This window comes from Melospiza melodia, chromosome 1 (genome assembly GCF_035770615.1).
Source record: "Melospiza melodia melodia isolate bMelMel2 chromosome 1, bMelMel2.pri, whole genome shotgun sequence".
NCBI classification, from domain to species: Eukaryota; Metazoa; Chordata; class Aves; order Passeriformes; family Passerellidae; genus Melospiza; species Melospiza melodia.
The window spans coordinates 105,892,786-105,963,982 of NC_086194.1; the positions used below are offsets into that span (position 1 = coordinate 105,892,786).

Consider the following 71,197-nt stretch of genomic DNA (forward strand, 5'->3'; position numbering starts at 1 on the left):
AAACAAGTACTGAACATCTCTAACCCACGCTGTATACAGGAAATTTCAGTGTGACATATACTTGCAGACCAATGAAGGCAAAGGTGTAAAGCATGTTACCAATTAGCCCCATGTAGACCCTATAGAGAGGAAAAGGACACCATTGTCATTGATTTAACTTTTTTTTTTCTGAGGAAAAAAATAATGAACATCATCACTGTCTTCCTGTTAAACAGTGTGGGACACTGTCAGATCCTTTTAAATAAATTGCCCTTCCACCTCCAGTCAGACTGAAGTTGCTTACTTAAGGATTCAGAAGGTTTTGGATGGATGAGTGTAAGAGCAGAGAAATTTAATAGGTACATGAAATGAAAAAGTGCATATAAGTTTATGAATTGTATTGTACCTATTGTATTTATTTATTTTTGTTAAATGTTTTTCTGTAATAGTTTATTTTCTCTTTTGTTTTTCATAAACTAATTAGATCTGTACTAACATTTATTTCAGTAGTCTTTTAAGATTTCATTGACACTAGTGATAAATTTGTAGCTTTGCATATAAGGTACGTTTCTGTTTTGCCAATACAATATCTTCAGTGTAATGGGCTATCTGATTAATGTAGAAATATTCAACCAGAAATCTCTATCTCAACTACCCACCTAAGCTTCCTTTGGAAGCAATAAAAATCAGTCCATGATCAATGGAGTCAAAGAGATAATTCATCTTAGAGCAAATATTTAAATTATATTCTGTTTCTAGTGATTATAAAGGGATTTCCAATTTGTAGCTTTGACAGAACATTTACACTGAGGTCTTCTGAAGTTAGAGATGAATTTCACTGTGTTAAGTACATGAAAGTTAGCATGGCTTTTGTTTTTATATTGCGTCAGAAGCTTTTACTTCAGCGCACATTCAGCATAACAAAAAGAGTATAGCTTTGAAGTAGCTAATACCACGTTGCAGGGATTGAAGTAATCACACTGGTTCAGCATTTTGATCACTAGCACCAAAAAATAACCACAGTGGGCCTTTATCTGCCCACTGTCTTATACACCACAACAGTCTTTGGAGATCATGTACCTGTATAAGCAAATCTGGGAAGATTGCTCTTTTCTGTGCTCCTGACACCCTTTTCTCTCAAACTTTCCTGCAATTGTTTAATTCTTAAAGGAGAATGTCTCAAAAAGTTAAATCATCAGATTTTGTAATCAGAGTATGATTGTTTGCTGTAATGCTATGGAAATATTTACTAGCAACAGGTCTGCTCTAACATACAACATAATGCAACAGAAAAGGAAAACAGTCACCCAATCTGACATTTTATTTCCCCTTTTCCAGCCTCCCTAGCAGCAGAACTAAGAAGCAGTCTTATAGTTTCCCCATTCACAAAACACAAAAAAAATTATCATTCAATTGAGTGTGACACTGCTCATCTCTCGTATTTTTACTTCTGTAAGGGAGGCTTCCAAACCTCAAAGATAAATAACAAGCAGCAATTTTGAAGTTAAAAGTAAAGGTGTACTATACCAAACATTTACAAAAAGATAATTGATAATTCTACTCAGCTCTCCCTTCAAGAAATAAATTAATCTGGATCCTGTATGTGCTAAAGCAATCAGCATCCTTTCCAAACAGGACCAACAAGAGAACACTGCAATTAGTAAGTGTGGGCACAGCCTTGATTTATAATGAACCATGAAATAAAATACTTTATATAGAAGAACAGAAAAAACTTTGCATTCTTGCAGTGATTTGATCTTTAAATTTCAATTTTGTGCTACTGAATGAGTGGCTCAGATCTTTGACTGAAAAACTTTTCACAGGCAAAAGAATTTTTGATTAATTTCACTAGCTTGTTTTAAGTAACCAGTAAGTGTTCCTTGCTTTTCATTAACAAATGAAAGATGAATATAAAAATATTGCTGAGAAGTGTATTTTGAAACCACTTACAAGTTGGAAATACCTAGTGTTATATGTATTTTATTATCAATTTATTGCACCAAGTTACAGAGGGTTTTATTTTTATTGGTTAATTAGACTCAAAATCTTCTACGGGCAAAAGGAACATACTCAAGAATTATATTGTTAGTCTGATTAAATCTTAACACAATAACCACAGAATTATTATTACTGTCCTACTCACCTACCCTTCTCTGCCGCTCTTATCAAGTCATGCCCATACTTCCCTCCACAGCATTTTACCCAGGATCATAGGTAGCTCCTTTGCGCACAATAAGTGCTTATTATTACAACCTCTATGTTATACATCCATAAATATGCATTACAGATATGTATATTTTTGTACCTTAGTAACATATATACACCACAGAGTTGTACAAGAGTTTAAAATGTATGAGTCCTCCGGTCATTAGAGAATTGTGTTTAGATGCACAAACTAAAACATGGCTCCAGAAAGGCCCAGAGAAGTCCAAATATTGTCCAACAATCAGTGAAGCGTGTTCTGTGCGCTTAATGTGGTGTGTTATTTTCAATGGCAACAACATATTTACTGCACTTCAAGGTTATAACGTCTTCTAAACTAAAGATTACTCATGGGGATATAATTTCAAAGAATTTTTTTCCAAAAAATTGAAAAATTTTCAATTTTTCTTGGCCTCATATTGATGCCATATTAGAAAGAAAGACCATTTATAGAATTATAAAACACAGGTTTCCAGTAACAAAAGAAGACTCATTCATTAAAAAGATCAATATTCTAAGCAAAGTCTCATTGATAAAAATTTCAGGCTTGTGAGACGGGTGGAAAAGCATGAAGTTGTAGACACAGAACACTGGTACTTTCTGCTGATGAAGAGGATGGGGCAAACTTCTTCTTCATGCCACCAGGCACAGAACAAAACAGAGCAGACTTCATTCAAAGGAAGCAAGTTAAATGTATTATATCTATATTTATATCTATATTTATATCTGTGTTTATATTTGTATTTGTATTTATTTATATAAAATATATATGTAATCACATAAAATTTCACAGTAAAGAATGGGAAACAGAATAAATTGCTGGAGAATATTGTACAACGCCATTTCTGAATAAAGAAGCAGTCCAGAATATGCTGGAAAAATAATTAGATACAACACATTACTATATTCCTTGGACATAATTGTTGGAGCTAGCAGTCTTTAGGAATCCTTCTAGTTTTTCTCTCGGATTCAGTAAAGAAAATAATTATATTTTGGTGCCTACCAACATTCAATGTTTCACTGTAAGAAACTACTAAGACTTGGGTTAGTATTGTTTATTTCCTATGATATATTAACCTAAAGGGGTGATGGCTCTTGCTGTTTTTAGAGTTGTGACGAGTTTAAGTAGTAACAGCACAAAAATGTTTTACTCATTGTGGTTTTTCACTACAGCTCTGCATAATCACCATATGCCCAGTTCTTATTTCACCAGCAGTGCTTAAGTTCTAGTAATAGGACTGATTCCAAAGTATATATTCTTGGCACCCTGTAAGCAGATCCTGTGATTTTAAGCCTACATGGAGACATAGTGAAATAAAATTCACTATTCACTACTATTTTGCCAGGAATGTTTAAATTTTGTTATTATGAAAACACATTTTTGCAAAGCTTATTAAGGTGAATCCCAGAGTCTCATATATATACAAGTATGAAACAGACATTTACTGGACAGAAATTTAAATGACTTGTTTCTTTAGATGAATTCTTGGAAATATGTTGAGTGGAACGACATTTTCCAGAGAACTATTACATTCAAAACATAATTAAGTCACAAATGCATGCAAGGCTCATTTTTTTCGAAGAAAATTGCAATGCATGTACCATAAATATGTACACACATGAACATCTGCTTATGCTAGGCAGGAGAAAATGTCGACTCTTCACCCTGAAGAAACAATCTAGAAAATCTAAGGCTAAAAATACTAAGCTAAAGCATGTCATGTTACATATTAGAGTTATGAGAAAATATGCTGAATGATCCTATGCATCTGAACTGTAAGAATAATTGGGGGGGTTATGTAGGTGACATCATGAAAAAAGCAAATTTGTACTCTAAATATAGTTTCAAGTGCACCATTAATACATAAAACTCCCCTTCTTTCACAATCAATTGCTTTCTTAAGAAGAAGGTAAGTGAAATTCCCTGGCAAGAAATGCTTATCCCAGGCAGAGGGTGGGTCGGTGGTTAGCTGCTGATGATGCTTGTTGAAGCACTTACTATATTACTTCAGGGTTTGAGTGTGATCCTCTCTTTTATGGCAAAGCTAGGTGTGTTAATATACCCTGCAGTGGTGTTATAAGGTTTAAAGTGGTGATGCTGTCAAACCTGCCATGTCACCACTTTTGAAGCTTTAAAGCACAGTTACAGCTTGAAAAAGGTTTATAAAACCCCCATATTCATACCCAGTAGATCTATTCCGTATATGTAAATAATGTATATCTGCTTATTTTACTGAATAAAACAAAGGTTTTGTAATATAAGCACTGTGAAACCGGGACAGTTTTCAAAGACTGCATGGGATTTCACTCTGGTCCATATATCATCACCAAACTTGACAGATGAATTCCAGATGAAGAATATTTATTACTGATGATGATGTAGAAGAGAAGAACAGAATCCTAGTTTAATTAGAATTCTAAAGGCAGTTATAAAAATCTATCTTTTGACTCACTCTCTCTCTCACACACAAACCTTAAACAAATCAAAGTAAACAAAACCCCCCAAAACAAAAAAAAAAAAAGCAATCAGGGAATCATTATGAGACAATGGAGAATATTTATCCCACTAATTTTGTTCTTGAATGTCAGAAGAATAAAAGTGGAGAGCTCAAGCCCTCTGTCAGTCAACAACAGATTCACAGAATCATACAGAATCACTAGGCTGGAAGAGACCTTCAGGATCATTGAGTCCAACCCATGCCCACACACCTCAACTAAACCATGGCAGTGAGTGCCACATCCAGTCCTCTTTTAAAGACGTGTAGGGATGGTGACTCCACCACGTCCCTGGGCAGACCATTCCAGAACTTTATCACTCTTTCCGTACAAAACTTTTTCCTAATATCCAACCTATATTTCCTTTGGCTCAGTTTAAGACTGTGCCCTCTGGTTCTGTCAGTCGCTGCCTGGAGAATGAGACCGACCCCACCTGACTACAGCCACCTTTCAGGAAGTAGAGATGGAAAAGGTCACCTCTGAGTCTCCTTTTCTCCAGGGTAAACACCCCCAGCTCCCTCAGTCGTTCCTCACAGGGTTTGTGTTCCAAGCCCTTCACCAGCCTTGTTGCCCTCCTCTGGATGCACTCAAGCGCCTCAATGTCCTACCCAAACTGAGGGGCCCAGAACTGGACAAAAGGTAGTTGTCTGTCTCTGAGAAACAGGCAATGTATGTGTATTGTAAATGTGAATTTCCAGTTAGATATTTATAAGAACCTAAAATGTGGGATGTGAATTCATACTAACATTACTCTCCATCACTTCAACAGTCTTTTGTGAAGTACCAACACTGTTATGAATATTCACAGGGGAAATTTCTTAAGCATAACCTTCCTTACCAAGAAAACTGACAATTTTTCTGTGTACTTAATGACATTAGTTTCTGAAGCTTTTTTTTTCAGGCAGTGGCACATATTGTTTCAATAACTAACCATCTACTTACCTAGATACCTAGCTACCTAGCTACCTGCCTACCTAACTGTAATTTGCAATTCCTTCTTAGAACATGTATCAGGCAAAAGCCCTCTGCCGTAATTGTTTTACCAGACTGTTTATTACTCTTGCCTGTTTGTTCCTGCATAATTAACGCCATGGCCAGCTAAAGAGAGATAAAGGGTATGGATGCTGTGCATGTCCATATGCAGCTATTTCTGAAACTCTGGACAACACTGTACAAGTCTCAATTCGTGTTTGTGTGTGTTCCTCAAATTTGGGACCTTGATGCACTGTACAATGGCTTTTTTTCATTTTGAATTATACCTCTGTACCATAAAGAACCTTAATATATTTCATTGTCAAGAACCGGGGTAAATCAGTAGCTCACTGTAGCCAAAAAACCTTAAGTTATATTTATATAGTCTGCTTTTCAACCCTCATAAAGTGCTGCAAGTTTTTTCTTGGACTGATGCAATCCACAATCCACAGCTGAGACCCAAGGACTTTGTTCTTCCAGCTACTTCATTTCCTACCAGTACCACTAATTGTGATATGAATGGATTAGATAAGAAAGCTACATAAGGCAATGATTCTTCCTTTTCTCTTTATAGTTAAAAAAGAGATGCCATTTCTCAGTACAACCTTCTCTCTTAAGAAGTTACTTGTCAAATTTCAAGCTCAGAAGAACTAAAGCACACACACACACAAAAAGGCTGTAGACAACAAACGTTAGAAAGAAACTAATGTGTATCTTTAATCAGCATCAGTTGCTTTATCTCATACTGCTTCTATGAAGATGTAATTCCAGCATCTGGAATTCAGTCTGTTCCCAGTTTAAGGCAAATCTGCTGGTCTTTGGAGGGCTTTGTGAGATCAGATCTATTTCCCAGACATCAGTTCTCACAGTGACTGCAAGATCCCAACAATAATGTTTTCTCACTAGAACAAATAAATTTGCTGTGCTGCAGGAAGAGGTTTGTGAATATGGATCACAGAATTTGCACAGGTGCTTGGCTGAGAAATGACCTTTTATTGCTTTCAGCACTAAATACAAAATTCATTTCTTTCAGCTGACACTAAATACAAAATTCATTTCTTTCAGCTGAGCTTTCTTCCATCAATTCTTCACACATGTAAATCTAATAACCCCTACCCCTTAGCTCCAAAAAGAATCAATCTTTCTCTCCCAAAGGATATAAAATAAAAAGGATTGTTCATTTCTGTTTTAAAATATTAGGAAGGTTTTACAGGGATCAGGACTCAAAAAGTATGAAGATTAAAAGAAAAAAAGACACTGAAAGACACTGAAGCAAAGGCTTCCACAAGAAAACCAGAAAAAATACATGGTTGATGACTATTCAATGATTTTTATTCCTTCCTTTTCATTTTTTTTGGTAGACATCTGATTTTTCTACTCCCATTTTATAGATAAACAATACAATGTGATACGTGAGGGAAATTCAGTGGTTTATCTCTTGAAACCTGTTAGCTCACACTTGACCAAAAGTCCAGTAAAATTAAAAGAAAAAAAACAAATTCCAAAATGCAATGCCTATTTATCACTCTCCTAATTGGCTGTTTCAGGACAATACAGAATCTTGTGGGTATGAATATGTGCTAGACACAGGAAAAAAATCAGAAATAGAGTTCCCACAATTTAATTTGGAAATTTGGAAAAAAGATTAAAAACATTTCCATCAAGATGACATAACTGAGAAATTTATCCTAAATGCCATGTACAAGCTACATCACACCTTTCCCTCTGAGGTATTTTTCCATTTTTGATTCACTTGCCCAAAGCATCCATTTTTGTATGGAACCATCCATTGGATGAGAAGGCATGATTGTTTTGCTATGGGTGTCCTAATTTCTTTTTCGAAGCACATTCTGAGGCTACAGAAGGGCTTCTCTAGAAAACGTAAGGTAATCTGTGGAAAATATAAGGAGAAGATTCTCCTTTGTTTGTGGCTCTGGAACTAATGGAGTACACCCATAAAAAACTTTGGCAAATCGCTGGTGATACAAGGTGACTGGGATTTTACCAACTCCTTCAGCCACCATATAATTTTTCTTTGCTAAAATCAACTGTTAGGAGCTTGACCCTTAATTTTAAAAAATTGTCTTGTTTTTGGATAAAATTAACAAAGAAAAAAAGTAAGGTCACAATTTTTCTTAAGTTTTTGAGGATTACAGTAATTGAAAGCACAGTTAACTTCATATTAGCTTGTTTGCATATTCCCCACCTAATGCCATGTTAAAAACACCCCCAGAGCCAAAAAATAAAAGCAAATGACAGACATGCAGAAAAAGTCACCTCTGCAGTGTTAATTCAGTGTTGTGTTTTTATTACTTGGCCAATCCTTACACATGACCCCAGTTTTCCACCATAAAAAGATGGATTACATTCAGGAAAGTAATGAGGTTCTCAAACTTTTTTCTCTTCTCATTCTGTAAAGCATGGCCTTAGGTCTTGTTTGCACTGCATTATTCAAACTCTCCTTTGAAGACATTTGTTTAGACTTCTCTGTGGTGCCCATGACTATATTTCATGAATGTCAATGCCTTTAGTTTTACAACTGCCTATAAAGTATGACTGCAATATTATTCTCATTTTACACTAGGTAGCTAAAGCACCAAGATTGAGAACCACTGATTTGAAGAACTCACTGTCTGGGATGACTCTGACTTGATTGTTCTGCCTGCTTACCCTTCTTGGATATCACCTCCCAAACCCTGCAGCCTCCACATCAGTCCATCCACACCAGCTGCTTTGCCATTCAGGGAACTCCTACCACCAAGTATCAAAAGCAGGTCTTACAGAAATGGGAAAGGTCATTAGTAAGCAATGTAAAAAATGTATTTTAAGCAGCTTGCCTAGCATCAGGCAAAAATTCTGCAGCAGTATCAGGGACAGAAATAGAAATCAGCTTTTCAATGACCTCATCAGGAGGTAACCTTTGTAGCCTTGCCTCATGCATGGTACAAGTTCCAGCTTCTGTAAGACAGAGGCAGGGGGCCCTGAGGAAGTAGCCTCCCTCATGCTCCAAGGCATTTCATTCCCAATTTCCAGTCTGCCCTCTCTGAGATTGAAGTTGGGTCCTGTGGTATCAAAGAGTGCAGAGATGTGTCATTAAGTGCACAATGGGACCTATGGTGGAACAGACCAAAGGTCACTCAGTATCGTGTCGAACAATGGCTAATAGAGGTTACTTAGAGGAAAAGTGTAAGAAAACATTGAAAATGGACTGACATAACTTTCTATCTTGCAAAAATAAGAAGCTTAAGGTTTCTCTCATACACTTTTTTTTTTTCTTTCTTTCAAGGCAGAAGTTGCATCCATGCTAGTGTATTTAACAGTCACCAATGAACATTCATTAAATAGAGCTGCCTAATTGATTTCTAAACAGTTTTATTTCATGCAAAATATCTTACAACAGAAACCTTCATAACTAAAATATATATATTTATCCAAAATAGCCTACAGACCTGTTTAGCACATTCTTCTTGTGGAGCAGAACTGAACATTTAAAACCCTTGGGTTCAGAAGAGAAATTATCCTGTATCCTGCACATTAAATGATGAGTGAATTAACCCAAATGTACAAATCAAGATAGTGATTGCCATGTGTAACCCAAGACAGTGAATGTGTCAGGTAAGCTCTTTGAATGTATAGACTGTTCTGGCCCTGCAACTGCCATAACAGGGGGGAGTTTCTCTGATATACATTGTCTACAGGAACAACTCTTGATTAATGTCTTTTACAGCTCCCAGCTAATACAAACACAAGGTGTTCACAAATATTCAAGGGGCATTATAGACTTGAAAGCAGATGATATCAAGAAAGCTTTGCTGATATTGTTTAATAGAGTTGAATGCCCAGTATAAATAGTCCTGCCTACTTTGTTCCCTTGTATAAAGATACACAGAAATTTCTTGGGCATTTTAATACTAATGAATGAGTGATTTTGTGCCTGAAACAAAATTGGAAGATGTTAAAAATTCTTTAAAATAATATGTATTTTTTCAGTCTCCTCTGCAGATATACTAGATACCATTTCACCATATGATGAAATGTAGAGAGCTTCGCCTTAAATTTCTTTTATGGAGTTCATGGAGATTGCTAAAACACCAAACTCCAAATAAATTAGGAATATTGAACTCATATGATGAGAAAGGTTCTGCTACATAACCTTGAAACAATTGTATCTTGCCAGTAGATCACAGTAGTAGCCATACACCAAAACCATACAGGTATCAATTAAATGAACCACAAATCAAGGAAATGATAACTGACTGACCTTTTTCAAGTAGCCACAAAAAGGAAGAGCCATTACACACCACCCCCAAAAGCTTTGTTTTAAACTTTCAGACACTGTTCATTCCACTATAATTATCCTCACTTAAAAGCATTAAAATGCTTAGTAGGGTAACTTAGGGAAGCAGAATCTATGAGAGAAATTATGCAGTTGAGGGACAATTGCTCAAGTTGCAATTTACTAAATATTGTTGTAGATTCCTTGTGTTGAGCTGCAATAAAAAGAAGATGTTACTAAATTAATTTACACTGGTTTATTAACTCCTAGATAATAACTAATTATACTTTTATGCAACGCAAATCCAATATTGTAAACCAGATACCTGTGGTTAGACATCCAAAGTCTCATAGTACCAGCTGTTGTGCAGATCTTTATCTTATGCATGCATTTAAATGGCTGACAGCTGACAACATTTGAGTATTGCTTTGTCACAACACTGATGTACTGATTCAACAATTAATACAATCTGTTAATTCATTCTGATTGGCCCCCATTGCTAAATTATTTGTTCCCTGAAAAATGAAGCAAAGGATGAAAAATGAAAACTGGGCTGCATGTGGGTTATTATAAACACTGCCCAAGAGTAAAGAGGAGCATAGTGAGTAGTTATTTATTTGAGTGGCACATATTTACTTGAGAGTGCTGGACATTCTTCAATAATGCATAGCACCTCAAGCTAGGAAAATGTGACTAGCTAAAGGCAGGGATGCAAATGATGCTGTGTAAGCTTTTTCTTCCTTTCTTCAGTCCTTTATTTACAGTGGGTAGGAGGGCAGAGAGAAGTGGGTAGGAAGAATTTATAAGAAAAGGCTTGGTGTGCTACATTTGCTGTCTGGACTTACTCCCGCTGTTCACCTTTAAAGTGGTCTTACATGGCTGTTGTTCTAAGAATAAATAAATATAAATAACTTTAAAAAGGCCACATTTTCAAATAATTTGTTTTGTGAAAGGCCTTGACAGATTTTTAGAGCTACTGTGGAAAAGCAACAGGAAAAAAAATCACACCTGCACCCCAGATTCAAAGAGAATCCAAACCAAATTGTAGTTAATATCTGAAAAGGTCAGTTTTGCTTTTTTTTGGGCATCCATTTTCCTATTCATTATCCTTCCAAAGTGTGAAGACAAAAGTTCCTGATAAAAATATTTTTTAAAATCCTGCAGGTTATTCTGTCCCAGTGCATTTTTAATAGTAAGACTTTACAAGATACAAACTGAAGCAACTCACTCAAGCTGGCAGGCCTAAGGATATCACTTAAGGTTTCTTCATGTTGTTCCTCTGACATATGACAATCCCAGGAAGGGCGGTACCATGCCAGAAAACCTCAGTTACACCCTGACATTAAAACATCACTCTCAGAGGAACTGGCCACAAAAAGTAATGACACAGTGCTACAGCAAACAGGGCGTTGTAATGAGTGACCACTGACAAGTTACACTTGGGACCAATACATTAACTTTCATCTGGGAATTCCAGAGTCCTTTGGACAGAGTTAACGTCTTTAACGCAAATCTGGATAAAGGACTTCTAATTCTATGCAGCATTCCTAATGCAGGGAAAGTCAATGTCGGAACAAGGATAGGAGCTGAGCTCCTCTGAATTTATGCCTGATAGGATTTAACCAACTGGCTGGACTGTAGGGTTTTGCCAAAACATTATAAAACTTAATTTTGACATGTAGATAGTTCACTAGGGGGGAAGAAATTCACATTCTTGATTGGTTAGTGTTTCCTCATACTTGCTGGGCATTTCAGATCAATTTAGGAAAGTATAATGTTGGGGTGGAGGCTGGCCCTTTATTTTCTTTGTTATTCAGTGATAGATCAAAAAATCTGTATGATTTCACAAAAGCCTTCACTGGTTACAGTGTTAAAGTCACCCTGTTCTCTGCTCTCCACCCTTCCTGTGAGCTGGTGGTGGAAGGCATTTCTCTGCAAGCACCACTTTGTGGTTTTCCAGGACAAGGATAGAGCCATCTTTTTCCGTAAAGCAAAGGTAGTTGCTGCTGCTGGGCAACTTTTAACTTCCTTATTGCTCTTCACAGTACCTGCAGAAATGAGACCAGTGTGTCCCAAAGAAAAGTCCATCTTTCTTTATTTTGTGCTTTCACAGTCTTTTACAATTTACTAAATGCTCCCCGGGGGTCAACTTGTGTAGCAGTGCTGTGCATTACGTGGTAGCTGCTGTGGCAGTACTTACACCAGCACTGGAGAGAATTACACCTGAAACGCTCCCTTTGGTTTTATTGTACAGAGCAGTGCCCTCTGCAATGCCTCCAACTTCACAGTACAAAGAGCTAGAATGACTCACTGTCCTACTTCACATTCAAGAGAAAGCAGACTTTTGCCTTGCTATTAAGGAAAGAGAAAAAAAAAAAAAGCTTTTAGGCATCTCCTGTTCCAGCTGTAAAGATGTGGCAGGCAATGGAAATTGAGCATTCTTGGCAGGTAGCTTCTTCCTAATGTTTATGGGTCAGGTTGTCAGACATGAACAGCAGGGTCAGCCAACTTCTTTCCTACAATAAGTGACACACATTTTTACTTGTAGAGATCTCAGTGATTTTGTGCTCTGGCCATATTTTCCCTGTTTTTGTTTACCAAGCAAAATTTTAAATGAACTTTGAAGCTATGTTTTAAATTATCTTCAATAAGATGGGTGCCTAGATGCAAAAGATATTTTATTTTATTTTTTTCTGCTTCAGGTGCTGTGCCAATAATTCGTATTTTCTTAGCATTACTTTGTAATAACACAAACCAGCCACCATCAAATATATTTACTACTTGTACATTTTATTGAAAACAATTAAAACAATTAAATTGAAAACAATTAAAAGCATTCAGTGAAATGGAGTTTCTGAGGAGCCTGTATAGACATGTGAAATCAAAGTTCATTTTTTTCCTCCAACTAGAAATTTTTTCTTTGCTTTCTTCCAAAATTATAGAATCAGGCTATTAGGAGTGCAAGACACCCTTACAATTCATGGTAAAACACCAATGATATGACATCTCTTCTGGCACCAGGAGGAAAAGCTGTTTAAAGTTTAAAGAGATAATTTTTTCATCCAAAACCCTGCCAAAATCTTCCTGAGGAAAAGAATTCTTATTTTTTTAATCTAAGAGAGATGTCAGGTAGTATCACATGATTTCAGCAACAGAAGAATCATTTTCCCAAAGCTTTCCTCTGTTACCAAAGCTTAATATCATGATTTTGTGGAGAGAACCAACATCATTCTCAGAAAATATTATTTCCATAAGTATTTTTTTTTTGTTTTTCATAGATTTCTGTATCTGTGTTCTATCTTATATTTTTTCATCCTTTTAAGTGATTATATTAGTATAGATAAAAGTTAATGTCTGTCTCTTGGAGATTTATTTTATGGAAGAATGGACAGAACCACAGAAATCTTATGAGTGCATTGGTTGCCTAAGCATGTATGCCTTGTGTCCAAATGGCACCTTAGAATATCCTGACTCATGTCCAGCTGCACTCAAACAGATTTAGAATCACCCACTCCGTTGTGAAACTGCCAACCCCATGCCAACACCTGGAATACTCTAGGAAGCCTAGTAACACCAGTAGACATCTTTAGGATATGCAACTGTATTGCTCTATTTTCAAAGAAGTGTTAAAGACCCAAGAACTGCCAGAAAAACATGACTTAAGAGCTGCTACTTTCATAGCCCTTGTACCTCGAGTGCAGTGGCAGAAACAAGGATGAAGCTCAAAACACCTTCTGGTTGTCCTTTTAAAATCCATCTCACGTAGCCAGAGGAAAGCCCACTGCGACACAACCTAGGTACCAGAATTAGAGAATTATCTTGGACAGACATCTTTTCACTCTTCCAAATGCTGTATTAATTAAATTCCCTTGTAATGTTCTGGAGTGGCAGCAAAAAGCTGCTGTTGTGGCAACCCTAGAGCTGTCCCTCATGAACAGGCTCATGATGAAAAATTCAGTTTACAATAGCTTCTAATAGCTCAGATACTTGGCTTAAACTGGTATTGCAGTTTTCAGAGTAATTGTGACATTTTATTTGTATGACTACAGAGAAAAATATAAATATTTCAACAGAGGGAAGGAGCCAGTTTCCATTTAGATCAATTAATATTCTCAGGTTATCCTTCTGAAATTTACTAAGCCCTTAATAGATAAAATTTTATTTTACTTAAATGGAATATGAATTGGTAGTCTTCTATAGAAGGTAAAAGTGCCCTTTTTTTGTTAAGATGCCTCTATCTGCAGTTTTCTTCAATTTTCAACAGATGCATTAGCTTCACATTTCTATTTTGTACTTAATGTCATAATATGATATTGAAAATTTCAACCCTGGTTTCTCATTTTGCTGAGCTTTAACAGCATAATTATTCTTCAGGCTTCTCTTAATTATATGCCCCACCATGTGCTATTTTTCAACATCCTAAAATGGTACCACCTTACAACTAGGAATATTAAACAGTGAAAGGCAACACTCTTTTGTTTGGTTACACAGCATGCTGTGTTCTGAATTCAGTCTCCTCTCATAGATCTCCCCTCCCATCTTCTGAATTATATCCTTTACAAGTTTTCAGAGAAGGGCACTTACAGTTATACTTGCTCTAAAATGTTAGGGGTTGTGTATGTTATTTTGTATTTCCCGTATCCCAGATATTCCACAGCTTTTCAGGAACAAATTTAGAAATAAAATAAAAAAAGGAAAGAGAAGGATGTAAAAAAATAAAGAAAGAATCTTCTATTCAGAAGTTTTATTTCAGGTATTTTTTTTCTTCCCTCTCAAAATGACAAGCTAGTAATCAAGGTGAATAAAACCATTGAAAAAACTACTCATCTGAAAATGGTATTTCTTAGATATGTAATCTTAAAGAATGTTTACCCTAAAGAATGGAAATACTTAAAAAAAAAAAAAAAAAACACAAAACAGAAAGTGATTAAAAAGATACCAAAGTTCTTGATCCAGTTAAATTGAATCATAGAATCACAGAATCAATTAGGTTGGAGAAGAACTTTATGATTATTGAGTTTAATCTAAGACCTAACACCTTCAAGTCAACTAAACCATGGTACTAAGCACCCTGTCCAGTCTTTCCTTGAACACCTCCAGTCCATCTAATGTTGAATGAGAGTTCTAATCAAGACTTTTACATCCCCAAAGTCTTTTCATTATAATCCAAAAACACAGAACCTACTGACCATACAAGTGTTAAACATCGACAGTTTGACTAACCAACGCAGAAATGCTATTTTTAAATGAGTGTGGTTTTTCCTGAGAATGATTTTAAAGAGTTTGACTTAAGAAACATATTGACAGTGTCCAAGCAAGTGAAACAAATGGAATTTTTATATAGTAAGCACTCCTCTATATCATCCAGAGAAGCTGTAAATCCTCAGCCACTGAAGTCAAAAAAACATCTCCCATTATTTAAATAATCTTTTTTGTCAAACTTAAAATGAGGAGATATGAGAAATGCCACAAAGACAGAAAACTATTTTAATAGGCTAACCCAAATAAAGTTAATTTTGCTTTAGTTTGTGGCTTATTTTCTTTCACAATATTCCAAGTCATACTTCTAAAACATGACCTCTCAAAAGCAAACAAAAAAAGAAAACCAACCAACCAAAAAGACAAAAGCTCAAATTAAATCTTATTGATAAATCATCCTGGAAAAACAAAGTAACCTGTCAATCATTTCTAATCAACAAATCCTAACATTTAATCACAAGCATATTCACACTTCAACATGGATCCACTTCTGTCTTTGGGCTTCTAATTAATAATTGTGTTGTCAAAATGCAGAATCATGAATAGCCCTTAAGGCTTTTCCTGTACCAAGATGATGAATACTTGTACTTAGCCAATCAAAAGTTCATTTCGTTGTTACAGAATATTTGTCTTTAAAGTAGAATCATTTAATTATAAAATTATTATGGTTGGAAAAAGCCTTTAAGATCATCGATTCCAACCATTAATCCAGTCCTGACAAGTCTAATAAACCATGCCCAAAAGTAGGTTCAAACATTCAAAATCTTTATGGCTTTTTTACCATTTAAAATATGATTTTGAATGGTAAATAAATTGAATATCTAATTAATGATTATTGGAAAAGGCTCTTCTCTCTAGGGTGTAGTTTACTGTTCCATGGGTCTTACTTAGTACAATGGATTTGTTGTACCGGGGTGAATACTATGGGGCAAATTATGTCACCAATACTGATACTACATATCAAGGATGTATTTTTCTTTACAGAGTGTAGATGTGTGAAAAAACAGTGGGACAAATTCTTACTGATTCACTGGATAATGAAGGGAGTGAGAGAGAGAGAGAGAGATAAAAAATAGATTGTTTCTATGGTGCGTATGTCTAATACTGGACAGTTTCTTTCTGCTAAGGCTCAGATGAAAATTAGTCTTGGATAGGTTTCTGCTTACCAGCTACCTTTGAAAGAAAAGCTTTCCCATTTTGCAATGATCTCTGGAACTTCCAGTTCCCTTTTGGCGTCTATTTCCTGCATTGTGAAGTACCTCCCAGTTATCAAATTTACTTGAAAACTATTGTCTCATAGGCAGACAAATGCAGTAAAGTAATGCCCAAAGACAAATGCTGACACTTGCTTTTTGCCTCTCCAGAAAATTCCTTTCACAGGCTGAAACTGCTATGGTAGCTGTTTCATTGATCTATATAAAAATTAAAGCAAAGGAAATACCTGTAGTTAAAATGATGAAAGTGAATTTATTTACTGATAAAAATTGAATAATTTGGTATGCAAATATCTGAAGCTTTGCCATGTTTTTTATCCTTTCCTCTCTGAAGTTTTCCAATGTGTTGAAAAGGCATTATAGTAGGCATTTTGCATTGTCATTGACTTACCTCAAAGGGATATGCAATATCCATTGTTGACAAAACAGCCCATTTTATTTTGAAATTTTTATATTTGCTCTCATCAGCAGCATAATGAAAAATTACAGTTTTATTAAATCAGAGCTCTCTCCCTTTTCAAGCTAAAGGTACTTCACTACATTGGTTTATGAGGCATGTTTTTTTTTTTCTTGTTGTTTTTAGAATTAAAAAAAAAAATGCATAAAGGTATTATGGGAATAGCTAAAAGGAATTTAATTCCCTAGCTGAAAAGATTTGTACATGCCTTTTTATTCCTGGATAAATAATCAGGAATAGTGATCTTGTCCTAGCTGACCACAGACAGATAATGATCAAATGGTACTTTTCACAGAGTGTCTTGTTTGGGACTTGCACTGACTGTCTCAGCTTCCAGTTTGCCAGTTTGCTGGGAAAAGCTGCAGTAATCTGTTCCTATCCTCAGCTTTCTCCTTCCTTAAAGAACTGTCCACAAGAGGGCTAGGCATAGCACAGACTGAAAACACAAAACAAAATTCCTTGAAAATTTAATGAAGACAACAATGTCATAATTTAATCTTGATATGAACTGGGATGTTTCTGAAATGCAACATTTATAGTAGATAGAAATTTATAAGACTGTAATATGGTTAAATTTGTATAACTTGTGGATGATCATAAAATTTAACTGACAATTGAAAATTACAACATAGCAAGAATGACCACAGAGCAGCATTGTTCATAAAGACTTATTTGACTAAGATTTTGTTCCAAAACGAAACAATCAGCTAACAGATACCTTGGAACAACAGAAGTATTTTCAAGTGCTAAATAAGGAGCTTGTCTTGCAAGAAAACAGTTTTTCCCTAAGGCTACTCTCTACTTTCATGATTTATTGTAAACCTTCAAAATTGGAAGAAAACAATAACAACAAACAAAACAAACAAAACCAACCAAAAACCAAACCAAAACAAAACCACCAAAAAACCCCCAAAAAACCCCAAATAACCAACCCAAAAAAACAAAGCCACCAAAAAAAAAAACAACTAACCTAAATGCAACATCCATTCTGATTTCTTTGCTGCTTTTTCAGTGTTCATTTGCACCCAACACGCCCATGCTAGTGAAGACAGGAGAGGAAAGGGAAATTAACAATGTGAAAAATAAAAATACACCAGGATTTATCCACTTGTTACTTCTTTAAGGAAACTAAATATGCTATTTGAGCTCTGTGACAACACTTTTTCCTTCATCAAACTGACAGGTTGTCCTAGGGTGACTTTTTGATGGTTGTAAATTTGTAATTTTTCAGCAAATGAAAAAATTTGTAAATTTACTCCCAAATTTGCTCTAAACCAGGACCCAGGTCTTAAGGAATCAAGCAAAATTTGTAGCCAACTCTATACACAAAAGAAAATAGAATTCTTTCATGGACAGAATGTGTTTGCTTTAGCACTATTCAAAGAAGGGAATTAATTTTTCTATCTGGCCAGCATGACAGTTGTCTCCAGCCCTTTCCATGTTTTTTAAACATGGTGAGCACATCACTCACCAACAGTGCTCTAAACAGAATGGACAAAATAGCCTGGTTACTGTCCTGCTCTCCAATGTGCCTTCCTTTCAAGAAACACCCCCAACTTCTATTTTGTTTGGGATATACCCTCAGGGATACCAAGAGCTAAAAAAGGAGGAAATCAAACTGAAATATCAGTGAAGGTTGAATTCAGAAAAAATGCAGTTAATACACATAATTCAGGCAGTATAAAATCCTACCTTAACACTTTGCCATCTTTTTTTTTTGTTTGTTTGGTTTACTGAAAAGTTCTGATCATATGATTTTAAACAATTTAGGAACTCTAGGTATCAAAAACATTCTTAAGTCAAACTGGATGTATCATACCACAAAGATACCTGGCAAAAAAAAAAAAAAAAAAAAAAAAAGAAGTTGAAAAAAGTAGGAGGTTCAGAAGAAGAGCATACAGCATCAAGGTTTTCTGCGTAAAAACCTTACTTTCACATGTTTTCTATAAACTCAGGGTACAGACTATGCTTTAAACAGCTTTTTTTTTTTTTTTTTTTTGCTTTTCTCTTTTAAAAGCTAAGAAAAACCAGGAAAAAGCATTTGGATTGATGCCTGAAGTCTTATTTTAAGGTTCTGTGAGCTTTTCTCCCAGGCGCCTAATGGTACAGAGACAATGGTACAGAGAGATCTATAAAATGTTCTACTATACGTAAAAAGCTGTACTGAAAGACCATTTTTTAAGTTTCAAATCAAGTACTCAAGAGACAGCAAAGCAAGAATTAACTCCCTCCCTTCGTATCCAACAGCAATGTAGTCTTTAAATATACCATGACACAGGGATTTTTTCTAGATCATCCCCCCACCTCATTATGGGCATGTGAAAAATGGAATTAAATTAATCAGCAGGTTTTCAACATTTGGCTTATTTTTATTTTTCAGTGTGTGTCCCTAGGCCTCAACCAAGCACACCACTCAAACACTGAGCTGAAGACAGAATTATTCATTCCCTTCTGGGCTTCCCTATAGTGCTCATCATGCAAAGCTCTGAGAGCTTCCTGAAGGTTAATTTATCTTAACAAAACCTCTCCGAAGTGACAAGGTAATATATTCCACTTTACAGACAGGCAGCAGAGACACATAGACAACAGCTAGTACTGAACTACCCAGGGTCCAAGTTGTTGGATTTTGTCACATTTTATAATAATCTGCATCTTCAATCACAGCATCTCTTCACTTTAACTGCAACTGCGACTGCTCAGTGGTTCTTCATCTGAGCCATCAGGGCATTCAGAGGTGGGCATTCAGAAAAGAGAAGCACACTGTTATTGACCCTATGTGAAACATCTGATGTAAGGGACTGTGGAGAGTCCCTCAGGAGCTCTGATGGTCAGAGACAGACTCTGCTTCTAGGCAGAACTTACCTTTCCTGGGAGGAAGACATTAATTCTCTTCCAATGCATCTAAAGTGTAAGTGCCACATATGACAGCATCTATTACCGTCCAGGCCTAAGCAAGAATCCATTCTTAGACTAGCAGAACTTTGTCTAATGAGTGAAGTATGAATCCAGGTTAAAAAAAAGAGGGATTCACCTGAAGTAGATCATAATTGCCTGGAATGAAAGGAATGGATTAATATAATGGACAAATTTCATTATAATATTTTCTGACTTTCAACCCTTTCATTGATGCCTCGTTTTGTTGTAGAATCTTTCTTTTCTCTTACTTTTCTCCTGTTTCTCCAGATACTAATTGCAGGGGGAAGGGAGGATTGTGCAGCTAGATCCTTTGCATGTCTGCTCACTCTGTGAAAATGTCATATATGTGCTAAGTCAGCATTCAGGGCTCTGAGAAATTTAGGCACCATGAATGAATACAGATTCTAAGGGATGTGAGCTGCTATTGAGCATATGAAATCCATTTTTATTCACATTTTTGATAATGGCCAAATGTGCAGGAATTTTCACAAGAGTGAAATGTCCAAATACAAATCATACCTCTATAAAATATCACGTTTGTGATTTGAGGAGAAAGAGTGTAAGAGTATTTAAAATAAAAGATCTTTAAAGTAAAATAGAACTAGTTTCTAATATTTTTATAATACTGTCTTCTTCCACTGTTGGTTTCACAGATAGTTGATATATATTTGAATAAGTGGAGAAAACCCAAAGGTAACAACCACCACTTGAAACCCTGAAAGGCAAAGCTAGCATAGAAGTATTACAACCCAAATGTATAGTTTCACAAAATATGGATCTCCAAACTATGAGTATGGCTTATGTTTATGCAGAACAGTAATCAGAACAAGCAGTCTCATGGAAGTAACAAAAATCCTCACTTGTCAAGTGTTCTTCAAATAGGCAATTGTCTCAAATGCTACTCGTTTTGAAGGATTCTACATTTATTCTTGGTCATGAGTTAGGTTAGGATGTTGCTTTCATCATGAAATTGCAGCCAATTGTATTAAATTTCAGGGAACCCACAGTGACATCTCACATATACAAATGTGAGAAATTCTTGTACTCAGAGAACTGATACAAAAATTTGTTTAGATTTTCTCTCTTTAAAGATCACAAATTCTCTGAGACTAGACAAGGCTCTCATTGGATTGGGTATTAATAATTCTATGTGTGTCTTATCTCCTTTGACTGCATAAATGTGCAATTGTGTAAGAAGTCCTGATACTCTCAGGTTTGATAGTCAACCCTGCACAAGCTGTTTTCCAAATTATTACCAAAATAATTGCTACTGAGTTATGGTGCTACTTCCGACATATAATTGCATACTATTGAAAAGAAACAACGGTGACATGCTGGGAGAGCTTCATATGAGCACTTGGGTTAACAAAACCAAAGAGCAATCCCCAGTGAGGAGAATCAGCCTCCATTTCAACTTTTATAAGTCACAAATTTCATCAGACAATAAAAAATTTGCCTTGAAACTGTAAAGAAATCATTGAAATAATGATGGAAGGGCTGAAAATATCAAACAGTCAACACAATTTAAAAAATAACTTTTTTGTTTTCATTTTTAGTTTGACTTGTTGGATAGCAACACAGTCATGGTCTCAAACATCAGCTGATCAGTTTCCTGCAGGGCAAAGCAGCCCATATCAGTCCATGTCTTTATGGGACCAAAGCACTCCAACCTTGTTGCTGATTAACCAAACAATAACTTTCATTTCTAACCTTCACTTATCTTGGAATCTCCTCTTCCATAATCACTTTTTTCCTTAAGAGTTAGAACAGATGCATAGACCTGGGATCTCTAAGCTAGGCAGAGTGGCAAACATGCAGAGCCATTAATGATTTTGAAGGAGCATTTGATATGAAACATGTATAGCAGTCACAATAAGATACAGAAGAGATCTACATAATTCAGCTCCAAGGTATCATAAATGGGTCTTCCATTTTTAAATTTCATTGGCATGTTTGAAAAGTAATTCCACTGTGCATGGACATTTTTTTTTTCTGACCTGGGAGGATGTCCTGTGATGTCTCAACTGTTAGAATCATTGAGAGGGAGGAAAAAAGGCACCAGGAAGCTCATAGGAGCCATATCATTCGTGTTATAAAGCACAACTGGTACTTCTCACTTATATTAAAAGCCTTTCTACAGCACAAAAGGCAGACATTTCATGCAAGGTAACTAGAGAAATTCACTGCCAAGATTCATACATCATGGTTGATTGTGGAGAAGTCACACCCACCAGGATGAATTTTAACATTGATAATGCTAGGTGGATTATTTCTGCTTTCTCTTTAAGGTATTTCATGGAATCATATGGCTTGTTGCAGCACATGGAAAAAATAAACATAATAAACATGTAAACAAGTTAAAGGATTCTTTCCATTAAATCCATTTCCTAATACGTCTTCTGTTCTGATATATTAATAACGATATATATTATTTTATATGTCCCTGGGACATTAATTTAAGATTTCATTAGTTCCATTGACTACAAGTTATTTCAAAGAATTATTCTTCTTTTTAAATAAAAAATTGATAAAATTAAATTTACCTATTAAGTGTCTTGAATTGGAAGACGCAAATAAAAGAGAAAAAAGTGACCTGTTTTTGTTTTCTGCTTTCCTTCTAAACCAGGTGATACTGCTTAGATTCTTTTTCCTCCTGTCTAATTTACATTTTACTTGGCTGCTGATAATATGTCTCTAATTTGTAATTTCAACTGATTACTGATGACGTACATGGGTTTGAAGTGAATCCTATAATCAGCCTTCATTTTCAGGAGTGACTTAGGTTTTTGGCTACCCATCTGAAAAGGAACTGAGTTCTTTTACAGAAATTATTGAAACATTCACCATCTGAACCCGTAAAGATCTCTACAGTGTGTTTTTAATCATTGAATAACTGACAGACCTTGACTATTTCAGATAATTTAGGTCTACCACCTTTAAAGACTGGTGCTTCTCTTTGGTTTAAAAGGCTTTCTTTGGTTTTGAATATATCCATCATGACCTCCTTTAAAGTAATTAAATCTCTGTGCTAATAGGAAATCTTTCATGTAACACAATTGTTTTCCCATTTGGGGGATCATTTTAATAATTTAAATTATATTTATTAATTGTATTAATTTTTTTATTCAGAATTATTGCTAAGCTTAAGTTATTACATGAGTGGCATAGGCTAGTGCCATGGAGAAATGGCTCCCTTATTTTCATAAATAAAAATGGGAACTCATGCAATTATGAAAAAGAAAAAAGAAAAAGCTAAAATTTAGACAAAAAGATTATTCTCCAATCAGATACCATTAGTCCTGTGAAAGAGGTCTCTGCAGCTAGTCAGATGTTTTGTATGCATGCAATAATTTGACTAGTGCAGTGAGTAAGGGGAAAGTTGAATTTTGTGCCATTGTGCAACTGCTGCACTCCCATTGCCAGGAATGACAGAACCTGTCCTGTTCCAGAAAAACATACTGCCAGTGCAGATAAAATTTTCTTAATTTGGTACCATCTTGTAGCTTTTTTTAGTTTGTGATTTGTGATTAGCAGTTAAGTTCAGCTATTTGGCTGAGTGATTATCAGGTGTTCTTTTCAGTTTCTATTTAATCTCTGTCTCAGGCATCAGAAGGTATTTGGTGATTGCTTAGTGCAACAAGCACTTTCTAGATGGCTTCTTACTGCAAGCAGCAGGGCAATTTCAGCCAGAGAACTTCTCTCAGTGCAGATATGTTTCAGGGTGTTTTGAATACCTAACACAGTCAAGGTTAGTCTCTTATCTGAACATTATTAATATACATAGGCAGAAAACAGGAACAAGGAAGAAAAGATTCACTGCAGGAGGAAGCATTCTTTAATATACTGTAAACACCTTCTCTGGTGCACATAAATATATGCATTAATGTCAGCAATCTGTAAGATATGAAAATCCATTTTTATTTAGTTAAATATTTTCTGTAGAAATGTGTATAAAGCAACCTAAGCACACTCTAAGTATCATCCTCTTTATCTGCCTTTGAAGAGAAAATGAAGTAATTTTAATGTAAGATGCTAGAAGCATAGTTATTTGGAGCAGGCAATAGCAAGTGCTACAGGATTACTGAGCTACTATTTCCCCCTCAGATCCTGTAAGAGGGAAAGAAAAAGAAGAAAACAGAAACAGCTTAACTCACCAAAATTCAAACCACTGCATTGCCTCTTAGCCACTGAGTGTTTTGGGATGAAAGACTGAAGATTACATCAGTACAATAAAAGCTCCCTCTGTCATAAGCAGTACACTATTCAAACACCACCCCCCCCAACCAAACCCAAAAGAAACAAACAAAAAAGCAAACCCACCAAAAACCCCGCAGATTTAGCCCAGCATCAGAGGCAGTAGAAGTTAGACAGGTAGAGGTGTAGAGTATGAGGAGGGAGAGGGAAGGGTTAAAGGCATTATTGCAGCCATTAGAAGGAAAAGTTGTGGCAATACAAGCACAGTAGACTTCTCTTCCCCCCCCCCGCCCCCCTCCTTTTCTTTCCCCTACTCCTCTCTTCCCAAGCTGGATCAGTGTGTAGGGAGGGCAGTCATCACGCCATCCTGAGCAGCAAGAGCTGACATTGGACGAAGCTGCCAGGTAGCTGAAAAAAGGCACAGAAGGCAGCTGATACCCACTTTTCAACGGTTTGTGTGTTTTTTTTAGTCTGTATCTGGACTTCAAGCAACACAGCGCCTGAGACAGCTCATCTGAACCACGCTGTATTGCAATACTCGCTCTTCTCAAAGAAAAAGACTCCACTGAGCAGCAGAATGCTGCCAGTGTCGCAGCCAGGTCTACAATACAGAGCCTTTTTGTAACATTGCACATTTCTTTCTGTTCAGATATTTGAAATACATACTTACACTTATATATCAGTTCTTTCTTTTCTGAGGACACCTTTGGCTTTCTTTTTTTTTTCCCTGATGTGACTTCTTCATCTTGGAATGATGGGGATCTTTCTAGCTTATATTGGATTCATTTTCTTTTCAGTTATGTATATTCAACAAGGACTTTCTACCCAAGGTAAGATCATTTATTGTCAAATATGTGTGTGTCTGGTTTTCTATGCTAAAACAGACTGAAAACAGGCTGGGGGGGGTGGGGGGGTGGGGGGGGGGGGGAAGAAAGAAAGGGGAAAAGAAGAAAAACAACGAAAATGTGTAAGAGATGAGAACACCAAGCATCAGGTTTACATTTAGTTTGTACAGGCAAGATTGCCTGTAAATAGAAAAAGAAGTGAGAAGTTTCCCCAAAGTAGAAATAGAAAAGGCTTCCTTTACCCAAATGCAAAGAGGGACATAGCAGGCACCTTGCAGAAGAGTGAAGGGGTGCTGGGGAATGGGCATGCATGTGTTTGAGTTGTGCATGTTGTTACAGAGGCATGTTTGCATACAATAAACACCTACACCTGCATGCATAATTATTGCATTCAGACCAAGTACCGGCTGGCTAAACCTACTGCTTCTCTTAAAATATTGCAGTGTCCTTCCGTGCTGCTTTCCCTTTCCTCTCTTATTGCCCTGCAATCCTCACAGCCAGACCTTCATTCCTATTCCGTGACTATGTGCACTTCTACCACTCTCCCCTCACCAAGAGAAAAAAAAAAAAAAAAAAGAAAAAAAAAAAAGGGATAAAAAGACAAAATCGACTTCTTTGAATACCTCCCCCACCCCCGTCGCCTCCCTCCCTCCCTCTCCGCCGAAAGGCGCGCCTTGCATTCCAAGCAGCCCCGGCGCTGCAGGAGCCTGTCGTTCGGGACCCCGAGGCTGCGGCGCCGCCGTCAGCACCACGGACAGATCGCGCCCGCTGCCGCTGCCCTGCCTGCTCCTGCTCCTGCTGCCCCCTCCTACCGCCCCTGCCCGCTGTCCCTGCCTGCTCCTGCTCCTGCTGCCCCTTCCCACCGCCCCTGCCCGCTGTCCCTGCCTGCTCCTGCTCCTGCTGCCCCCTCCTACCGCCCCTGCCCGCTGTCCCTGCCTGCTCCTGCTCCTGCTGCCCCCTCCTACCGCCCTGCCCGCTGTCCCTGCCTGCTCCTGCTCCTGCTGCCCCCTCCTACCGCCCCTGCCCGCTGCCCCTGCCTGCTCCTGCTCCTGCTGCCCCCTCCCACCGGCCCTGCCCGCCGCTGCTGCCCCGGCTGCCCTCCCTCCCCTGCCCGCAGCTCCCCGCGGCTTCGCGCTTGGCGGTGCCACCGGGGGGATGCCGGCAGCGCTCCCCTCGGTGTCCCCAAGCCGCTCACGCTTACTGACCAGGAGGGAAGAGAAGGAGCAAACGGAAAAGAAACCCCAAAACAAACTTACTAGCACCGAACACACAAAATGCACGGTCCTTTTGGCAGTTTAAGTCGGTGACTAGCAATAGCTGGCTGGTGGGCGGTGGGGGTCTGAAAAAGGGGCACCGTGGAACATAAAGCTAGCAGTTTTGAAAGTATTTGTTGCCAGGCACAGATGTAAGGGTAAAGAGAAGTAATACTGGTTACCAAAATATCCCACCAATTTCAGGTTGGCTAGGAAGACTGTATATAGAGAGGGGAAGAGGGGAGGAGACAATGAGCAATATTTCTTTTGCATCACATTTCCTTCAGATCATAATGTGCCCTAGTCAATCTGTAGCAATTCATAACAGAAAGTGACATTGCAGCATCTTTCCAATTTTTCCTCTTCTTGAAACACCGCATTTATTTATTAGATTGTTTGTCTGCAGTCCCCCTCACTTGACTATCATGATTCATTATGTAGCACAATTTTAAAGTCAGTGATAGGAATGATGAGAAGGAAGTAAAGACTGAGACTTAAAGAATTACTGATGTCTTTGACAATGTCTATCAGCATTAGCTTTTATACCTAGCAGTGGCACACTGAAATGGGCAGATCCTGTTGAAGGACTGAGATACAAATATGAAGGTTAGTTCTAGAAAGTGTCTGCTGGGACTGAGAGACAGAAGGTGAATTCACTTTTGGTCTGATTATGCAAGCAGAGGTTCTAAGAATCTGAGTAGCTAAGTCAGGTAAGGCCTTTAAAAAGGACATTTGAGGAGTGATTGTAACACTTACTCGGAAGAGTACCCAGAGGTGCCTGTGCCAACAGCTGCTTCAGCTAGCTGTGGAATGTTTAACAATTTACAGGTCTGCAGCTCAGCCCTACAAAATACAATAAATCAGGCTGATTTTTTTCCTCTCCTAAAGTGGTCTTGTACAAAATCCCTCAGTGAGTCTGGTGAAATACTGCATTCTGCCCAAGGGTATTTGGACCTAATTTTGTGAAACTTTACCAGCTCATGGGAGCAAGCAGGGGGATCTATAGCATTTCCCATGAGCAGAATTGAGAGTGTAAAGAGGGTGGATTTGTGCATAAGGGAGGAAAAACATACCCGGGTGTGAGAAAAACTGGGGGAGATAATGTGTGGCACACTCAAGAGATAAAAAACGAAGAGAGTGGGAATAAGAAAAGAAAACAGAGAATTTAAAAGGGGGGGGAGTGGAAGGAAACAATAAGAAAAAAAACACAACACAAGAAGCAGAGCATAAATGATTAGAAGTTAGTAATATGTTATGCATTTGTTTTACAGCAAAATTCACAGAGTTTCCCCGAAATGTCACGGCCACTGAAGGGCAGAATGTGGAGATGTCTTGTGCTTTCCAAAGTGGCTCTACTTCGGTGTACCTTGAAATCCAGTGGTGGTTTCTGCGGGCAGCTGAGGACCCAGAGGCTGGAGCTGAGGTGACAGGCACTCAGGTACTCATCCTCTGTCATGGGGTCTTAAAACCACGTGGAGAATGCTACAGAAATGATGGGGAGGAAAGGGGAGAAGGAAAGAAAGGAAGAGCAGAGGGAAGGAGCAGAGAGAGGCACTGCATTTCCCTAGGGACTTAATTTTGACTATGAAACGACAGAGCAGGAACCTGCAGAGAAAAATGCCCACCTCAAGAGTTGGTGCTTTTGGTGTCTGTCACTTCCACGATGCAGCTAGGGCTGTTTACAAAACCATATAGGTTTCCCAAAGTCTATTTCCTGACACCCCCTTCCCCTATTATTATTATTATTATTATTATTATTATTATTATTATTATTGCTTTTCCCTATTTCATTTTCCCTTGGAAAGCAGCTGTTCAAAGACTGCTCCTCGTGAGAATTTTATATTTCCCATGTGGCAAGATCCTACACGTGCCTTCCAATTTCCAGCTAGCGCAGTGGAGTTGGCAGCCCTAACTCCGTAAGCAGTTGCCACAGGAGGGCACACGCAGGAGGGGGCTGGGGAAGCAGGGGGTTACCAATGTCCTTAAAGAATTTAAAACCCAAAATCAGTCAACAGCGTGATTTCATCCTTCTGAGTGGGACAGGATGGGCCATGTCCATTCACACTGCCATGAGGCGACGCTGCTATGGCCGCTGCTGTCTCCTCACCAGGGGCGGCAAAAGACACCCATGCGAGGCGGGAAGGGCGGAGGGTCCGCGGGTCCGCGTCCCTCGGCCGTCCGTGCCGGCCGTCCCCGGTGTCCCCGGCTGTTTCCGGCTGTCCCCGGCTGTTCCCGGCTGTTCCCGGCTGTTCCCGGCTGTTCCCGGCTGTTCCCGGCTGTTCCCGGCTGTTCCCGGCTGTTCCCGGCTGTTCCCTGTCTCTCCCCGGCGCGGCCCGCAGGTGGCAGGCGCGGCGCGCCGCTCCACGGGCTCCGCGGCGGGGAGGGAGCGGGAGCGGGGATCGGGGCGAGGGCCGGAGACCCACGGCGGCGCCTCTTTCCTTGCAGATGGAGTTCCTGCCCGAGCGGGACCTGGACAACGACGGCACGAAGATCAGCGTAAGTGTCGCCGCAGGGCGCGGGCAGTCCCCGCCGGCCGGGCGTCCCTTCCCCAGTGAGGGCCTCCTCGGGTGCTGTTCCTGCCCCGCATCTCCTCCCCATCCCGCCGCAGACTCCGGGTGGCTGGCAGCCCGCAGCTCAGTGGTTGGACTCAATGGTCTTAGAGGTCTTTTCCAACCTAAATAGTTGATTTTATAATTCTGTGACTACTTCCTTGACAGTGCTGGCAGAGGGTGTTAGGACAGCCTTTCCCCATGCAACCCCCACACCCTCGGACGTGGAGGCATCGACCAGCGCGGTCGAGGCAAAGTCCATTGGCAGACCCTGTTTGTACCTGTGAAAAATTCAGCCTGCACCAATCCTTGCATTTCTTGTTCTCATTTACCCTGGGCAACTGCTGAGTCTTCCCTAGCAGGTCTCCAGAGTTGGTTTTAAGGCTGAAATTTGTCCATGAAGCTGCACTTTCCTTTAGTGGGGTGTGCGACTGCTGAGATGGGTGTTTTGTCACGTCCATACCCACTGGCAGAAAGAGAGCTCAGAAAAGGCTTTGGACAAAACCTCACCATTGGGAGCAGTCTCAGCTCTTTGCCACAGAGACTCAGTTTTACGAAAGTGAGATTCTGACACCAGTTACCGGTCTGCTGCTTGGAGATTACACCAGAATCTCATCTCTACAGAATTATAAAGCAGCGTTGCTCTATTCCCCCTGCTGCTGCTCCCTACAGGGAGAGGATGCCTTCCACAGCCAACTCATGTCCTGAGTCAGGCACAGCTAGAAGGCTGCTCCTGACCTCGGAGTCGGTCAGGTCCTCCTCCCTCAGCATCCCAAGAAATGTGTGGTGGTGGGATGATGGTGTGGTGCTCACTGCAGTGGAAAGACAGAGATACTAAGCAGATACTGCAGCATGAATATTCCCTTTGAGCCCAGAGGGGTTTTCCCTTTCTCTGGCATAATCGCTTTGGAAGTGTTTTTTAGCTGCAGACAAGGCTTTAAGTACCAGCAGAGCTTAAAACAGCAACAAATAAAGGGGAATAATTTCTGACAAATTCTTTACTCAGCTGTTTTTTGATGCCTACAAATAACAAACCAGATAATTACATCAGGTCAAAGTACACCTAAGTATAGCTGAAGGGCATTTATAAATGAGGGCTCAGGTTTGCTGTGTTCAATACAATACATATTCTAGCCAAACTTACATTTTCTGTGATACTTCTTACCATCGACTAGAAACGATTTGTGTCAGGGACCATATCTTCAGTTGCATTTGTAGACTACCTTACAAATAAGGCTCTCATGTGGTCCTTGGATACTGTTCTACTAGACATAGGGCTAGCAGATAATTCATTCCTTATCAATACTGGCTCATTTGAAATCCCTGAAGTAATCCATAAGAACTGAGACACAATATAGACTATAAAGCTTGTCTCATCTTTGAAGTTACAAATCTCTTTCATTATGTATAATACTAATTCATGAGAAGGTATTTATGGTGCTCCTATAAGCTTGCATAAAACATTTTTTTTATATTTGTAATAAAAACAGTCAACATTAGTAGATGTCTAAATCTACTTTTTATCTACATTTTACAATGTAGCCTTTTTTTTTTCAAAGGCATACACAGCTGCATTGGTACTAATGCAAATTATCATAATGAAGAGAAAACTAAAGTACATTGAATAAATATTTTTTAAAATTATAGATGTGGGCTGAAATACACCATTTCTATCTGTTCTAAATGAGAAAGCAGCACAAACTGAAAACATGCTTATGTGTTGCCTGCAAGAATTTCTAAATTTCAAATGCAAAAGTCAAAAACAATTCTGTTTTTAACCAGGGCTATGCAGCGCTGTTAATTTTCAGGCTCTTGCATTGGAACAAATGAAGTCACAATATGACCTACCAACACTCTTTCCATTCATATGAATCTTCTTTAATCCTTTTGCTGAACATGAATTGTTCAGTAGAGATATATATTGTTATTGAATATGATTTAAAAAACTATCCAGCACTTTCTGTGCAATTAATATTGCATACATTATGCCTGTAAGTACGTAATCTATACTTTCAACTCCTTTTGCCAAGTATAAATTCAGAGCTGGGTACAACACAACAGGCTATAAAGTCCATCCAGTACCTTAAAGCAATGACATATTCACTAGTATTGCTCTTCAATTTATCAAGAAAGCATAATAGGTGCCTTGCCAACACTAGTTACCACAGTAGGCCAAGCTGTCAGAAGAAATTTATTGTACAGTCCCCAATAACATATGTCTAGCTTCTATCTAGTGGTTCTCTATTTTTTTGATCCATCATGTATTCATCATGATGTCTCCTTATTGGCTGTCACTGATATGACTCAAAGAAACCTTTGCATCCATGTTTATGAAACAGTGGAAGTAAACCAGGTCAGGAGTTCTTCAAAGCTAAAGATTTATATGCCGTGGAATACCTTTTGACTGCCTTCCTGTGGGGCAAAAGATATTAATTCAGATAGAGAATAATAGGAAATTAATTAAATTTAAATTCTCTGAAGTGATGAACATACAGAAAGGAATCTCTGTTAGCTTTTCCCAATGCATCTTAATACCTGTCACACATTTCTGGGTGTATAATTTACTAATGTGTGTTTTAATTATCAGAAATAAAAATATGTTATGTTGCCCTCAGATATTAGAGCTAATTAAAAATAAATCAGGAGCCTTTTTTTAGCTGGCAACATTTAACATGTGCTTCTAATAAGTTCACAGATAAACAAGACAAAAGAAACAACCTGACACAATACGTCTTGTTATCATTAACAGAAATAAATACCAAAAATTTAGACACACTTAAAGGAGAAAAACTGAATGTAAAATATAGTTTCAATATAGTGAAGAGTACAAGGTAATCTAATAAATATTTATTTACATGGTTTAAATCTTCCTGTCCAACAAAATTGTTAATGCACTAGTTTGGAAACTGAATTATTCAATAAAGCCAACTAACTGGAAAGGTTTAACCAATAAACTACATGGACACTAGGTTTACATAAGAAAGCTCATTAAGAATGTTCATGATCTTAAGCAATTAATTGGAATGAACATGGTAGTTTGGGCTTTTTTTTCTGAGGCTAATGAAATTTCAGAGCAAACTATCTGAGCAGATTTGGAAGGAAGATGTCAGGCATCCTCACAGATACAGTTAGCCATACTCATCCTTGATGCAACTTCCCTGCAGTAAGCACAATCACACCACTGAGAAAATTGGTGCCATGCCCATTGAGTTTTTCCTAAGAAAGAAGAATTCATGACAATGTTTTTTTCTCTGTTTTTTTTTTTTTTTTCCTGGAAAATTTGCAGACAGTGAAAGTACAAGGGAACGACATCTCCCACAAGCTGCAGATTTCAAAAGTGAGGAAAAAGGATGAAGGCTTGTATGAGTGCAGGGTGACCGATGCCAACTATGGAGACCTTCAGGAATACAAGGCCCAGGCGTTTCTCAAAGTCAATGCTAACAGCCACTCTCGGCGAATGCAAGCCTTTGAGGCATCCCCAATGTGGTTGCAAGACATGAAACCTCGTAAAAACATCTCAGCAGCTGTCCCAAGTAGCATCCACAATTCTGCCAATCAGCGTGTACGTGCCACCTCCAGCCCCGAAGCAGCAGCCAAAATCCCCAAACAAAGTCCACAATCAGGTATGGTAAAGCATTTTGAGCTTTCATTTGATTGCTTACCAGCATGTAAAAGGAGGCTAAATCAACAAGGTAACCAGGAATTGTGACTAGGAAGAGTGTGGTGCTCATTTGTTCCTCCTTCTCTCTGGTTCTATTCTTCCTGCTATCTCTTTACTTCCTAAAATCTGAAGAATAAGTTTCTGAGCAGAAGAAGCAAAAAGCCTTAAACTTCTATATGTGGATTTTATCTCTACCAGTTTTACCCACCTAAGGCTAGCTCTCAAATTAAAGCTTAGTTTTCCCTGTAGTGTGGGTGGAGAGACAGAGGCATGTCAGTGAATGACTCATCTCATTATAAGATGTTGTGCATGATAAATTAAATAAAACACTCATCCAGATGTTTTTCTTCCTAAGTTGTTTTACACCAGTCACCTAACTTAGATCTTCAATACTTGTTAAAATTAATCTACTTTCACTGACAATCCTATTTTCTTAGGGAACTTGACTTGTAAATCTAAGCAGACTGTACAGACACCAGATAGTTTCACTGTTGTGTAGGCTTTAGAGAGACCGTGGGTGTATCAGAGAGTGTGTGTTTGTCATCTTCAAGTGCTTGATCATTGGCTTTGAATCAAGGATTAAAATGTCAGCGCCTCCATTGTCTGTCATGTAGAAATTAACATTCTGGACATTTTGTTGGGGAGATTTTGATCACCACTGCATACATAATCTATAATCAATATAAGTTTTAATTTTCTACATTGATGCCATAAAATTCACAGTGATGCAAAAGTACATGAATATACAGGAGGTGCAGTTCTATATGATGGCAGTAGAGAAATGGACAAGATAAAAAACTCAGATGTTTTAGATTATTAAATATCCTCTGGAAAACAAACTGCAAGTTTGAAGGTTTCTGAGTTACTTCTGTTTAAACTGAGAGCCAATGAAAGGCACAAAATCACAGCATACCTTAAAATATGTAATGGAAGCTAATTAACTCTGATGCATCATTTTTCTGCTAGCATGTTGTTAAATCAAAAATTGAATACAGCAAATTTCACAGTGCACCTATTGTGAAATTACTTCAAAGTTACAGGCTAGAAAAGTTGGAAAGACTTTTAATGAAGAAAATGCATTTCTTTACAAATTGGAACAATATGATTATTCATATAAAAATTCTTATTGCTGTTATAAAAGGTGATGCATATACTACCAATATTTTACCACTGTATACACTTTTTAAAATTCATGTAAGTTGCATTCAGTTTTCTTTCCCTCAAATGGAGCCACTTTCATTTTTAAGCTCTTCCAAAAATATCTAAGCTCTTAGAAGAAAATAAATATTTCACTTGATTTAAAACAACCATTCTACCATGGCTTTCCTTTCAGATAAACGTATACACTTCTTATTTTCTATTGGACTCATACACTTCAAAGCAGCAGACTTTTCCATAAAGGAAAAGCTCTGCTTTCTATTCCATCTTATGTGAAATTAATTAAAATAGTCAGAGGTTTATGAAATATGTAGCAACAGACTATACTGCATTGCAGCTGAAGTGTGCACAAAACAGCTAATCCACTAAATCATTTTGGATATATCATTTACTTTGTAGTATTATGTCCTTAGTCCAAACAATGTCTTGACTGATTACTGGACATTTTTTATTTGAGATCTTATAGGTTATTACATGGAATGGTCCCTGTTAGAGGAAAACAAAAATCTTAAATTTTTTACTTGAGCAAAGATTAATGCAGATCAAGTACAGACAATCCTAATCAAAAATAATTTAAAAATTGAACAGATAAAATATAATTTAGTTTATTAGTTCATTTTTATGACAAAGCACAGACAAATGCTACATTCATCAGAGGTGTAGTTTATCTACTGAAGAAATAAAAGTGTACCAGGAATCACTCATATGCCTAATTTCAATTTAAAGGTCACTTGCTACACAAATTATTTGGAATATTTTTGACATCAGATTTTAAACATCAGTTAAACTGTTGAGAACCAAGATTTGTTTTCCTTTACTTGAATACCTTGGCCTGGCTCTTCCAGCTGTGGTGAGATTTGGATTTTCATTCCATTTTACAGTTGTTCAACAGTAATAGAAATACCCCCAGGAGCACAAGGAAATGGGGAGTTTATCTAACTTGGAGGAGCAACTTCAGCTCAGGGAGGGGATATGTCAGTTGTGAGACCTCAAATAAAGCAGAAATGAGGTTTCATAGATGTTAATAGTCCATCTTTTTATGATACAGAATCAACACAGCCTCCTCACTTTATCAGAGTCTTCTCCTCTTTAACATCATGCTAACTGTATTTATGCATGCACAAGACTGCTGTGTGATTACATTATATGTAAGCAATGTATTCATTCAGCCTAGAACTTTGAAACACATTTGAATACAAATGTATCATAGTTAAGTACATATTTGTACTTGAAAGATGTACAGGTTGTGATGCTTGTTCACGTTGAGTAAAGCATTGACTTCAGCACTACTGCTTGAAGAGAAAAATACTACTAACCCTAGGTAACTATATCAAATATCAAGTATAAAGAGCTGGTATGTAGTTATTGGCAAGCAATACATTTTACTGCCATGCTCACAGATTATTGTGAAATGCATTTACAACAATGGGAAACATGACACCGTGCAGTTATTGGGAATTCTGTATTCAGCTACTGCTGAAGAACTCGGGTACTAATATATGAAAAATTGATTATATGACTGTTTTGTCCCTAAAAATTATTTTTAAAAGGTAGATAGCACTCTACTCGACTTCTTCTATCCTGAAGTACACTGCAGAATTTTTTTTTTATTTCTTAACAATAGATATTTAATAGGTAGCTCTGTAAAACCATTTTACAATCACTACCATTTTAAAACGTCAGCACTTCCCAACTGAACAGTTATTTCTGCTATTCTCTTACTCTGTTCAAAATTAAGAATATCAGTGATAACTGTCAGGGAGCTATTATAGCCACAGTTGACAAACTAAAGTGCTACAAGGCCCATTCAATATTTTGCACTGCTCTGAAATATATTATGTGAGTGTAAAAAAAAAAATATATATTTATTACTGTAAGTATAATGGAGATTCAATACAGGAAGAAATAGCTAATAAGAACATCTCCCACAGAGTCTTCATATAATATACTAAGAACCACTAAATAACTATCTCAAAGTCAAAAAAGTCAGGAAAGCAGAAGTCAAAGCCAACACAGCTTGACCCTTTCGTTTCATAATTATGGGCTGCAGCAAATGAAGTAACCCATCACAGCTTAATAGGAATCTGAGTAATTTGACAGAGTAGTCTGCATACATCCAAAAAATATCCTATGCTGGTGGAGTGACAGACATATTTTTTCCTGAATTATTCATAACTATATATCTTAGTCCAAAGGTAAAAGTACAGAGTTATGACAAAGCTTTGCAATTCTAAGGAATTAAATGGGGTCCAAGAGCTAAAATGAATTCAGGTGAAAGGAAGCTAAATAATCTCCAAGCTGCAGCAAGTGTCATTGTTTCATGGATACAAATCTAAACTATCTCTGCTGTCTGCATTCAACATTTATAGCAACAAAACCAGCTGAAGAATTTTTTGTGCTGAGGATGAGTATATCCCCCAAGCTCTTCCTGTTCTGCCAATGCTCTGTTAAAGCTCTCAAAGCCATTAGTTGCTTTTCAGACTCAAGAAGATCAGTCTCAGAGAATTACAAATGAAGAAGTGACAATTAGGTCAATTTTCTGCCTGCTTATATACAGACTCTGCACATTTCTAGCAACTTCTTGTTCTTTCATGAAGTAACAAATTCATCTATTAAGCTATCTACGTGCCAAAACTTCCTGTGATGATGGCAGAGTTCCAATGAATGACTTAAAAAGTAACTCAAAGGAGAAGGTGATACTTACCTAGGCAGAATGACTTGGATTCTTGGCATCTTAAATCACACTGAGAAGCTTATTGTCAGGCATGAATGCAAAAAAAAGAGGATAAATTTTTTTTCTTCAGTCTGTTCATCCTGATAAACTGAGGATATTACTTCCTGTCTCCATTTTTATCTAGAGAATCTAGGAAACGTTTGTCATCAACCTGTTTTAAGCACTAATTTTATATCCAGTTTGGAATCTTTTAGGATATAATCCAGTTTCCTTGTTGGGGTTTTTTTATTCTTTTTAATTTATGTTCCATCTCCTTTCAAAGCAAAGGAACAAAGTGTCTGCTCTAGCCTCCACCAATGTGACAGCCACCATTACTGCTTTCTTCCCTAAAAGAATCTTTGGTTTACATAGTTACTGTTTTAGAAACTGAGTACCCATAAGTCTGGGAGGCACCAACCATTACTGTGATTGTGGCAGAGCAAAATGTCATGTCTCAGTTTTTCTTTGGACTTCATGAAAGCAAAAACCCAATACGGTTTTGTCCTTCTTGTTCTGAACCTTATTCAGCTGTTCTCAGAAATGCTTGCAAAAACATTATTCCAATTTACACCTGTATACACTGCAACCTCTCTTTGCAGTTGAAATATACACTTTGATTCCCTCTTCATGAAAAGATGCTGCTCTACTTCTTTTAGCTTCTAATAATAATGGAATTAATTCAAACCATGTTAGTTGATGTAGCCCTAAAAACTGGTTAGCTCTTGACCTTGAAATTGTAAACATCTTTTGAGAAGTGCTAATGTGCTCTGAATGAATTAATTGACAAAGCAACACCTTTGGAGCAGCTAACCCTTCACCCTTTGTTTTTTTTAAGGCCAGAATTTCCAATGCAATATCAACTCAATAATGCCTTATGTTTCTTTTAAAAACCTCACATCTTAATTTCTTGTATGTGTACTTAAAGATAGAAAAATATGCATACAAGTACCTAAAATCCTGTTCCTAGTGCTTAGTTCACCTAGACCCAGAAACAAACTCTTCTTGTTGTATCTGCAGTTCTAACTCCTATCACAAGCACAAAATTATCAGCTTTTTGTAGCCATCCCTCATTGCCTTTGCCAATCACTGATACTATACCACTGTAAATTTCTATTCATTTCCATCCCTTTTATAAAAACATAGGTTTGGGAATTAAGAAGAGAGAGCAATCACCAGGCAGTACTTGTTCGTTTTCCTTTTTTACAAGTTTGAGCAGTTGTGCAATCCCACATGCCCATACCAGACTGAGTATTTGGGTATGCTTCATTACAAACATATTCTTTCTGAAATCAGAGATATTATTTTCAACCTTAGTTATGCCCATGTTTAAACACTAATAATGAATCACAAGAGAAAATAATGGTTTTCTGAAATTTCTTGAGGCAATATTTGGGATTTGTTGTTAAATATATGACAGCATCATAACTCATATTTCTGTAAAAATGATGGTATTTGGATGCTGCATTAGTTATTTTTTTTCTTATGAAGCTGTTCATGAAGTGAGAACAGACACGAAACTAAATGTACAAAGTCTAAGAAAATAATTTTGCCCTTTACCCATCTACATTGTAGTTTATATAATGCACACATACTGAGATCTTTCCTATTCTTTTAGTAACATTACCAGTGTGTTTCACTGACTGTCATTGCTACACATCCACCTAATCATATATCTTCCTTTCTTTTAGCTGCTTAAAATAAACCTTTCAGACCAACCTCTTGTTTAGAACAAAATTCACATACAAAGATCTGGCAAGAGACCACTCAAGAGTTCCCAGAGTAGCAGAATCACAGTAGTTCTGTTCTACATGCCTGATACAACTTTCTTTGGTAAATACTACTAGAAATATTGCAGGTGGGAACACATTCAGTAAACAAAGAGAAGAAAATAAAGGAAGAAGAGGAAGAAAAAGGGTGGGGGAGAAGCTATGTTGATTTGTTTGTCAGCTCACTCAAATTGCTTTTCATTGCTTCACAATCAGACAGATTGCACTGGGTCATCAGACACTGCAGCATATGTGACAGGGCCTGCTTTTGAAATAACTGATGGGATTTCCTTGCTTCAGAACACAACCCATTTGTTACATGACAGATATGCAGCAAAGCAGAGGATATTTTCATTTTGTTCCGATGAGAAGCAGGAAGTTTCCCTTCTATGGTGTCCTACTTCATTATGAAAATTCCTTGCATCACATAAAATGGAAAAGAATGGGTGCAATTATCTGCTGGCTGGAATGGATACAACTCTGCTGAAGTCTAAAGGATGTCTTTCATCTAAAATAGCAAAAAAATTGGCTAAAGGATGAGGATGAAGATGAATCCTCCTCTACTCGTGAAAGTGAATTACAAGAAGAATTGAAGCTTTGTTCTGCTTGCACCACCTGGTAAAGTTTAGGACAGTAAAGGTTTCTGGGAACTGAATGAAGGGAAGAAAAACACCTGAAAACTGCTCTTTTCAGATCGCAGATTCAGGGAGAGAGGGGGTTCTTGATGGGTTTTGTTTCTTCAGTTTTTTCTGTGTGCTTTTTCTTACCTTTGATAACTTTTTTCTAGTGTTTCTCTTTGAAACCTTGCCCTAGACTAGCTAGAAAGCTCAACAATATCAGTATCTTCTTATTCTCTAGAGAGAGATTTTTTTATTTTATTCAATAATTTAAAAGCTTCGAAGATGCTCCAGAGATTGTTACTATATTTATGCTAGAGTAGTAATCAGTTTTTCTTTGTTGATGATAAAGCTGGATGGTATTTGAAGAGAAGCTAATGATCTTGCTGCCTTCCTTGAGAAGATACTCCAAACTCCAATTTACTCTGTCTTAAGGAAGTTGCCACTGTACTTTTTGGCAGTGCAAATTGTTATCTTGTCTGTGTGTGGGTGTTCTAGTCAGATCCATCTCACTGAAGTTTGATCCCCCACCTACTCACGAATGCTACTATCTTGGAAAAAAGCTGCTTAATTTTCTGTGAATAAAAATGTGAAAGTTATTTGCACAGCCCCATTTACAGTGCTTCAGACATTCAATCTGTGTGTTCATCAACCAACAGAAATACAAAGAAAAAAATCTGGATGCTACTTCTGCTGACATTCCTATTTTTACTGCTGTTATTACCTCAACTGCTGTTGTTTCCTGTGACACTGACTGAGGATTTTGGCCACCAAATCACAGCCACGGGGCAATAAGGATTATAAAAATGACTTCAACAAGGCTACAGAAGATGGTGTATCCATCTCCAGTTCATTCCGTGCCACTGAAAGAAAAAGTTGAAAAGACAAGATATTTTGTCAAGGAGCAACAATAAATCAATCATGAAGCCAAGAACTAGCAGTAGGTCTCACAGGGAGCTGTACATTTAGAGGGTGCATGGCCCTTTAGTAGAATTATAATGTTAGATAATATGACTACATAGGTTTGTGCCTGTCTGAAGTGCTGACAAAATAACAGGTCAATTACTTTTTTTGTACTTTTCTGAATTATTACAACACATTCAATATTTACTATTCAGTGACCATTTTTTACCTGAAAAGTCTTTGAATATTGATTAATATTTCATGTTTATGATTGATCCCACGTCTCAGATGTATTTGGCCAAATACTTTGACCTTCATTCTCACAGTCCACAATTTCCAAACCAGTGTGTTGTGGTTGTAGGGATGATTTTTTAAATAATTTTATTTTGCTTTTTTTTTTTTTTTTTTTCTATTTGCAAAAAAGAAATACCAGGGGTGAAGGCTTTGGATTGTGAACACTGATTTAGCTCTAGCAGTTTAAAATGTTGCCAGACAAAGTATTTGTCTTGCTACAATCTGAAGTTATTGCCCCAAATCTGGATGGTAGGAGGAAATAGGTGTCCACTGCTCAGCTTTCCCAGTTCACAGTGTCAAGCCTTTACATTGTCATAAAGGCATCCATGACAGCTGATAAACTAAAACAGGGCTCTTAAACTGAGATAGGTGAAGAGATGACATGGGGTTTGCTTGTATCACTTTTACTATTGAGGATTTAATTTCCATAAGAGGGGGAGGCAGAGAGGTGGAGGCACTATCATCTTAAACTGCTCCAGCTAAACCCATTAAAAACTTGTGAGTCATAGCTCTTAGACTGAGGCACCTTCTGTTAGTCATTGTTCTAATCTCTATAACAACTGCATTATTCACCAGGCAAACAAAGGATCAGAGGAATGGTCCCTGCCTCAAAACACTTGCTATCTAGGAATAGACAGAGGAAAACACACTCATCCAGTGGAAACATTGCTGAATTTCATGAAAATAGTTCTTATATAAATGATATGAACAGAAGGAGACCAGGTTGACTGTATGTCAAACATAAGCCTAAGTGTTAGGTATGAAAAATGAGAAAAGAGGAACTGCATGTCACAAATTGAAATATTGACAAAAAAATCAGAATTTTTATTCTGTCTGTGTTATAATACCTTCTTTGCATATGTTTTTCATGACAGTGCTGTTGAAGATGATAGTGTAATATTAAGTATCACCCACTTAAAGTTTTCTTCCAATAGATGAGAAAATTAATGAGATACAAAGAGCAAAGGGGCAAAAGGACAAGTGCAATTCTCTTTTTCTCCAAATAAATGTCTTGTTGTAACTTTATGGTATCTTTTAAGAATGGCTCCATTTACTGTTTAATTAAATGTGGTATATATCAAATATACACAAATTTATATACACATTACAAAAATGCTGAGCAGTTTGTGTTGGAGGCATGTTTATCTGCAACAGCACAAGCTGGCTACTAAAAAAATGAGCCAATTCAAGCATTTTTGTTAACAGCCTAAATTTCACCTTCATTCAGTAGAGGGCATAACGATATGAAAGTGTAGTAATGATATCAAAGTATGAGGATGAGTTATCACAGAACAGTCAGAAAAAACTGCATTTGCTTTAGAATCAGCCATTTAGTACAGATAAATACAAATGCACTAGTTTATATATTTTCTGTCACACTTAAGAAAAGGTCTAAGATATTTTTTGTTCATGGCTTTGAGAGATAGGATGAAAGAGAATAATGACGCGAAAAAGTGCCTAGTGCTGATAAGAGCAGTCAAAAAAACTACTGCCAGTTGTTCTGAAACAATAAAAATTATCAATTGCATTTGGTTAAGCTTGCAACCCTCCCCCTCAGCTTTGAAATAGTGCAATAGGCATAGTTTCCTGGACTGCTTCTCACACAAGTTTTATTTAAATAGTTAGCACTGATATTTCACAGACTATATGCAAACATCTCTTTCAGCAACGCTTTTCCCAAAAAGTACTCTTTCACGGAAATAGAAACAGCTGAAGTCAATGCTTTACTTACACATGTGAAAAGATTTTAAAACTTTGCAACTCCAAACACCAGCTAAAGAATGGAAGAGAAATAGGACGTCTGCTACAAATGGCTGATGCTTGTACATTTGTGACTGTAGGCAGAATGTCATTCTCCTGAAAAAGTCAGGAAGGGTAGAGAAATTGGCTAAGTCAAGTATCCATTTAATCTTTCTGAAAAGCTGTGTTCAAACTCAACAGTCACTTTTAGCTATTTTCATTAGAAAAGTACAAACATCTATAAGTGTTGATGAACTGCCCATTTTAATTATATGTTTATGGATCTTACACCTCCCTCCTGTCTGTTCAAGGCAAAAGGATGACAGGGTTGAATAATTTTGGTGATCTCATTTTCATCTGTGAGAAAGATATTAGAGATTCTCTTAGCTTCTTCATAGTGCATGATGGCCCAATTAGGAAGCCTGCGTCTACTCATGAGGCTTAAAAATGAGATATGAACAAGAGCACTGTTTTAGGAATTAAACAGGGAATGATGACTCTCAAATACATTCTAGCAGAAAGACAAAAATGACAAGAACTAAATATTTCTCTAGGTAGGAGTTAATGTCAGGAATTATGTAGAAAGTAATCTGAATGTAAAATTTCAGTTTATTTCACACCAGTTTACCCTTAATTCTACTTCTGTCCATCTTGGCATTGTCAAAACGAAGAAGTCATTCAAAGTCCCACTCCTCTTTCCTTCTCCTTTCATACTGCTATCTGTTGTCTTTTTATAGTTTTGCTATGGCTTGTTCTGGACTGCTGTCTGAGGCCAAGCATAATTTTTCCTACATGCTACCAATATTTGAAGTCTCCTCTGGTTTTTCTCTTCTGAGTATTTCCATCTCAAGTTTGCATAGAACATGACCTGAGGTGTAGCTGGCAGCAAGGTAAAGGCTGTGACCTGCCTTAGCCCACCAAGGGCTCCAGAAGTTATTGTGGAGCAGATTTCTGGAAGAACTCTCTCCTCTGTTTAGGGCTGGAAAGTTGTAACTTCTTTCTGCCCCATTACAAAACTGAACACCTCTGGGTGCCTTACCTAGTAAAAGCTAAGGATTAAGCATCCATCTAGAATCCCATTTCTCTTTCTCATCTTCTCTTCTGGGCATCACTAAAAGGAATAGATATCACATGAACAGGGCTACATGCTGAATGCAAAGTCTGAGTAAACTTCAGGGAAATTCAATATGTAACCTGTTGTAAATTTCTTCTGGTACGTGAGACAAATTCATTTGCCCTCTGCAGTATGTGATGAGCAAATCACATTATTTTAAGCTGATTACTGTACAACCAATGGAGAAAGATGGAGTAAAAGTGTAAAAAAAAAGGGGTCTCCATTGAATATGAATGATATTTACTGCTCATCTTCATTCAGTCATTCAGTTCCCCAAAATTAAACACAGATGACTGAGCCCTAAAACACAGTTGAGAAGTCATTCCCCCAAAGAAGGAAAGGGGATTTTACATTTGTGGATTAGAAAATTTCTTTCTGAGTGTGGGTATATTTATCCCATCACTATAGAGGAGATATACACCATTGCAATTTATGCAATTCAGAGGAATAAGAATGATAGCAATGGGTAGGCCAGAGGGGAAGAATCTATTTATTGAAAACCTGTGTGAGACATACTCAAAAAAAAACTTCAAATAAAATCAGTCATACTTGGTTTTACCTGTCTTCATGGAAATAGAACTACACATATCCTCTAAGTAATGTTATGGTTCATTTATGTCCCCAGTAAAATTAAGGCAGGTATCACATGAACTTTTACTTACTTTTCCTGGAAATAATACAAAATTATGATTTTGTCTGGGTTCAACTGGGTTCAATTTCAAATCTAACAGTGTAAAGCAAAGCTAAATGTTGCAAAACCAGGCATTTAAAGATGGAAAACCTCAGCACAAATTCCTGAAAAATTAAGCTTCCAAGGTTTCAACAGCTCTGTAATTTCAGAAATCAGTAGAACAACAAAATTGACTCATACCCAGCACAGCCCAAATATATGTCTCTGAAATATATGTGTTGATGTTTTGGCCTAATGTAATCTGGACAGAGAATCTGGGATGAACTTTTGTGTGACTGGCTGTATTTCTCATGTACTGGTCAGCACAAAGCCAGGACTCTACTAAGGCATTACTGTTAGTAATGTTGTGATCAGTGGATTACTACTTAAGGAAACTCTAGGATACCCTAACTAAACCTGTATGTTTAGTAAAGTACTAAAGAAATGCTGTTGAATTTTCAGATTCCTTCTGTTATTTGTATGAGAATTCACTGTGCATTGTACACACAACTGTAAGGAGACCATTTTCAGAGGCTCTGACAGCTATTGAGGCTCAGCTATTGAATGCTGGATGCTATTACATCCCAGAGAAATCCTAAACCTTACAAAGCACAAGGAATGCCAAACTTGCTAAACTTCAATTCTGGCAGATGCAAACTGTTTGAGACCCAGGGTGGTTTACCATGTAAGGTATTCTTACAAATAGAAGATGCTAAATTTGTAGTTCTTGAGGCAGCTGCTTTATTCACAATTCAGTGTTTAATCCAGTTGTGAAAATAAATGGGCAAAATTATTCAACCATCCCTGCTTGCATCCCCAAATCCCATGTATCATACACAAATTTTGTCTGATCAATATCTTGATGAAGGGAAGGGATCATTTCCCTGTTTGCATTCAGGCATGGAATGAGTAACTACCTTTTTGATCAGTTGCATTTTGCTAAGAATTTATAACTTCTGGTGGCTTTATTTTATAATTAGATGCTCCAAAATTCATTTCCTTAACACATCAAAATTGATGTTTAGCTCTGGGGTTCCTACACCAGAAATACAAGCCTTGAAATACAAGCATTTGTGACAGAGAGTTTTTTTTTTATTTTAAACACTAGGGTCACAATTATTTATGACTATTTTTTTTCTTTGTGTTCTTAACATTTAAGTAAATAATAAATTCGAATAAAACACATTTTCAAACACTTTAATGTCATGAACTAATCTTTCATGCTGTTGCACAAAAACTCATCCTCACATGCCTTTGGCAGTATAACATTTGTTTACAGGAGAAAGCTAAGTATTTCGGGGACACTTGCCCTTTTGGATATATGTTAGGAGCAGGAAATAAAAGACAACTAATGGGGATTTACATATCACAAGAAGAGTTTAACTGGGTCCCCATGGCTGACAGGTGGAACTGTGAGAGTGGTGAGAATGTCTGACCCACACATCAAGTGGAGTTTAACTAATAATGTAGAAATAATAGACACATACATTACATGACAGTTCTTCTGAGTGAATGTCTTTGAGGATTACATAATTGCAGCTCAGCTTTACCCAGTGTTGTTGACCTGCAATAAAATTTCTTTTAGCTCTCATTATGTTAATTAGAAAATAATGCTTGAAATGGTAGGATAATAAGTAATCAGTTTATCAAATCCACAGTCAGATAGACAGATTTTAACTTACATTAACATGCTCACAGTTCAGGTGATTCTATTCAAGTCCTAGTCAGAATGGTAGACAAAAAAACACACCTGCATGGGAGCCTGAATTTGGATACAGTGCAATTGAGCTTCTGATTTAAGCATGCTATGACCTCCAGATTCTGATTCAAAATGAAAATTTATGAATAATTTTTGTCACTTTGTTTTTTCAAGATGAAAAACAAAATAATAAATTATGAGCAAAATGGCAGAACAGGAAAAGGAAAAAAAATATGAAAAAGCTGCTCTCCATTTTGCTATGTGCTTGTTCTACCTTTACAGCTTTGACTCTTGCAAAATCTAAGCAAATACTTAGGTTCATGAAAGAAAAAATACAATTCTTGTTCTCTGAAAAAGAAAAATGAAAACTGAGTATTTTACTTAAATTTTATTTCATAAAGCATCACTGAAAAGGTGAGAGCACACCTAATAGCCACATATGTCACTGTATATTTCAAGTAAATTTTGTGTGGGCTGATATATGAAGATTTCTCTGTTTGGATTAAACAGCATTTTAGAAACTATTAAATCAGATTAAGATCTAATAAGCAGTTCCCAAAACCTTGCAGAAGATGCTGTCTGTTGCAGTTTTTTTCCAATAATCCTAATAGCCCCTTTTTCACATAGAAACTGAATTTTTTTAGTTGTTATTTCCCCTATTTTTTGCAATATGTTTAGAACTGTTTTAGCTTTCACCTACTGCATGTACTCTAGTCTAAATCCCCTGCAAAATAAACAAACTTGCTGTTTAGAGAAGAAAATAGATGCAGAACATGTGAAATTAATTGGAGGGATGTCATGATTTATTCAGAAACTTAACATTTTAAATAAAAAGGTTATGTGTATGCATTAGATATTACCCCTACTTTGGGGTTCCACACATTGTTTTATTGAAAAAAGAAAAATGAAAACAAAAATCAGAGAATATTTGGTCTGCAGATACGGTGCTGCTTTTTTCACTGTGACATATTTTAAGTTAAACTTATTTTACATTATAGTTTTTCTTTTCTGCATAGCTTTAAAATTCTCAAATTGTAACATCATTAATTGTTATAAAAACTCTTCTAAAATACATTCATGAGCTTCTTCGAAGTTCCATTATATGTATTTTGCGTAGACAAAATATGTCTCAAAAGACCTCTTTAAAGTTGTATTGAGACATGTTTCCTTAGTTCAATAGAAAAAAAAATAAATGGATTAAAGCAACTAAAAATAATTCAATACATCAGAAAATTATCTAACACTAACAAAGATTCTAACTCAGTTTTGCTAACTTTGTTAGGGAAAGAAAAGCCTTCATAAAGATCTGTCAACTGCCAGCTTTTGCAGAGAGAGGGAACAAAGTCATGCTGCAGTCAAACCAAAACCAGAAATTGAACTCTTGGGTTCAGGATCATAAATACTGTGTGAGAACAGCACACAGCAAAAAGTTGCAGCAAATTTGCTTGTGCATCTGCCTGTTTGTAATACAGAAGGAGTGTCCTGAGAAGCACAGCAAGCTACGGCAGCGTAGTACGGGTAAGGTTATCAGACAGGCAAGAGTGCAGTAGGGCTTCCCAATCACATCTTGTTTCAGTAGAAACTAAGCTCAAAGTTCCCTTGGGCTTCTCTTGGAAAAATGTTCTCACCGTCTTTGAGACAGGTTTTCATTTAAAAGTTAATATTTATTTAGCAATTCTGTTCACACATGTATGATTGAAATATCACTATTGCTTCGATATTCTTGTGTATGTGACAGAGGATTAGGGGTGTTTTATGGAAACTGCTATGTATGTAACATCTCACACCACATATTTAGCAAAGCAAGCAGTGTTTATCTAAAATCTGTGGTTTAGTTTAATCCCCATTTCAAAAAGGAAAAAATTACTAAAGACAGGAACAGAAAGACTTCTTGCTTCACTTATAGTTAGCAGATACATAGAACAGTGTTACATCTGGAAACTTTAAAACACTTGTCTAGATTTCTTTTTGCTTTCATTGTGTATATTCTTTATGGTAAGATAAAAGTACTTTTGGGGGCTGCAATGAAATCCATAATTTAATTTAATATTAAGTTCTTTACAAAAATATCTTCTACGTGATTAATATATTAAAAAAAAACAACCCAACAGTGTATTACAAGTCCATCATTCATTATGGATTGCTTATAACACCATTGTTACCCTGTTATAGGACTGATGCCTGTAACCATCAATAATATTTATCCTTTTCAAATACATGACACAAATATAAAATCTGTCTATAAAACCATGCATCAACCTGTTATAAGCTGAACTTTTACTTACAGTGCTACTAAATTACATTTATAGTTTTGACCTCAAGTAATTAGTTTCAAATTCTGAATGTAATTCCAAATGATACAGGGAGCTATCAAGCACTGAGACTTAGCATGTAAGACAGCTAAATACTCATGCCCTTGGTGTGTGAGCATTTCAGTTTAATCAGTCTAGCCTGAATGGTTTCATTCTGCTACTCAAGTCATGGGTTTAGAAATAATTATGCAGACCATTGTTTTCATAGCTTTTTAAAAAGAAAACAAAGTCTGGGATAGTACAATTTCTCAAAAAATATATAGTCCAAACCTTTTGGCAGTCTGTTTCCCCCTTGTAAATAGCACAGTCATTTGCCTGTATCTCCCCCGGTTATAAGAAAACACTCTTTTGCCACTGGATGACTTTTTGTTAGCAGTCAATGATGTGATACTGGAAATGATTTTGTAAAGAACACTCTGAGGTGGAAGGTGGTTTGGTTTTGTTCCACTTGGTTTATGGTTTCATTGGGTAACATTGTTTAAAAAGACAAGGAAAAAAAAAGAAGCAAATCAAAGCAAAAAAAAACCTCCCTGGGACTGAAATACTTTGTATGTGTTGTTGTTTGCAGTGCATGCCAAGACATTCATGGGCACCAGAGCCAACCTGGCGAGCTAATTAAATAAATAAATGTGTATGTTTAAAACAGCCTTATAAGGAGCATTGGAAATCTGCAAGATGAGCGAATATCTTATAACTTCTTCCGCAGGTGCGAGGATAGCTACAAGCCATGGACTTTCTGTCCTGCTTCTTGTTTGTGGCTTTGTGAAGGGTGCTTTGCTTTAATCTAAAAGTGCTGACTTTTTCCAATATCACTTTCTCTTCTTAAAGCAAAGAGCAAATCGCCTGTAAAATCCACGGAGCGGACAGCAAAGTTGACCCTAACCTCCAACCACCACTCTGCACCCAATGTACTCTAAATCTCTACACAAGGAGCACCTTCTTCAGGAAGTACAAACAAAATTACTAAATAAATAAAATAAAATAAAATAAATATTATAAAAAAAGAAGAGGATACCACATGTTATCTTATTTTCTTTGGCTTATCACTGATATTTTCCTTGAAGAGAACTGGTGTGATGTAATCAAACGTTTTGTAACAGCAAGACCTAGTTTCCTTTTCTTTCGGCAAGGAGAAGCCTCATCCTTGACTTCTCAGGGGTTGGCCTGCGAGTCCTCAGTATTACAGAATTAACCATGAATGACATTTGGTTTCCTATGCTGAAGGAACCGTTCCAGCCTGGAAGCAAAAAGAGGCCAAATAATGAAACAAACTATAGTGATTGAACATAAAGAGTATACACACAAACTTTATCAAAAAGCCTTTTTTTCCTTTTCTTTTTTTTCTTTTTTTTTTTTTTTTTTTGCATGAGGAGTAGGAATATTCTACTAAGCAGCTCAGCAGATGAGGGGATGTTGTTTCTGAAAAACCTATGAGGATATTTTTCTTTTGAGTTTTTTTTTTTTTCTTTTTGCTTTCCAGTATATTATTCTTTCCCCCCTTTGAGGTTTTTTCCTGTCTTTCTGTTTGTTTCTTGTTCAGTGATGGCAAGTACCAACTTAGGCCAACCCCTGATGACTACGTGGAGGTTTATATATATACATCTCTTTTTTTGTGTGTGTGCGTTCTATATTTCAGTGTGTTTTCTCTAATTTTGCAACTCCTGTATATGCAAAACCAACTTAAATTCTGTAAATTGCTTACAGTCTGTGTGATATAACTTCAGAGTAGACATACTTTGGTCCTCATGCAAGCCAGTTTTTAATATTATCTATATGTCGTGCCACCAAGAAACATCTTTATTTCCTTTTTTGACAAAACACCACTTTTTAGTTTTTAATTCAGTAATGTGTGGATTTTGTAATGCATATCTTCACTTTGACTGGTTTGACCCCCTTCAGCCCTCTGTTTACTCTGTAAATGCACATTAAAATTTGTTATGGTCTCTAGACAATGAATTATTTTAGTTTGTATGTTGTGTTGAAGTTCAGATGCTGAAAGCTTTTTGAACTTGTGATGTTTATAGAAGATGAAGTGATTCAATCACTAGAGACTGTAAAATGCAGCTTTGCAGTCAAATGCTGCACATAAAGGAAGGTTAGAAACAGAAAACAGACAAATAAACCAGAACATGTCTTTAAGGATGTTCCTTTGGTAAAGAGTTTTAGGAAAGTGAATTTCTTACACTGATAAAATATATTTGCATCACAGCTCCTTCTACATGGCCAAAGAAGTGTCTTTCTTTGCTTTTTCTGAAAGTGGATTGTCATTACTCATTGATATTCTTAATTAAAATACTTTTTGTCTGTGAACTGAATGTGAGAATTTTGCTGTTGAATGATGTAATATGTGTTACATGAATTACATTCATTAATGCAGGAAGCAAAAATTGCTACCATTTGCAGCTGCAATCAGGAAGGTTTTTTGCTTTTTCCCATCTTTCCACTGATGCTGAAAAATTCACACCCTTTCATTTATCAGCACAGACAATCACATACACCACATGCTTATTATGATCTATTTATAGCAGCATTAAGTAGCTGCAGTGTGGTCAGCTGTGTGATTTCTCCTCACTTTGTAAGTACTGCAGAAGAAATTTTAAAAGTATGTTTATAATCTCACCAGTCTGTGGTCTACAGGCCTAACATTTTATATCAAAATGCTTGTAAGTCCTATGTCTTCCCCCATTACTTTCAAAGGACGAAGAATAAATAAAGGCATGGAATCAATATTTTGTTAACCCAGTGCTTCAGAAAAGGATAACATATTTGTGCAGATCTAATTTTCCATAAATTCTGTAGTATAAGCTTGACTGGGAGTAGTCAGTCTTCAGTTTTAGACAAGTCTTAGCAGTAATGAAGAGAGCAGAAGTTCAGCATAATACAAAAAAATAAGGTGTAACCATCAGTAGAAATAAAATTGCTTTTATTTCAACGTAAAATTTATGACCCACTTAAAATGTTGTATATTGAGAAAGTTTTTCTCCATAGTTATAACAGTTTATTAGGCTACTGACAAAGAAATTAAAAACTGCCTCCATTAAAATGTTCCAAAGCAAAGCCAATATTGTGGATCAGAGAGAACACAAAGAGGAAAGAAAAAGTCAAGGGTCAGGGACTTTTAAAAAGTCTTGCTTTCTGAACACACCTGTGGAACCAAACTTTGAAGGTTCTGGAGAAAAATTTCCATTTTCTTTCTGAAATGGGTATCTGTGACTGGATTATGTGAGAATCTCTTGCTTGGAGCTTGGAAACTTCAGTTTCCATTGGTCTTAACTGGAACCAAATGCTTAATGTCACATTACTGTATTGCTTACTGTATCCATATATCTTGTATGAATATTCCATGTATGCACATAGAGACTACCCATCATGGCATATGGAATTTGACAGCACAGTTTAGCCTCACATTGCTTAAGTTGTTACTATGTTAAACTGATACTGTGTTTTGCTTTATGCTGTTAGCTGCTTGGATATAAATCACCATGTACTAGGAATTCAGATTAAAGAACGAGCTGAAATTAAAAGCAGAATTCTAGATCGCTTGGATTAGTGTGATGCAAGCCCAAAGACAATGCCATGTTGGGATCTGCTATTGTACAACTGTGTCAGCAAAAAAAAAATGGGCAAAAGAAATCTGTAGGACTTTTCAAAAGCCTTTACAATTTCCATGAGATGCTAATAGGACGCAGAAATTGTCCTCCTTTCCCTCTTGAAACAACATACCCAAATTCTTCAGATGAGGCTGATTGAGCCCTTCTGGTTGCAGATCTAGAGCACAGCTTAATTTCGGCCAATCTGTGTGGATGCAGCAGCAACAGGAGCAGGTATTACATTTTGAAATTTTAAACTGTGTCTTAACAGCTATTCTTCAAATTAAGACTCCACCTGGATCTCCTAGAATTTCTCAAAATGGTAGTTAAGATCCAGTAGACACCCTTGTTTCTAAGAATTCTGTTATGAATAATATTTGGCATAGGAATGAAACTACTACCATTTTCTGCCAGGTGCAGTTCTTGTTTGGACTTAACACAAATAAATTTTAAAAAAGGAGCTTAATTAAATTCTGAAAAGCTCCTTGTTGAGTGGGGTATCTAGAAAAGCAATTTGTATCTAGCAGTCATAGCATCTCTCAACTCAATGTCCTTATCCCTTTTACAAAATGAGCCCAGTTTTGAGGTGGTCTTTTATATGACTCATGCTTCTCAATTTGTATCCTCAAAGCCTCGTTGCATATGGTGACATTCTTCAGGTCTTCCCAACAGGTTTTGCTTTTCATAGAAGAATAAACATGGGTGAGTATGAAACGCTTTTGTATTCAAGGTATATGCCACCCACACTCACACACTTTGAGATCTGATGTATCATCAGGCTGAAAGAAACATGTTCCAGCCCCATGAGGTGTCAGTGACAGCCTTTGTATTACATGGAAAAAGTATCCATGACATTTTGGTACTGCTACCAGGGATTAGTACGGCAACAGAGCCTGTCTCAAAAATTCTCCTTTCCAATGGTTACTGATTATTCTTTAAGCTCTGGAACCTCATGCACAGAAGTTGCTGCATAAAGTATTTGAATGTCTCTTTCTTAATTGTATTTGGTAAACTTTGCAAAGAAATCTGTGGAGCATGAGAAGGATCAGACCATGGATTTAAAAAATCTTAGCAGACTAATTTAAGATTGACAGTTCCTCAGAACTTCTATTAAGAAAGGTACTAGAAAATTTGAATGGTAAACACAGAATCTATCAAAAGTAATTGTTATTTCTTTTTCATTCTCAATATTAAATATTTACATTTCAGCACTACCTGCAGGCAAAGATCAGAAGTAGGTATAAACATGAGACACCATGGCAAAAATGATAGGACTCTTTGGAAGTTCATACTTTTTCATCTAATTCAGTGCTATTGTGATTCAGTACCAGAACACATGCTAAAACCAGGTTTTTTTCACATTCATTCTTTGAAGTACTTTCTCTTCATTCAAATAAAGTGAGGAAACATTGGCCAGTGCAAGAAATCTGAATGCTTGCCTGATATTTTTTAGCTTCTAATGATCTTTCATTTCTAATGATCTTAATGTCTAATAATCCTAAGTGATGTCGTCATTTAAATCCTTATTTAAAAAAACCCAACAATATCCCCCTCCCCCCAAAAAACCAAAACCAACACAGCTAACAAGCTTAAATTCCTTCCTAAAAAAAAAAAAAATTCAAACCTTTGTCATTTGCAGGATATGGGAACATTTTTCCATGACATTACTGTTGGTAAATGTCAAATGTTGTTTATAGAGCTAAAAGCATTAAGAACCACGATTGAGATCATCATACTTTGTAATATAAATTTTTAAAGGTTAATCTTACATGATTAGCTCAGCTAAACAATGCTAAGCACACAGTAAATTGAATTAATGTAACTCACTATAAATGCCTTCAATCTTTTGTTCTGAGCTTCCTAAATATTGATTTATTTCATTTCACAGTCATAAAGTTTGCACATACATTGACATAGCTGAAAGATTATACATAGTTTTTTCTACTGTTATTCATGCAAAGAAATGTATGAAGAAAGTTAAAGTTGTATGTAACAATGAATTACAATCAACTGGAGAAGATACTTGCAAAGAAACAAATGTGTGCTTTCTCGAGAGTCAAGTTTAATTGCAGTGCATTACTTGAATTCTCCTTTTTGTGCTATTTTTTTGCCAACATTTCAATCAACTTCTAAAACAATACTATATATCTTATTACTTCTTACAAGGTGACAGGACAAAATAATGTCACTTTGTTATGAAAAATCTAGGAGGAAAAACAAATTTTTACATTCAACAGCATTTTAAACTCTCACTGTTTACAGTGTCCTATCACCTCAAAATATCTTGAGATATATTAATATATTAATATATATATAGAGAGAGAGAAAGAGAGATAGATATATAGATATAGGTAGATATAGATGATATATATAATTTTATTTCCAACTCTATCATGCTGATAGTTGAGATGGCCTTCAGATGGGAGCAAATGAATTTTTTAGTTATTGAAATGCTCCTTTACATTGATGTCACAGCACAGAAAGAGGTCTTATGTGTATGTGAGACTATTTACTGAGTGACAGCTCATAAGGAGGCCAAAACATACATAATAGACTATTAATTCCTTTCTTGTTTTTATATGCCATGAACTTGAAAAACAAGAGAGAAGATTTCATCTGAAAACTAGCTGCCTAAAATAAACTATTTCATTCAGATCTTTGAAGAAACAAATTCCTTATTAAAATGACTTGTATAACTATAACCTTTTAAACTATATGGGGCTTAGATTTTTAAGAAAAGTTATATATATTATATATAATATCTTTGTATATAAAATTGGGAAGGAAGGAGATAATAACCTCTTTTGCTGCTTCTGATAAAAGATTGTTTATTGCTGCTGATTGTCTTCAATACCAAATTATTTAAAAGACCCTTTACACTACTGGCAACCATACTTTGGAAAAAAAAGATTCCAATTTTTCTGATTATCTACAATACACTTTAGTTTCTGCGTATTAACCAGCACTTGTTCAGGTTTTAAAAATGTTGTTTTTTCATCCTAATAGAAAAGAAGTAATCCATATTTTATTAAAAATAAATGTCAACATGTTTATGAAACCACCTTTATGTCTATTTCTTTGGTGATTCCTGCACAAGATATGTTTTGTTCATATATTTAATCTGCTAAATGGAGCTAAGCACTGAAAAAAAGACAGAAGAAAGTTGTTCCTAGTTGTTCCACCTCCAAATTGCAATGCTGTGCAAGAGGGAAAACAGAGGTGTGACTCTTTCTGTTTCCCTACAACAGCCAACAACAAAGAACCTTCACAGGGTCTAACAAAACAAATCACTGCTATAAAATATAACAGTTATAGTTCATCTTTTAACAACATGAAAAACAGTCAAATTGAGCGCAATTTCTTCAGCAAAATGCAAAGCATTTTCTTCCAAAATTATTACTCTCCTCACTGATATGAAAAAAATGTCTTTCAGTTAAGGCTTTGAACAGGCAAAGTATTTGTCCACCTCTTGCAACTGCACAATGGCAATCCCAGAGAGACTCAGCAGTCTCCCTTTCACTATCTCTGTCCTACATATGATTATTAATCATGAAGGTACTCAGAAGATGAATATATATTGCAGAATAATAACTTTCTATACCCCTTTTCTTAAACAGTTTTTAACAGAAAAATCTTTTTGTCTCAGTTAACTTTATTTTAAAAAGCAAGACAATGTTTATATAATTCATAAGCATTGTAGATTGTTTGTTGGAGTTTTATTACTGAATAGTTCCCAGCATTCAAGATAACAGAACAGGCTTTAAAAGTCTCACAGCAGTATTCTATAGCTGTTTATGTGTCAGAACTACCTGCATTAATGAAAAAAAAAAAATAAAACAAAACCAGAAAAAAACCCCAAAATCACACACAATAATCTTCCTCTTCTGTAGCTGCTGAGGAAAGAAGGTCACCAAAAAGCTCTTGGAGTGATTCCAGTGATAGTGATTTGAAGTTTACCTTTAACCTTTCCAGTATACTTCCTGGACGTAGAAAGGGAGTAAATTTTGAAAGAACTTATGATGCCTGTGCAGCAGCAGAAATAATGAATGCGATGCTGCTGTCATTCTTGTGTGAATCACAGGACCTACTGAGTTTACATATGAGCACTGGGCACAAGGGCAGAATACCTGGCCTTGTCTGGATTCTAGAAATCTTAATGCCTGGAGCTGCTAGATACAGGCTACTGCCGCCTCTGGACAGGATTTGTGTAACTAGAAAATCTGTTTCCTTACTAAAGCTCCCAATCCAGAGGACAAATAAATATAGCATATTGAAAAATAATGAATATTGAGCAGAATTCCTCATGAGTCTCTCTTACTGTCTGTGTTTGTGATTGACACTTCTAATGTAGACGTCCAGCCAAACTGATCTCCTCAACAATAACCTCCACACATGGACTTGGAGAATACTATTTGATCTGAAGTTTATATCCCAACTTTATTTCTTTCAATTTTGAAAAGGATGTCAATGTTGAAATGGAATATAGGCAAATAGAAACTAGCCAAACGAAACTCTGTGCCAAAATCCTCAGTCAAAAAATATTAAATATGATTTATCAAGTATATCTAATATTGAACTAGACTCTTTTATTAGGCACTTTAAAGAATCATTGATTTGTAGTCAGGAAATTCAAGGAGAAATCTGGGTATTATGCTCTATTATGCATTTTGTTTCAAAAAATAGCAAACTTAGAGCTCAAATTAAATGCTATTTATTACAGTTATCTATAGAGGTAAAAAATATAGATGTTTAAGACATTTGTCATGAAAATGTGCATAGAAGACGGAATTGTAGAAACAGATCTGCTAATGGTAACATAGTTCATTTTCTCAGCAGATGGATGAAGCAGATGGAAGACCTGTGTTTTCTTCACACTTTTCCTACTGATCTGAAGTTGTCAGCAATAATGCCAATTCTGTTCTGGAAATATGTATGCAGTGCTTTTTTTTTTTTTTCATATTAGCCTAGTTTTTTACAGCAGACTAGGCTTTTGGTAGTTTTTGGATATATGTAGCATGGAAGAAAGATGGGGCAGTTGAATAGAAAGAAGTATGTGGGCCTTTAAGTATATTCACCAGACATACAATCAGATTTTCCTTAGGAAAAGAAAGACAAAATATTGTACTGTAAGATGAATTTTTTTAAATAAAATTAATATTTGAGACATTGTTCAGAAAGATTTGCCCTTACATATGTCAAAAAAAGGAGGATCTACTTGAAAAATTCCTGTTACAAAATTCAAAAATGGTTTTTTTTTGTCCCCATTTTCTTGTGGATAGCTCTGTTGTCGTCTGTATTCTGTTTCAACAGTTTAGGATAATAAGTTGCACAACCTCGCTGAAGTGGATGAGAAACACTTGTGCAATCTGTTCCACCAGGTCATCAATGAAGGCTCAGACTGCCCAGCTGTAAAATGGTAACCAGCAAGTGGTGTGGCAGAATGTTTTAAAACAATCATAGCTGTCAGGGGGGATTTCAAAAGAGCACACCTTCAGGAGGGTGACACAAGATCTGCTAATGAACCAGCATACAAAGTTCCTAACATTGGAATAATTTGTTTCTGTACTAACTGTAGATATTCCAGAGAAAGGCGAATGTGCTCAATGTGTCAGAATCAATGAAAACACCATTGTAGTAGTTAATGGGCAAACAAGCAGAAAATATGTTATGACATATATGAAACAAGCTACGTAATAAACTCTTCAAGTAATAAAATGACATGACATATGTTTGTGTTTTAAGCTGCTGAAGAAAACTACCTGCAGGTTTAAATTCATTGTTCCTGACAACACTGATACCAGAATGTGGCAGTGAGATTAAGATCTAACTCAAAATGAAGCTGTGATGGCTGAAAGCACTGTATCCCAAGAGCTAATTATATGAGTACTAAAGATAAATAGTAAAATTCTAAGTGAAACTGGACACTTAAAACCTACAGATCAAGTAGAAGAGCTTTTTAAAGGTTTGTGGTTGTGTAGCAAGCAGGAGTGAGGAACATTTCATCCCCCTGTACTTGGCACTGGTGAAGCCGCACCTCAAATCCCTGTTCAGTTTTGGGCCCCTCACTACAAGAAAGATGCTGAGGTGCTGGAACATGTCCAGGGAAGGGCAACAAAGCTGGTGAAGGGTCTGGAGCACAAGTCTGACAAGTCTGATGAGGAGCAGTTGAAGGAGTGGGGGTTGTTTAGCTTGGAGAAAAGGAGGCTTAGGAGGAACCTGATTGCTCTCTACAAGAACCTGAAAGGAGTCTGCAGTAAGGTGGGGGGGCAGTCTCTTCTACTAAGTAACAAGCAACAGGATAAAAGGAAATTACCTCAATTTGTGCTGGAGGAGGTTTAGTTTGGATAATAGGAAAAATTATCTCACCAAAAGGGTTGTCAAACTGGAACAGAGAAGTGATTTTCACCATCCTTAAATGCATTTAAAAGACATGTAGATTTCTCTTTTAAGGATGTGGTTTAGTAGGAGATTTGACTTGTTAGGTTAATAGCTGGACTTGATGGTCTTACAGATACTTTCAAAACTAAATTATTCTATAACTCTGTGTATACAAATCTTCATGTTTAAAAACTAAATATAACAAACCCTTACTGCTGGTGGGGAATGAAATAACCCTTTGACATATAATTCCTAGTGCAAATTATTCCAGGAGAATAGTTCTGCTTATCTCTTTGAAATGTATAGATACAGCTGCCCCTGAACACTAGATACTGAATAAGGTGGGCCTCATTACATTGTGCAAAAGTGGACAATGCAGAGATTGCAGAGACTTTTCTGACTGGGAACACAGGAAGGACCATGGCAATTGATAAGACTGTAATGCTACACTATGCCTTTTTAAACTACTCTTCCAACAAAGTCTTGTTTCAAAATTTTCAATATTTTTTTGCACTATAATTCCTATTTCCTTTGAATAGAATGGTGAAGACAATACGCTTTTTTATAGTCTTCTCTGTAGAAGTTTTTAATCTTCAAAAGGAAGACACTGGTGGTTTATGGTGACTTTACTGACAGCAACTCTTAGAAGGAAGAAAGGTATATATGGTAGTTACTTCAATGTATTACAAGTAGAGCATTAGTACTATCCTTTAAGGCAGAGTAACTGAGACTCTTATTTTAAAATTCACAAGATTTTGTAATGAAATTGATTGACAATATTATTTTGCTCTGGTTGGGAGTACAGGCAAATAATTATCACATGCCAAAAAAAACCTATCAATTTAGCCTAAGATATTAGGTCTTTCTGCTGACTACCTAGAATCCCATTTAGAAGAAACATACCATGTTTTGATTTTTAAACTGGCTTCTATCCCCATTAACCAGCATGTATTTTGGGAGAGTCTAGCCTTAATCCTAGTGCAGTTACAACAATCTTTCTGATTCATTTGAGCAAGTGTGAACGGGACATGTATGAAAATGAAGGAATGTAAAATTAATACATAAAAGTTAAACATATGTAGATTGGCATAAAATTTACCATCACTACTGGCTCATGTCTTTCTGGCAGGATCTACCATAAAAACATATTTTTGCCTTTTCCTCGCCTACCCTCGTAATTTTCTGGTTTCTTCTCATGCATCTATTGTAAAGGGAAGTATAAATAAGATGTGCTCAATTATTAATCATGCATCATTCAAGCCTGAAGCAAGCAGTGTAAGAAATAAAAATGCAGAGAAGACTTAAAATTATATCCCACTTCAGGAATTTTACCTAAAAATAGCTGGTTCCTATATGAGCCACATCCTGTTCATTTTTATTGCGAAGTACCAGGCAGGAATTTTAAGTATGTACATACTGTAAGACATATTTGCTTAAAAAAAAAAAAAAAAAAAAAAAGAAGTCAAGCTATCTCAATCCAAACTATCCAAACTCAGGTACTTTTCTCTGCTGCAGTGGTGCAAAGAACCTAACAGGAGCAGAGAAAATGAAAAGTAAGGAATGGCTGGAGGAAAACGCTATGTACTGACCATAACTCACATACACACACACACACACACTGCCCCAGCCTTGCATGGTGCATTGCCTCCCTGTAGGGAATGAGTGTAATCATGGCAATAATAAGGAGGAAACAGGAATTTGGAGTGAAGCTGAGTGTGGAAAAAAGGGGAGGAAAGTTGTTTTCTCTAAGTATGCAAATGTTTATTGTCCTTTTCCTTCCAATACCCAAATAAGTAATTACATATTTATTTTCATTGACAATAAATTTATTCATCTCAAATAAAGTCTGTTTTGCTGACAATGATGATTAGTAAGTGATCTTCCTGACTCCATATTGATCCAAAATGTTTCTCATTCCTGTTTTTTCTTGTCTTCCCCTGTCCTGCTGAGGAGGGGTACTGAGGGAGTAGCTGGATGTGAGATTGCCTGCCAGCTAGGACAAAACATATCATGCCTTTCCCTTTCATGGAAAAGAAGAGTGGAAAAGGAGAAGTAAAAAAAATTTAAGCCTTCTTACATATTCTTAGTTGCAGACTATGTGGGATGATGTGTCTGATTTTTCTTTAATTTCAACAAATCCTTACTGGTTGTTTCTAATCTTCTGGAGTGGATTGTTGGATCTCAGAGGCTAGTGACCCAAAGGCAAGTATAAGACACTTCATAAGCTCTGTCTCCCTGCCCGATTCATTTCAGGAAAATGTAGGAATTGTTTAAACAGTTCTGAAATTTGCATTCAGATGCAATCTCAGACTGAGCTAATTCTCATTCTGTCAACAACAAAATGGGCAACTCCCTCCTTCATCAGGGTCAGAGCACTCAGAGGTTTAGAGCACTCAGCTCTAGACCACATAAAGTGAAGATATCTCAGGTTCTGGGTTCTTGTTTCCTTACATTCTGTTATAACAGCTTGGGGTGAGGGGACAGATAGTTCTTTTCATCCTCCTACAAAATCTCTATAATTTCCTCAAGAGAGTTGCTGGTGTCAAAATATACAGGGTTAAATATCAGAAGGTGTAGAATGAAGGTTAGTTAACAAACTGGTCATCTGTGAAACTCAACCGTTATAAGGAATCATCACAGAAGCAAACTAACAGTGTTTCTCCAGATGTCCTTGCCCTGTACTTGCCATGGGTGACTACCTCAAACAAGTAATTTTTTTTCCATGATCACTGCCTGCTGGTAAATATGATGGATCTTTCAGCTTCCTTCTCTGCATTGCTTTCCTCCTGGGTGATTTGTTGCTGGATCCTCTGAATGCTTATTTATTCATGCATTTATTTTTCATTGCAGTTCTTTATGTCTCTTGTAGGAAGGAAGACAAGGAAAAGGGAAGAAGAAGATTTGATGTGTCTCTTGACTAGAAATATTTGTCCCCAGATGGAAATGAGTAAGGTTCTTTGCATGGGTAGCTGGGGAAAACAGTCAGTGCCAGGCCAGAGAGACAAATTAAGACTATTTTTCTTTAGAATACTGCCTTTTAAAAATGAGAAAGTCAAAGTATCAAAGAAATCTCTCAAGGACTAAGATTTGGTGAGCAGGGAGCTCCAAAAACAGATAGAGGCTGGAGCTTTTTATCAATGAGGACACCTTGTCATAAATATCAATACCTGAATTAGATTCATGAGAAGAGGAAAGATATGAGAAAGAAGAATTATGTTTCTAGTCCTAAAAATAATAGTTACTAAAGCCCAAAAATATCACTAGTCAAGAATGGGCATTCAGAATAAATAGGAAATTGAATATATTTAGAATTTGGTATTGAAACACATATTCACATGTCTTTGAATGACTACTTGGGGTACCGTTTTCTCTCAGCAAGCTAAGGGACTTCAGTAGTGATAAAAGTTTTTAGCTGGTAGGAGGCTTTTCAGTGTCAAATTCTTCTCTTAGAATTTTTTCTAAAGCTGATTTTGTAGTGAGAAATGAGAGGTTTTGAAAATTGCCTCCCATAATGCTTTAACAGGAGATTCAACTTTTCTTCAGAGTCATTCTGAGCAGCAATAATGATAGTCTTAAATAGCATAGAGGGAAATCATTAAAGATTTCTGATCACTTAATCAGTCTCAGACCAACAAGGGTGAAAATATATGAAAAGAAGAGTTCAGACTGTGTGAAACAGGGAAAAAAAAAGATGGTCTGCAGTGAATGGGCAAAAAGAAGAAAATAGAGAAAGTTCTGATAACAACAAACCTATTACAAATGGTTTAGAAGAGCACAAATAGTAAACACAAAATATTCCAGTTAATCTGATGAGAAATTTGAATAGCTCAACAATCAACTGCCTCTGTTCTGTGGCACTGGTTAAGCTATGTAACACCAAAGGAAAAGAGAGATAAAGAGAAAGCAGTCTTCAACACTTGCTCAATTCTGCATGGTAAAGAAACAGAAATTATCACATAAAATTCTACATACAACCAATAAAATCAACAGAAGTATGTTGATCCAGCTAAATATCTGTGAATGTATCACGTCTCTCTATTATTGTATTTGGTGAGTGCTAAATTGGTAATCACTCAGTACAATTAATTATATTTTTAAGTTTTCCTACGCATTTGAAAACTTCAGCACATTATAGATGTTTTAATTTCATTAGAAAATGTCTCAGTGATTTCTGTATACTGACCTATGAAGTGACTTGTCACTTTTTCTTGTGGAAAAGAAAAAAAATCAAAGGAGAAATTACAGAGGATAATAAAACTACAAGTGGCATAAAGTTAGATGGACAGAAATAGTTCATTTTCTTTTCCAGTGCAGGAAAGAGGATGTGCCAAATTGAGTCAGCAGGAATGCATTTCAGGACAGAAAGAGTAGGTTCAAGAGACCTTGTAAAAAATAATGTGGATCCAAGAAGTTCATGTAGGTTGGTCGATTGGGAGACTGAAAAGGTTTATGGAAGAGAAATTCATGGTGGGTTGCAAATTAATAGGACCACATAGACTCAGGAGATTTTCAATGTGAAAATAGCTGGAGCATGAAATTAGCATTACACAGAAGTGTCATTTCATAACCTTGTCCTGCTCTTCCTTTTTCAAGCCATTCATTTGTGGATGTTGAGGGGTACAGAACACAACTCAGCCTTTGGCTTGAGCCACTACAGCTGTTAAAAGTGTGTTAGGTTCTATAACTGCTGTCACCGATGTCTCCAGGTGAAACCATAAATGTGCCTTCAAATTTATTTGACTCCATGAACATAATATAGTCTAAATAACTAATATAAGAATTCCTAACACTCTTTTAATACCTGAAAGTTTTACTTATATTCCTACTGGATATTTATTTATTTATTTATATCATTTTGTGTGTATTATCCACAACCTCTATTGTGACCATATTTCTTCCCTCTGTTTCTTCTGACAAAGTTTTCCCTTTCTATTATTCCTACCACTCCCAGATTTTTAGAGTGCCTGATGTACGTGCACTGAGTTTTACAATTGAGCTGAAATAACACTCTGTTCTGTTTTTGTTTCTTCTTCTACCTCTAAGTTGAAAATTGGCAGCACTTTAATTTGTGAACAGTTATTCTTGGATTCAAATTCTCTATTTAATCCTGTCCCCTGCATTATGTAGAATAAATTTTAGATTGGTAACTAAAAGGAGAATCTTGTCCATCTCTACAAATATTAGAGAAATATTTTAAAGGTTTGATGGCCCCTGAAAAATTCTGCCAGTAAAATTTTAAAAACAAAGTTCTCTCTTTTAAAACAAAAATTTTATTTCCATAGTTTTATTTCCCAACAGGAAGCAGTCTGCTATACCTGGCTTGTTTAGACAATATATCCTTGCTTAAGAATTTATCTCTTGCTGGGCATATACATCAAGCTATCTATCTTGCCAGTTCTTTCTCTTATGCAGTCCTAATGTACTTTATAAATTCTACATCAGAAGCACCTTATCCAACACTGAATTTTATTCACATCTCAGCTGAAGCATAACTGTCTAGAAACCTTCTGCAACACCTTCACAGCAAAAGAAATCAACAAATAAAGATGAAAATGCAAGGATAAGTTTTCAAATATACACTAAGTAACTAAATTAGTGTAATGATCAGTATACTATCTTTACACTTAAGGAGACCACCGAGAAAAAATTAATGGCCTATAATAAGCAGAAGTCTTAATATTATTTGGCATTTTACTTTTATCACTTAACATTCAGTAAACAAGCCACTTTTTAAGAGCAAATATTTACCACTCATTTATAAGATGTCATACTTATTTCCTTCTTTCATGTTAGAGAATTATGATGGTATTAAGATGCTGTCTTATGGTAACTGAACATACTTATTCATTCTGGTAACAGAGCTTCTGCACCAGTTTCAAAACAAATCTGGCTTTCAACATTAAGCATTGAAGTGGCAGGCAAGACTTGTTTCCATTTGTGTCTCCTGAATTCTAAGATCAAAATGAGAGGATATTTCTTTAATATTAAATTAGTAAATAACCTATAGCCTTGCTTTATACAGTGCTTGCTTTCTACAAAGTGAAATGACATCCTCTTCACTGACAGCAACCAACTGTATATACTATGGAAACTCAGAGTTGCCTGCTTCCTTGCTTACTTCTAAATGCTGAAGAATCCAAATTAAGTTGTTATACCTGCATACAGTTAATAAAAAAATCAATGAAGTTCACCACATGGAAAACCAGCTATAACAATTTGCTACTCCATCTTAAAAAACAGACAAGCTTTTAATTAAAATAAACCTAACACATTGGAGTATGTATTAAAATTATTCAGTATGTCAAACTCTAAGAGGAAAAAAAAACCCCAAAAGTTATTTCAAAAACCATAATCCACAAATATTACAATTACAATTTGTTTCTACTTCCTAATTTGTGCAATACTATGGCTTAATAGCATGTATCCATGCTGACTGCTCTAAATGTATTTTTCCATACTGTATCTACGTAGATAAATAGCAAGACTAGACATGGTTCAATGAAAAGAGTGTGCACTGTACAGTGAAGTCTTCTCTAAATAAATATTTACCTGCAGAACCTGGATAGTTTAAAGCCCATTTCCCACAGTGTTCTTTAGTTTCTCACTGATTTATTGAATGTGATCAGAGAGTCTCTTTCATTAGAGGCTTTAAGAAACAGATTAGACAAACAGTGATCAGAAATTTTGTTGTACAATTTGTCCTGTATGGGAGCAGCAAAATGAAACTGGTGGCTCTCAAGGATCCTACATCTTAAGTGCTAGACTTTTACAAAATTTAGCAACAAACTCAAGAGTGAAAGAAGACATTGACATTTTTGAGCATGAACAATCGCCTTGTCATATCAACAATAGCTTTTTCAATAAGTTACAAACAACACAGGATTAAGCAATACAGCATTGATCACTCTAAACCATGTTTTTACAGTCTGTAATATTTTTCATTATTAGACCATAATTTGCAAAAGTGTGCATTTAATAGGTAATGTAAATACATTTGGACCCACACATACGTTAAAAGTATCAGAAAGCAATGTGTAGTCTCAGTTGTGAAATATGTTTTGAACACTATGTTTATAGCCCAGAGAGTTGCTCAATGATTTGTAGAAGGGCAGACATCTGGATCATTATAGTATCTGTATGAACAAAAAATAGAGAGATGATTTCACAGCCATTTTTGACCTCTCTGAATAATTTCAATCTGACTTTGCAAAAACTCTTCCCCAAGCAGACAACAGCATTGTACCCATGTCAATTATTGTAGGCAGTCAATGTATGGCTGCTGAATAAGTGATTCAGTCCTTACAGAATTGGTATTTAGATCTGGCATCTGTTTTTCTTGGCTTCTTTCACTGCTGATTCTGCCAGCTTCTTAATCTGAGTCCCTTGCTTTCTCTTACATGCATAGACATTTTTCCATTGCCTCTAAATTTTCTGCAGCAAGCAAGCAACAAGTTGACCTGCCTTCTTTTCTGTGATCCTGTTTTGTTCAGACACAGTGTGTAACACATTCTATAATCCTATCAAGGATATTTCAACCTTTAGCACATTGTTTGATTTTCATTCCCCTCTCTATTGCTCCATACACAAAGGACTGTGAGACAAAATGAAGAAAGATCTGAATACACTGTAAAAGGTAAAATACTTGAAGTAACAATAGGAATTTTTCCTCCCAAGTAGCTATTCCTTAAACAGAACAGAAAAAAAAAGTAATAGGACACCACAAAAGACATTCAAAACCTGAAAGGCTGCAGAGGATTCAAAAGTCTTGCTGATAACAGATTTCTAACAGTGTTTTCATGTCATCACTTCCTTCTCTTTAATTTAGAGGCAGTAAAGCCAATTTCATCTCTTTCCATCCTGAGAACCTTAACAGCTATCAAACTTAGACCCACCAGTTTCCTAAACATTTACAGGTAACGTCAAATTTAGCCATGGAACAGAACAATATGAGGCAAAACAGTGTCTAGTGTGATACAGTGTAATGTTATATAACACAGTGTACATATTATATAGGGTAGCTCAGTATAGTGCAATACTGCCTAAAGCTGCTCAGAATCATCCCTTAACCCACCCAAATTCAGGCATGGTAGTTTAAAATGCAAACACATTGAGAGTGGCCAAGGTCAGAGACAAAATGCAGTGCTAAAATTCCCTCAGCTATCATCCTGAAGGGCATTTCTAGTGTTAATCCAGAAATCTAATTAGGCAGCCTGACTAAAAAAAAAATCCCACTTGAAAAACCAGTTAAGGTCATTAAATTGAATAGATTCCAGCTACCATGTGGAATAACACTAATCATATGGAATGGTTTTCACTGCTCACTTTAGTACTACCAAGCCAAATATTTGCATGCAATGTAAACAGAGAAAGAAAATAGTGCAATATTAAGTCCTTGGAAATGGAAAACAGAAGAACAATTGGTAATGATGGCCAATATGACCAGCATTTCCTGTACAGATGTACATGCAGGTGGCTCACAGACACGAGTAGATGAGCTTAGAGCACATTTTTGGGAGGCGTTTCAAAGATGGTTGAAAGACTGCTTTCCATGATAATGAGAGGATGGAAAAGAGTTTCTAGAGGCATCTGTTTTGCAAGGATCTTATGTAATATTCATTCCAATGCTCTGGATCTCTTGCTGCACCACCAGTGGCAACAAAAAGGGACTTGGAGAAAAATAGAATCTTAAAATAGTAAGGGAGGTAGTTCTACAGAAATATTTTATTACTACTCATTTGACATTGTTTCAAGAAAGGTCACAAAGCCCTTGAAAATATGCCCAGTTTTCCGTGAACCTTTCAATAATGCCAGGGCAAAAATAAAGAAAACCATGACCTTTCTGATTCTTACAGATACTTCAGAAAATTACCTCCTCATTTCAGTGTATGCTTGCCTCCTGGACTTTTATAAAAAAAAAGAAAAAAAGAAAAAAAGAAAAAAAAGATAAAAAGCAAAGAAAAAGAAACAGACTTATAATCACCAGAGGTACAGAGAGTATATTTTATTTTTACTGTCGTATTCATAAAATTCCACCTAATCAGTCACTTACTCATTAGTCCTTTCCATAATCCCTTCTAATTTATTTCATATTATTGAATGCTGAAGTACAAAGGCCTGTTGAAGTACAAAGGCCAATTGTAATTTCTTCTACTGGACTGCTCAATTAAACACCACTACTTTTCCTTGTGAAACTAAAGGATAACTGTTTCATTCCTTCTAATTTTGCGGGGCTTTTTTCTCGTGTTTGAAAACTTGATGACATTTGAAGTGCCGCATCATTCACCTTAAGATCTGAAAGTAAAGTAACAAGGCCGACTTAGAGAATTCCATCCAAATCCAACAACTGAACTCTTGAAGTCTGTGTGAGCTCTGCTACTCTACTCACAAATGTGGAGAGCTTCTGCAGATGTCTGCTTCACACAACCTCATGTAGTAAAGGTGTGGTTCTCCCCTCCTCCTTCCCCAGGCAAAATGAGCCTTCATTATTTGCCCAGGATATTTTCTCTCTGTGTGACTGGTACCCCTTGCTCCTTACCCCAGGTACCATCCTGCCAAGGAGCCCCATAAAAACCTGTCTGTCCACATAGTGTGTCTGCCTGCTGCAGCTCAACTTTCAATACTGTTGGCCATAAGTTCCAACATTAATAGAACAATTTATAATAATTAGTGTATGCTTTTAGAGAAAAGTGGAACAGTTTCAGAAAGGTTGGTAAGAGGAGCATCAAGTAGGCACTTAGGTCATTTGGCTTGACAGACTTAAAAATTTTCTTCCTTCTGCCAAGATAACTGTTAAATAAAATAAAGTTAATTCCTGAAAGCATATGTCAGCAAAAATTTTCCAGGGCTTTTACAGTCTCTTTAATAAAAACATTTCTTAGAGGCATGCCATTATTTCCTACTCTCTAAATGAGTTATTTACTGACTTTTACTGACTATGAGAAATCCTAGTAACATTTTAAATACTAGTAGAATACTTATTTTGTTAGCCAGCACTACCTTTTCCCATATTTCTACTGCATATCACCATACAGGAAATGGAACAGATAAAAACAATATGCAGATAATTCTTTTTGAGAAGTCATATCATATTTAGATGACTGTACTCAGGAGAAATATCTTTGAATTTAGGGGAGAATCCCTGTCCTCTTCAAATCTTACTTTTCTGTCTTATGTATACTCCCAACACTCTTGTGATTCTGTACTGAATAATACTGATAAATTCTGTACTGAAATTATATTAGCCTTTCATAGGCAGTATACTGATGAGAAAGAGAGTAGGATAGAAGGATCATCATTCACTTGCTGTTTCCATGTTATTATTTTTTAGGGTGAACTCTCTATGCTATTCATTAAATAACAAGATTAATTAATGAGACCTGTTTTACCTTGGCTAGCACTCATAGACCAGTATGGTTCGTCTGATGTTTGTGAAAGTTTCATATTTAAAATATCATTCCATTTAAAGAACTCAGTCTTCTACCTATATGCAAGGCTTGCTCACCTAAGTCTCCATTTGTAATTAAGGAGACTTCAACAGTGCTTTTTCAAAGAAAAGAGATTTTCTTATAACAGATTTGTAACTTCTATATGTGACAGCAAAGGGGGGGTTATTTTTACCTGTAAAAATAGGCTACATTTTATCCTATAATATGTCTGTGCTACTTTGTGGGTGGCTTTGTTTTTTCCTGTGGATTACACAAAAACACATTATTAAATTGATATTATGGTCTGTGAGTCCCAAGCCTAGTTATCAGCTATAAGCAGGAGCAACTCTGAATCCATTTGAACAGTATCAAATTACAATCTTAGAGTCTCATTCTTTCTCAGTCATTTAGAGTTTAGAGTGAGACTGCCTCCTGAAAGGCCCAGGCTAATTTCAAGCTCTGATTTGCTTCTATCATCTCTGGTTTTGTGTGGTCTTGCAAGATTAAAACACCTAGATGCTCAGTTGACAACATCACTGTAAACAAAGCCTCTTCTAATTTGCTTTTATAGTTTGGATTTTGCAGACACTCAAGGTTTTGGTGACATTGACTGCATACACTAGCGCCAGCTGAGCCAGTTTTTAAGACTACCTATGACTGTACGTTATGAAGCTGTTACCATGGGCAAGTGCAGGAAGTTACAACCTTCCACATAACCTACCAGATCCTTTTTTATAACAATGAAATATACTCTCTTCTGTCACAGTACAAATACAGCTATTTGATTTTTTATGTTACTGAAGTTGTATTATTCATCTTAGGCTATGCATCCTGTATCTTAGAACAGTGAATATCTTGCATATTCTGCCACCAGATCTATAATATATCTTCTCTAATCATTCATTTCTACATCTGATTTTTATCTCTCATTTACATAAAGCTCAAAGTTTTGGTGGTTTTTTTACTCCCTTGGATTTACATGTTTTAACTTGATTAATTGAACTGGTATATTGCTGGTAAATCTGAACAATTACAAGCAAGCACAGCAGGAACAATATTCATTTTTTCCCTGGTGTTCTTGAAGTTCAACAGGTCCTACTGCAACAATTAGCTGGTATGCTCCTCTTGCTGCCTTTTAATAATGTGCTAGCATTCCAGGCGTTTCACTCAACAGACAGAGTCTTAGGAAAAAAGTCCACCGCATTTTCACAATAGCTTTCTGCCTTTCTTCTGAAACTGTGAAGACCTCTTCTGTTGCTGCTTTATGAAAAAAGGAAGCCCCAGGAACCACAGGTAAAATAGAATAATTATTTATTTTAAGCAACTGCCTACAGATACTACAGTAGAAGGATATCACAACTTCCTCTTTTATTGCCTTGTAATTTCTACAGAAATTGAATGCAAGTGGGTTATAAAAGTCAGTGTGGTATTTCCTGAACAGAAACATAAATGGAAAAAGCAAGAGATTTTCTTAGCTCTTCTCAGCTAAACTCTAAATGTATCACTTTAACTAGTAATAAAGAGATTGGGATCTATAGATACATTTAACTCATATGAGTTTCCGTTATATTGCAATAGATGAAGCAAAATATTAAACTGATTTCTATACTTTGATATGGCAATCACCCTCCTCAGAAATGCTGGACCAGATCATACATCAAAAAAAGAGGCACTTTCCATACGCCATGGCACCTGCCAGTGTCATTTTGGAGGATGGCTTGGGAGAGAGACCCAGGCTATTGGACCTACAATCACAGAAACTTGGAAGTAAACTTAGCTAAAGAAATTCAATCTAGTTGCAATTATTGATTATCTCACAAGAATCTATGTGAAATACTTTCCCTTACGGATAGCAGATGGTGAAAAAAGGATTAAATTTCTTGAAAGAGATAATTTTGTTATTTGATATTGGCATGGAATTTACCTATTAAATTATCTGAATTTGCAGATGGAAACAGACATCGCTTTGCAGTCAGTCTTTAAAAATTCAGAACTAGTTTATAATTTTGATATATCTATTCTACTCAGTCTAGCAGAACAATGAAAAATATGGAAGACAAAATGAAATTGAATTTTTCTTGGTCAACTGACATATGGTGAATTTTCTGTTGATATCACATGCAAATCCATTGCAATCACTCTTGAATAGTGGTTATAGGAGCCCCAGGGCTGAGCAGATGACCTTTTAAAAAATGAAACAAGAATATATGAATGGATAAAAAATAATTTATCCCACTATTTGAGCAGCAGGCCAGTACCCAGTATGTTCAGTACAGTCACAATGAGTACCCAATGTATAGCAAGCTTTATTCAAAGCATAGGCTGTAGAACAATTCACTAGATTGCTTTTTCCCTTCCTCAAGTTCTTCACAATCGCAAGCATTTGAGGACATTTAAACAGTTCAGACAAAGAAAAAGTTTAGACACAGAAGCACGAAGTGTTTTCAAAACTTTTTTTTCTAAAAGCTTTGCATGTAATTTATATATTTGCTTAAAACTGCTCTTCTGCTAATCAGTTGCAACCATAGACAACATTTCCTCTTTCTTTGTTGTAAATGATTTGACTATGAATTACAGCTCTGACACATCTATTCAATGTGACAACATTCTTAATTCTAGAGACAAGAAGCTCTGGCAGTCTTCTGATGATCTATTCATATGAGGTTCTTTTACATACTTTTGCATTTTTACTGTGAAGAAAAATTAACTCTTTGAGTCGGAGTATCAACTCTCAAAGAATCTCCCCATCAAGAGTTAGGTTCCCCAAATGCTGATTCTTATTCTGGTAATTATCTTGGAAGAATTTCTACTCTTTTATAGAAGACACCCCCAGTATGAATGGATATACTGATGTGAAGGAAGCACCATCATACCCAGATTCCACTAAAGGCCACCATGATCGTAGTCAGCATTATGTTATGGGTAAGTAGATAAATTAATATCTACTCCTTAGATCATCAATCTATTCAACTGGTGCACTTAATTCTGTAGAACGAAAGAAAAATTTTCTTTTGTGGTTGAAAATTTTGCCTGTTTTTCTAGAGAGAAAATTCCGTGTTGATGTTCCATTAACAGCTGTGGCATGATAGGGAAATTTTTACTGGAATATATTAATTTTTTCTGGTGTTTATTACCACTCCTACAGACTTACATTCTGTGAATTCTGTGACTTTCTTTTTAGAATACCAATGTAATTTGCTGGTAACAGCTGCCTAAATATGAACCACAAGCACTGATCAAATGAAAAAGGTTGTGAAACGTTTAGGAGAACGAGCTTTTAGATAATGATTAGTGAATTATTTCTGCACAAACATGGGATAAATCATAGAGCTACTGCAATATCTCAGGACTCTTCATGATGGTGTGTTTTCCCATTCAGAACTTCTGTAAAAACCAATAGTCATTACATATATGCAAGGCTGAAAGACCCCACAAATTTATAATAGTTTTGCAATTTCAGAAACTGATGTTCAAGCTGGTAAAAGTAACACCTGTCTCATGTGTAATGTCAAACCAAATTTTAATTAATATACTGCATTTTTTCTT

General features: G+C 36.4%; 1 protein-coding gene across 4 annotated transcripts; it reads left to right on the plus strand.

Annotated features, from left to right (window-relative positions):
• The first annotated feature begins 24,146 nt into the window (after positions 1–24,146).
• On the plus strand, positions 24,147–50,651 carry VSTM2A (V-set and transmembrane domain containing 2A). 4 transcript variants are annotated; one of them, XM_063163470.1, is made up of 5 exons: positions 24,147–24,795; positions 27,335–27,501; positions 28,509–28,559; positions 31,899–32,235; positions 44,577–44,698. In XM_063163470.1, exons 1-5 carry the CDS (start codon positions 24,717–24,719, stop codon positions 44,681–44,683), a joined length of 741 nt encoding a protein of 246 aa, XP_063019540.1. In that variant the 5' UTR covers positions 24,147–24,716; the 3' UTR covers positions 44,684–44,698. The 4 variants fall into 4 exon arrangements, with proteins under 4 accessions (XP_063019540.1, XP_063019531.1, XP_063019523.1 ...); XM_063163461.1 differs by lacking the exon at positions 44,577–44,698 and adding an exon at positions 47,828–47,966 and having other exon boundaries at positions 24,159–24,795; XM_063163453.1 differs by lacking the exon at positions 44,577–44,698 and adding an exon at positions 47,966–50,651 and having other exon boundaries at positions 24,238–24,795.
• Positions 50,652–71,197: the final 20,546 nt, after the last annotated feature.

Excerpts from the sequence above, each read along its gene's own strand:
- VSTM2A (XM_063163470.1), top strand. The coding sequence starts at position 24,717 with ATGATGGGGATCTTTCTAGCTTATATTGGATTCATTTTCTTTTCAGTT. Across the intron at positions 27,502-28,508 it reads CTGAGGTGACAGGCACTCAG|ATGGAGTTCCTGCCCGAGCG; the intron begins GTACTCATCCTC and ends CTTTCCTTGCAG. Across the intron at positions 32,236-44,576 it reads CAAACAAAGTCCACAATCAG|GAGCAGGAAATAAAAGACAA; the intron begins GTATGGTAAAGC and ends GATATATGTTAG.